The sequence below is a fragment of the Schistocerca americana genome, chromosome 11, assembly GCF_021461395.2.
Source record: "Schistocerca americana isolate TAMUIC-IGC-003095 chromosome 11, iqSchAmer2.1, whole genome shotgun sequence".
Classification (NCBI taxonomy): domain Eukaryota; kingdom Metazoa; phylum Arthropoda; class Insecta; order Orthoptera; family Acrididae; genus Schistocerca; species Schistocerca americana.
Genome location: NC_060129.1, coordinates 26150198 through 26211145, shown reverse-complemented (window position 1 = coordinate 26211145; position 60948 = coordinate 26150198). Strand labels below are relative to the sequence as shown.

Here is a 60948-nt window from a genome sequence, read left to right as displayed (position 1 = left end):
TCTAGCAGTCTTTCTGTTGTACCTGTACGTGCGACTCAGTATTTCCTCTGTTTGGTGAGTTGAAATCTAGCCTTTTCAAAATTAAAATATTGGACCTCGTGCAGAAAACAGTTTATAATATTTGAAAGTCTCGTGAAGATATGTGAAACTGCGGAGAATAATTTCCATCTTCGTGTGTCTTCAGCTGGTATATTCACACAAGACGTGGGAACTCTAAACTGTTGTAGTGAACTTTATTTTTAATTACTATTAAACTGTTAGGAAACAAGGCTAACAGATTCTTTGTACGAGATGGGTACCTTTCATTAATGAGGTAGGTAAAGTGTTTTCCTGTGAGTATTGATTCAGCATATAATTCAATTTAGAATCTGCACAGTTTTTATTGCCACCTAGTGTCAAGTTCTGCATCTTGCTAGGGGATATCCTTACAGTAAACTGTTACGAAATAATCTTTTACGGATGCTACAGTCGTCATACTCACACATTTGTAAAGCAGCTGAGTCCTTAACATGGTGAAGTAATCAGTTTTATCGAGGCAAATTGTGTATCCTAGTGCATCCCTATGCCACTCCCAATAACAACCCCGTGCCATTGTGGTCACATCCCTGTGGAAGATCCGTTTGCAAGACCTGCCCAATCCACTCGCCCAGCACTCTCTATTCCAGTCCTGTCGCAGGCTTATCCTACCCCGTCGAACACACCGGGCCTCCTTTGAAAGCAGCTGTGTTATATACCATCTCTGCTGCAGCAATTGTTCGTATTTTTATATTGATATGACTATCAACCAGCTGTCAGTGAGGATGAATGGCCATTACAAAACAGTGGCCAAGAACAAAGTGGACCGCCTCATGGAACAACGTGCAGCTTACATAACATACCGATTCACAACCCACACCTTCTGGATCATCCCCTTCACCACCAGCTTTTCTAAACTGCACAAATGGAACTCATCCTCGCAACAAATTCTCCACTCCCGAAATCGTCCCGTCCTCAACTTGAGCTAACCTACAGACCCCACATCTTCCACCCGACTGTTTCCAGCCTGCCCTCCGTCCTGTCACCCCACAATTCGCCTCACCTCACCGACACTACGTGCTGTTCTCAGCCGCTGCATCCGCTGGTCTTTTTTTCTTCTCTGCTTCTCTCCTTTCTGCTTCCCACCTTCTCCGCCCCCCACAGCCTCCAAATGCTGCACCTGTCAGCCCTATCCTGCCCCCTCTAGTTCCTGCATACTCCACCAGAAGGACCGATTCCTGTTTCCTCACCCGTACTCCGCTGTCCCTCCCCTTTCCCCACCCTGCTCTGGATTATTGCTTCTGTTCAGCACGTTTCTGTTGCAGTATGGCTGGAGGTAGCAGTTGTATGTATGAGGTGCTCTACCTTGTGTGAATGTGTGTGCATTTCTCATTTCTGAAAAGGTCACTGGCCAAAAACTTATATACAACAGAACGTATCTTTATGAAAAGTATCAATCAATCCTTTTCATAGTACTATTGACTTTCCATTGTTAGTTTTATTTGAAACAGTAATGGAATGCAGGTTCCTGATTATCTGCCTGAGGCAGGACAGCCGGAACAAAAAATGCGAGCACACGAGGGACGTGAAAGTGTGAGTTGAGAGGAAACAAAACATCATCTGAAAAGTGATCTTCTGAGGGAATATATACAAGAAAGAAACACGTGCAGACAGTTTTTCCGTAATTCACTTCAGTTACATGTATTTTACTGAAGAAAGAACAATCTACCTTGTTACTTTACACAGACAGTCTGTCAACACTGAAACTTCAGCTTGCTATTCTCACGATAACATATTTATATTGAAATGATCTGTTATATTATGAATACTCTGACACAAACAAAACTTAGTGTGCATTATAAAATTACACAAATGTGGACATGTGTCATTACATTTTTTGCGAGAAAGAGCCCTTGTGAATGCAAATGAGTAATAGTGAAAAATGTAATGGCTTTCTGATTTTGTACTGCATAAAAACTGTAATAGTGAAAAATATTTTTATTTGGATCAGTGTTAAGTGAGTGGTATCTTCTATGAGAGCAAATGTAGACACTCAGCTGAATTAATTTAGATACAATAGGTTGGGGAGGGGGGGAAGAGGGAAGAGGAGATGAAGGTTTATTTGATTCCGAGAGAATGTGATGAACAATCGTACATTAATGAATCAACAGTCAATGAGCCTGGTAAGATACGAAAAATACCAATTTGTAGAGGTACATGACAACTCTGTGCAAAGTTACAGGTTTGCAAATTTAGAAACAATGAAATTTACACATATGTGTCTCAAGTTGAAGGACTACATTGTAATTCTAGTACAGATTCAGCAATGGAAATTTTTCATTCGAAAATAAATTAATAGAGTTTTACATTATTAGATAACATGACCTCACTTGCAACAGCTACTACTTTTCCTTCCCTACTCCAGGCTGTTGCTGGACAGCAGTCAATGTGTCCTGGGGAACAATGGAACCTTTGTTAACATCAGTGTGTTGTTCTTGGTGACATCCATAGACTTGCTTTTCCACCAGGCTGGAAGAGACATATTACAAAACCAAACACTTGCTGATTTGAAACTTCCTGGCAGATTAAAACTGTGTGCCCGACCGAGACTCGAACTCGGGACCTTTGCCTTTCGCGGGCAAGTGCTCTACCATCTGAGCTACCGAAGCACGACTCACGCCCGGTACTCACAGCTTTACTTCTGCCAGTACCTCGTCTCCTACCTTCCAGACTTTACAGAAGCTCTCCTGCGAACCTTGCAGAACTAGCACTCCTGAAAGAAAGGATATTGCGGAGACATGGCTTAGCCACAGCCTGGGGGATGTTTCCAGAATGAGATTTTCACTCTGCAGCGGAGTGTGCGCTGATATGAAACTTCCTGGCAGATTAAAACTGTGTGCCCGACCGAGACTCGAACTCGGGACCTTTGCCTTTCGCGGGCAAGTGCTCTACCATCTGAGCTACCGAAGCACGACTCACGCCCGGTACTCACAGCTTTACTTCTGCCAGTACCTCGTCTCCTACCTTCCAGACTTTACAGAAGCTCTCCTGCGAACCTTGCAGAACTAGCACTCCTGAAAGAAAGGATATTGCGGAGACATGGCTTAGCCACAGCCTGGGGGATGTTTCCAGAATGAGATTTTCACTCTGCAGCGGAGTGTGCGCTGATATGAAACTTCCTGGCAGATTAAAACTGTGTGCCCGACCGAGACTCGAACTCGGGACCTTTGCCTTTCGCGGGCAAGTGCTCTACCATCTGAGCTACCGAAGCACGACTCACGCCCGGTACTCACAGCTTTACTTCTGCCAGTACCTCGTCTCCTACCTTCCAAACTTTACAGAAGCTCTCCTGCGAACCTTGCAGAACTAGCGCTCCTGAAAGAAAGGATATTGCGGAGACATGGCTTAGCCACAGCCTGGGGGATGTTTCCAGAATGAGATTTTCACTCTGCAGCGGAGTGTGCGCTGATATGAAACTTCCTGGCAGATTAAAACTGTGTGCCCGACCGAGACTCGAACTCGGGACCTTTTCCTTTCGCGGGCAAGTGCTCTACCATCTGAGCTACCGAAGCACGACTCACGCCCGGTACTCACAGCTTTACTTCTGCCAGTACCTCGTCTCCTACCTTCCAAACTTTACAGAAGCTCTCCTGCGAACCTTGCAGAACTAGCACTCCTGAAAGAAAGGATATTGCGGAGACATGGCTTAGCCACAGCCTGGGGGATGTTTCCAGAATGAGGTTTTCACTCTGCAGCGGAGTGTGCGCTGATATGAAACTTCCTGGCAGATTAAAACTGTGTGCCCGACCGAGACTCGAACTCGGGACCTTTGCCTTTCGCGGGCAAGTGCTCTACCATCTGAGCTACCGAAGCACGACTCACGCCCGGTACTCACAGCTTTACTTCTGCCAGTACCTCGTCTCCTACCTTCCAGACTTTACAGAAGCTCTCCTGCGAACCTTGCAGAACTAGCACTCCTGAAAGAAAGGATATTGCGGAGACATGGCTTAGCCACAGCCTGGGGGATGTTTCCAGAATGAGATTTTCACTCTGCAGCGGAGTGTGCGCTGATATGAAACTTCCTGGCAGATTAAAACTGTGTGCCCGACCGAGACTCGAACTCGGGACCTTTGCCTTTCGCGGGCAAGTGCTCTACCATCTGAGCTACCGAAGCACGACTCACGCCCGGTACTCACAGCTTTACTTCTGCCAGTACCTCGTCTCCTACCTTCCAAACTTTACAGAAGCTCTCCTGCGAACCTTGCAGAACTAGCACTCCTGAAAGAAAGGATATTGCGGAGACATGGCTTAGCCACAGCCTGGGGGATGTTTCCAGAATGAGATTTTCACTCTGCAGCGGAGTGTGCGCTGATATGAAACTTCCTGGCAGACTAAAACTGTGTGCCCGACCGAGACTCGAACTCGGGACCTTTTCCTTTCGCGGGCAAGTGCTCTACCATCTGAGCTACCGAAGCACGACTCACGCCCGGTACTCACAGCTTTACTTCTGCCAGTACCTCGTCTCCTACCTTCCAAACTTTACAGAAGCTCTCCTGCGAACCTTGCAGAACTAGCACTCCTGAAAGAAAGGATATTGCGGAGACATGGCTTAGCCACAGCCTGGGGGATGTTTCCAGAATGAGGTTTTCACTCTGCAGCGGAGTGTGCGCTGATATGAAACTTCCTGGCAGATTAAAACTGTGTGCCCGACCGAGACTCGAACTCGGGACCTTTGCCTTTCGCGGGCAAGTGCTCTACCATCTGAGCTACCGAAGCACGACTCACGCCCGGTACTCACAGCTTTACTTCTGCCAGTACCTTGTCTCCTACCTTCCAAACTTTACAGAAGCTCTCCTGCGAACCTTGCAGAACTAGCACTCCTGAAAGAAAGGATATTGCGGAGACATGGCTTAGCCACAGCCTGGGGGATGTTTCCAGAATGAGATTTTCACTCTGCAGCGGAGTGTGCGCTGATATGAAACTTCCTGGCAGATTAAAACTGTGCGCCCGACCGAGACTCGAACTCGGGACCTTTGCCTTTCGCGGGCAAGTGCTCTACCATCTGAGCTACCGAAGCACGACTCACGCCCGGTACTCACAGCTTTACTTCTGCCAGTACCTCGTCTCCTACCTTCCAAACTTTACAGAAGCTCTCCTGCGAACCTTGCAGAACTAGCACTCCTGAAAGAAAGGATATTGCGGAGACATGGCTTAGCCACAGCCTGGGGGATGTTTCCAGAATGAGATTTTCACTCTGCAGCGGAGTGTGCGCTGATATGAAACTTCCTGGCAGATTAAAACTGTGTGCCCGACCGAGACTCGAACTCGGGACCTTTGCCTTTCGCGGACAAGTGCTCTACCATCTGAGCTACCGAAGCACGACTCACGCCCGGTACTCACAGCTTTACTTCTGCCAGTACCTCGTCTCCTACCTTCCTACCGAGGTACTGGCAGAAGTAAAGCTGTGAGTATCGGGCGTGAGTCGTGCTTCGGTAGCTCAGATGGTAGAGCACTTGCCCGCGAAAGGCAAAGGTCCTGAGTTCGAGTCTCGGTCGGGCACACAGTTTTAATCTGCCAGGAAGTTTCATATCAGCGCACACTCCGCTGCAGAGTGAAAATCTCATTCTGGAAACATCCCCCAGGCTGTGGCTAAGCCATGTCTCCGCAATATCCTTTCTTTCAGTAGTGCTAGTTCTGCAAGATTCGCAGGAGAGCTTCTGTAAAGTTTGGAAGGTGGGAGACGAGGTACTGGCAGAAGTAAAGCTGTGAGTACCGGGCGTGAGTCGTGCTTCGGTAGCTCAGATGGTAGAGCACTTGCCCGCGAAAGGCAAAGGTCCCGAGTTCGAGTCTCGGTCGGGCACACAGTTTTAATCTGCCAGGAAGTTTCATATCAGCGCACACTCCGCTGCAGAGTGAAAATCTCATTCTGGAAACATCCCCCAGGCTGTGGCTAAGCCATGTCTCCGCAATATCCTTTCTTTCAGGAGTGCTAGTTCTGCAAGGTTCGCAGGAGAGCTTCTGTAAAGTTTGGAAGGTAGGAGACGAGGTACTGGCAGAAGTAAAGCTGTGAGTACCGGGCGTGAGTCGTGCTTCGGTAGCTCAGATGGTAGAGCACTTGCCCGCGAAAGGCAAAGGTCCCGAGTTCGAGTCTCGGTCGGGCACACAGTTTTAATCTGCCAGGAAGTTTCATATCAGCGCACACTCCGCTGCAGAGTGAAAATCTCATTCTGGAAACATCCCCCAGGCTGTGGCTAAGCCATGTCTCCGCAATATCCTTTCTTTCAGGAGTGCTAGTTCTGCAAGGTTCGCAGGAGAGCTTCTGTAAAGTTTGGAAGGTAGGAGACGAGGTACTGGCAGAAGTAAAGCTGTGAGTACCGGGCGTGAGTCGTGCTTCGGTAGCTCAGATGGTAGAGCACTTGCCCGCGAAAGGCAAAGGTCCCGAGTTCGAGTCTCGGTCGGGCACACAGTTTTAATCTGCCAGGAAGTTTCATATCAGCGCACACTCCGCTGCAGAGTGAAAACCTCATTCTGGAAACATCCCCCAGGCTGTGGCTAAGCCATGTCTCCGCAATATCCTTTCTTTCAGGAGTGCTAGTTCTGCAAGGTTCGCAGGAGAGCTTCTGTAAAGTTTGGAAGGTAGGAGACGAGGTACTGGCAGAAGTAAAGCTGTGAGTACCGGGCGTGAGTCGTGCTTCGGTAGCTCAGATGGTAGAGCACTTGCCCGCGAAAGGCAAAGGTCCCGAGTTCGAGTCTCGGTCGGGCACACAGTTTTAATCTGCCAGGAAGTTTCATATCAGCGCACACTCCGCTGCAGAGTGAAAATCTCATTCTGGAAACATCCCCCAGGCTGTGGCTAAGCCATGTCTCCGCAATATCCTTTCTTTCAGGAGTGCTAGTTCTGCAAGGTTCGCAGGAGAGCTTCTGTAAAGTTTGGAAGGTAGGAGACGAGGTACTGGCAGAAGTAAAGCTGTGAGTACCGGGCGTGAGTCGTGCTTCGGTAGCTCAGATGGTAGAGCACTTGCCCGCGAAAGGCAAAGGTCCCGAGTTGGAGTCTCGGTCGGGCACACAGTTTTAATCTGCCAGGAAGTTTCATATCAGTGCACACTCCGCTGCAGAGTGAAAATCTCATTCTGGAAACATCCCCCAGGCTGTGGCTAAGCCATGTCTCCGCAATATCCTTTCTTTCAGGAGTGCTAGTTCTGCAAGGTTCGCAGGAGAGCTTCTGTAAAGTTTGGAAGGTAGGAGACGAGGTACTGGCAGAAGTAAAGCTGTGAGTACCGGGCGTGAGTCATGCTTCGGTAGCTCAGATGGTAGAGCACTTGCCCGCGAAAGGCAAAGGTCCCGAGTTCGAGTCTCGGTCGGGCACACAGTTTTAATCTGCCAGGAAGTTTCATATCAGTGCACACTCCGCTGCAGAGTGAAAATTTCATTCTGGAAACATCCCCCAGGCTGTGGCTAAGCCATGTCTCCGCCATATCCTTTCTTTCAGGAGTGCTAGTTCTGCAAGGTTCGCAGGAGAGCTTCTCTAAAGTTTGGAAGGTAGGAGACGAGGTACTGGCAGAAGTAAAGCTGTGAGTACCGGGCGTGAGTCGTGCTTCGGTAGCTCAGATGGTAGAGCACTTGCCCGCGAAAGGCAAAGGTCCCGAGTTCGAGTCTCGGTCGGGCACACAGTTTTAATCTGCCAGGAAGTTTCATATCAGCGCACACTCCGCTGCAGAGTGAAAATCTCATTCTGGAAACATCCCCCAGGCTGTGGCTAAGCCATGTCTCCGCAATATCCTTTCTTTCAGGAGTGCTAGTTCTGCAAGGTTCGCAGGAGAGCTTCTGTAAAGTTTGGAAGGTAGGAGACGAGGTACTGGCAGAAGTAAAGCTGTGAGTACCGGGCGTGAGTCGTACTTCGGTAGCTCAGATGGTAGAGCACTTGCCCGCGAAAGGCAAAGGTCCCGAGTTCGAGTCTCGGTCGGGCACACAGTTTTAATCTGCCAGGAAGTTTCATATCAGCGCACACTCCGCTGCAGAGTGAAAATCTCATTCTGGAAACTTGCTGATTTGGTTTCACCTGTCACAGCAACTTCTACAGAAAATGTAGGTGAAAATGACAGCACCAGAACTTCACCAGATTAACTCTAAACGCAGGTACTCAGTATTTAGGTGAATAGCTTAGGAAGAAATAGACCTCAGTGTGATGAAAAGCAAAAACTGAAAACTGTAACCTCAATGCTTGGGGTATACCGGTATTTATTTTTATGTAGCACCATCAGAAAAAGAATAATGAGAAGAACTTGGAGAATGTAGAGCAATGTACTAGCTGAGAGGTAACTTTCAGAATTCAGACAGTATGTGTGACAAAACACAAATTTTGGCTGATGTTCTGCATGGGTGCCAAATCATCTGTATTGCTGTCAGTGCAACCCAAACTTTCTGTGTAAGTGATTCACACAGTTTTAAGTTTTGCTCCAAAGTTTTAAGAGTGGAAAAATAATTTAGCAATGCAACCAAGAACATTGGTTTTGGCTATAAAAAAGATATGTAGTACTTGCTTCATGCTGTTCCATTCTGCTAACATGTTTCTTACATCCACATCCCAATTATTAAGTTCAGATAAGATTCAGTTTTTGTTCCATAGACCCAAAAATGAGATGATTCTCATGGGTGTATAACATGTCATAAAATATGAAATAAAAAACAAAACATTTGAATACTCACTACCCTGATCATTTATCAGAAGGTTATCAAACTGTGTGAATACATTACAGTAAACTGGAAATGCTAATATTTACAGAATTAATAAACTGTCAGAATAAAACATAGATATGCACTTTCAATAAAATTACCATACACAGTATACCTAATCTTGACTTGTGACCAACTGCCGTCAAAACTGAAACCTAACAGATATTAAAGTACGATAAGATGGGTTGGTATGACACTGACGAAATTATATACAAATGTTTAACAGCCGGCAGTCTAAATCTCTCAAACACTAAAGGAGAACTCAAAGTATTCTCGTGTCTGCAATAAGCTAGCAGTCACACGAATCCACATGTAAAAATTCAACCATTACACATGCAAAAACTACTTAAGTATGTCACGTATATAAATGTACGACTGCTTGCATTACGCACATCTACATGATCTCTTATATTGTTTAATTTCGATGATGCCGATCAAGACATCGGTTGTGGCTTGTTCATGCACACATCACATCTGCGCAGACAGATCGTTGTGTGTGGACAGAAGATTTGCACCAACCTGAGGTGTGTGCAAACCTGGAAGTTGGAGTTGGAGGTTTGAGCGAAACCTCTCAAATCTGTGGGTTCAAACCACATCTGCGCAGACAAGTTGGAGCGTGTGGACAGGACATCGCCGCAAATCTGGCGCGAAACAGCGGTTTGCTCAGTCTAGTGTTTGTATTTGTGCGCATAGGGAATTAAAATGGCTGATACTCGTCAGTGTTCTCGACAGTTTGTAAGTGAATTCATTAAAATATATAGAAACCACCCATGTTTGTGGAAGATTAAAAGTAAAGAATATAGTGACCGAGACAAAAAGACAGCAGCATACAATGCTCCAATTGAAAAATTGTGGGCACTTGACGCCTCGTCAAATAGAGAAACGGTAGTAAAAAAAAAAAAATTCGTTGCGAACTGGCGAAATTATTTGCGGATGGATGCCGAAACTTATAATTATCTCTTAAAGCTTGTAACCCCTCATATTATGAGAAAAAATACTTGCAGGAGAAGGGCAATTTCTCCTCATGAACGGCTGGCGGTAACATTAAGATTCCTAGCAACAGGAAGGAGCTACAAGGATTTTGAATTTTCAACTGCAATATCGAAACAAGCGTTGAGTAAAATAATACCCAACACATGTGAAGCTATTTACGCTGTCCTGAAGGATGAGTACATGAAGGCAGGTCAAGTAAATTAAGTCTGTCAGCGAACTGTTTACCGAAAAGAGTTATCCAAAGTTCAGAAATCTAGAAGATCTGGTGTAAGAGTAGATCAAGTATACCAGCCAACGTTATGGTGTTTTGATGGTGGTGGTGGTGGTGGTTAGTGTTTAACGTCCCGTCGACATCGAGGTCATTAGAGACGGAGCGCAAGCTCGGGTTAGGGAAGGATTGGGAAGGAAATCGGCCGTGCCCTTTCAAAGGAACCATCCCGGCATTTGCCTGAAACGATTTAGGGAAATCACGGAAAACCTAAATCAGGATGGCCGGAGACGGGATTGAACCGTCGTCCTCCCGAATGCGAGTCCAGTGTGCTAACCACTGCGCCACCTCGCTCGGTATGGTGTTTTGATCTTCTTGGCTTTCTTAGTGATCAAGAAACGCCAAGACCAAGCAGGAGTACAACTGAAGATGAAATTGGAGTGTCAATGTGGCAGGAAATGGAACACGAGGTAATGTAAAACAAAACAGGTTCGCCCTGCAACTCTCGCAGTAAATGTACGTGAGAAAATTGCTTTCGCTTTAGCAACCACTGTCTACACCATTTTGACCGCTTTCTCTGTTTCCTGCGGTTGGTCTGAATGTTTTTTGCAACACAAGTTGCGAACACAGTCCACAACAGAACTTCCTCCATTTCTATATTTCATAATAACTGAATTAAATTTTTGACGTTTACGGGGAGCGTTGTCGCTTGTCACTGATATTTCTTTTCTACACCGACAGATGACGGGCGAGTAGTAGATTGGGGTGTGTGTCGTGTGAACACATCACGTTTGCAGCGATCTTTTGCATGTACAGACATCTGCGCCGATGTCTGCGCAGACAGATCGTTGCGTGTGGACCGGGCTTTAGCCAGTCGAGATAACAGACTGCATCTGTGGTGTTACTAATAATAAATATCTCCCAACAGAATTTCATACACTAAGTGAGTTGATGGAAATTGGCGCTCACTGCAGTTAACAAATATCAGAATTTTTTATATACTGCAGACGAAAGCCCATGAAATAAAAAAGAATGGATACCGATTTTATTTTTTGGTTTTAACTGGTGATTTTTCAACTCACATGTTCAGTACACATATCTCTATTTCTTTAATAATACGCCCTTTTCACAATGGTACCGGAAAAACTGAATTTCGTACTAGTTACTGATTTTATCTGTTATTTTTATGACTGGCATATCTGTGATTAACAACTTTGATGTCGGAACATGACAGGCGTCTAAAGCTAGCGAAATGAAGGGTGCTCAACTACCGGACCTACCGATAGATGGCTCTAGCGCGTGCCGGCAAGAGATTATATAACTGAGTGTCCGCCATATCTGAATTTGGCAAAAAAAACGAAGTGTCAAAACACGGATGAAAATGTTTTTCGTTCTGCGTCCTCATAAGTATTTTATATTGGATGTTCTAGATATCTACACATCAACATAATAAAGTGTTTATAATCTAGCGAGAAAAAACAGTGACAGTTCTGCTATGAAATTCCTAATTTCGAGTGTGTTTTGAAAGTTTGACAAGCTGACCTATAAATTGTTTACTATTTTATGAGTGCTTTACTTATTTGCCCGTTTTAAAACACTATTTAAGATTCAATGGAGGTCAACAAATTACCTTACTTGCCGAAACTTTTAACTACTGGTATAATTCGGAAAATCAAGTGTGGACAACAGTGAAGACGTCTCTTGAAAAAAATTTGACATCGTTTGCTGAGGGGTATCTTTACTGACAACAGAAATTGCAACTGAACTATTAAAGTATTATTTATGTATAAACAGAAAAAATCGTTATTTTTTCTTTATCTGAAGTGATGCATTACCGATCTGCATATATGCTGACACTGTAATTGCAACATGCACTTACGAATTTGGCTCTCCCTTTGATCAGTAATTTAAATGCCATAATTTTATTAACGCCTGTACATGACACGGTGTATTTAAACTGAGTGATATGGTAGAAGCACCAGTTTTTAACAGTGCTTCAGTCTTTGATACGAGACAAGAAATACATTTAAATGAGATAAACACAAAGCCCAGCGTTAAGGCTCCTCTTAAATGCATGACTTGTATCATTTGGAAGTTAAGCCTAGTAATAATATTATATTGGACTGATCCATGATGATGTAGGAAGTGAAGGAACTTGTTGAAAATAACCTCGATCACAGCTGTTAATTTTAAGGTTGGCGTGTCTTAAAACTGTAATTTTCCAGTCTGACACCCTAACAATTTTAAAATTGAATTCAAAACATGTCAGTGAGCAAAATTAATTACACTTTGACTTACAACCATAGAATTCTATTTCTGTGAATCTTGGTTCCAGTCTTTGACATGGTGTCAATCACTAGAATGACTGGTTGTCAGTATACGGCCCAAGCAAAAAACAAACCTGAAAGTGAAAGCTGCAGAAGCTGCCCAGACAGGCACCCCAATGGCTGCTACAATCTGTGTGAGACAAGGGTGACATTATATTGCAAATTTATTGTAAAAAGTTCCATATTGTCTGAATTTGTCCTATACTGACAGGACAATCTAGTCCAGTCTATTTTCTTATCTGCAAAAGTACACTAGCCAATACCAGTGGCACAAAGGTAGTGCCACATTACAAACTGTCTGGTAACAACAGAAGTATTGGTGGACAATGTACAGTAAATAATATGTAATAATCTGAGAAATTCAAAATTGGTTTGAAGAAATAGGACAGTATTTGGAAAGAGAGTAACATTTTGAAAATAACAAATGATGCAAGTAGAGTTTTCAGTTATGAAAGCTCGCTTAAATTTTTTTTCCCCCTCTCTCTTTTCGATTATCGAGGGAAAAATGTGATAAGATAAAAGTGCAAGAAAGTTGTGTACAATGTTGGAAATGATGAAAAAGAAAATCTCACTATGCTTCCTCCTCCATGTGAAGAGTATTCCTGTAATAATAGCTAATAGCATACCAAGAACATGAGGGTGTCACAGTGGAGATTTGTTTTCTGGTACAGACACCTGATACAACTATTCCACAACAAAACGTACTTTCAATAGGTGTGGTACCAGTGCACTCCCATAGGATAACAGAATATTATGTCCTCCAGGAATCACATTGGGTACACCACATACAGCATAAACTGTACAGCAACTACAATGCTTTGTGAGCAAGTAATAACAGCCAGTATCTTTAATTTTAACATAACTCGTGACTCCCATAATTATCTGCTTATACGTGTGCTTGTACTACAGGTTATTGGTAAAGCAAATACTAATTGAATACGTCTTCACACTTTTAATACTTAGCAGAAATTCTGAAAAAAGTAAATTGTTTTATTATGGTATCACCTCTATGGCGAATTATGAGGTACTGACTGGATTCTTTGAACATTTAATAGAAGCCTTTTTTACCTGCTATTGATAAAGAGCCATTCCAAGTTCTCTACAGAACAATCTCTCGCATTTTTCATGAGGTTTGTTATTCTGTACACTAATATTTCTTCTTCTAAATGGTAAATAAAGCATTCAGACAGTGCTGGTATTAAAGGTAATTCATGAAATAAGTTATATTTAAACCATAAAATTAAAGGTTCCACATGGCACATGAAAAGTACCTTGCTACACACATGTATGTAAAGATTCCAAAATGTCTGTGAATTTGAGTTACAAACTTTTTTAAATAGAAATATGAAGATCACAATACTTTGGGTCTGCAATAACTCAAACGTAAAATACTTTAGTTCCCTATGGGAAACTTTGTTCTTTACGTGACTCATGCAACTGCTTTCACTCTTAATAGAAAACTAAATGGTTTATGTTAAAGTTAACTAGCAAAAAGTGTAACCATTGTTACATAACTTCTGTGAAGTAAGATTCCTTAATGTTATTTCCTTCCTTTGTCATCATAACTCGATAATTTCAGTTCTGTATGGGACATATGAACTAATAAAATGAAATGCTTTTATTACTATGACCAAACAAAATCTTTTTAACATGTAGTACACAGTTCAAATCAGCAAAAAGTGTAACCGTATAATTAAGGTAAATGTTGATGAAAATTAGGCATGTAACATGAATACTGAAATTTCCTAGATTTCCACGTGTACCTGTAATCACTGTATTCTGTACTTTGTAGTGCTAGAAAGATAATTCTATATGATTATTTGCATTCTCTCCCCCCCCCCACCCCCCCCCCCCCCCACCCCCCTTAACACAGGAAAATATAATAGAAAGACATCCTAACAAAATAAGGACAAAATTCAGAAAATTAGGTTTTGCCTGACTCAGGTCCCCTTATTCTAGAATGGTTATAAAGTAATAAGAATGCTTATGATCAACTGGAACATTGTGTTCATTATAGGAAGTATTAAAACAAGAATTAACAGAGTAACAATTTTATTGCTCTTATATTGCAGAGTATCCACAAACATTACTGTTTGAAACATAGGGCCACTGCATACTTCATTAGATCACACCCATACTGTGATTAAACTGTTTTCTTAAAGTGAAAAATTCAAGTTAACATAGTTATTGAGGGACATATTTTCTCATACTGAAAGCCATCTGTCAAATAAGTCTCAGAACATTTTTTTTTCATTAATTTCACAAAAATCACCCATTTTTAATGCAAGTGCATATTTTGTAACACCAAACATCTTAAAATAAGCTTGTATAATAAACAATTATAATTTTGTTACAGTATCTACACAGGATGTAAAGACTTAATTTTACTTCAATGTGATTCATCTTTTGAAGTTCATCATTACACAACAACAAATCTATGGACAAAATAGTTTTGAAAAATCTGTCAAAATGTCACACACATCTGCATGGAATGTCCCATTACATAATTTTTCCAATTTGAGCACTATACATGATTAAACAATATGAGTTTATTTAACTTCTGCCTTATACTTGATTTGTTGTTTAAAATTTTCTCAGCAGGCTTTTTTTCCACATGTTTTTAAGCGTATGCAGGAGTATAGGGATGCAATCTTACAAACAAGTTGAGTCTGATGTAAGTCCTCAATCCTAATTTAATGGTAATCATGACCAAGAGCAGGAAATGGGTAGTCTACAAATTTATTTTTAACACAATGCAAAATCTTGGCCTGTATATGTTTCTGTCACATATCCCCAGCAGTCACAAACATCTGAGTATTCTACAACAGAGTACACACACTCACTTGTTTTAAGCTGTTTTCCCCGTTTAACAAAATTTACAAATGCATTTTTATTGGCCATATTGGGAAAAGTATAGAGAGAATCACATTGTAATGCAGATTTAACTACTGGTGGCTTCAGTATGTGAAGACAGTCTTTGCATGTGATCTGCCTTGAAAGGCGCAATGACACATACCCTGCAATATAATAGAGTATGTTTTACTTGTGAAATGAGAACTTGATCTTATCATCAAGAAGTGCACACCACTCCTCTACTTCATTTTCTGCAGCACTTTCATCACTTTCTACTACATGCTTTCTTGCATGAAAATCATAAACAGGTGGCAAACAACACACATTACAATTTGAGCAATTCCCATTCATTGCAGTGACACTTACCCAAGAGCAACTTTCTCATGGCACATTTGAGCTGGTATGCATTTGGATTGTTGTTCCAACCACATCTGGACCGAATGCAGGGGAAAAAAAGCTCTATGTGGTCTTGTGACAGTTTATATGTTAGCAAATACTTCAAAGGAGATTCAACGCGAAGCATACTTGTCAGAGCTATGTGCCTTACTGATTGCACATTGAAAATTATCCCAAAAGCAAAAGTATTTCTTGCATGGAGCAGCAATGGAACACCAATGATTTTTAAGCTTTTGATATAATTTTCAGTGTGTCTGAAAATACCAATATGTTGACTGGGTGTTGTGTGATGTCCTTAGGTTAGTTAGGTTTAAGTAGTTCTAAGTTCTAGAGGACTGATGACCATAGATGTTAAGTTCCATAGTGCTCAGAGCCATTTGAACCATTTTTTTTAATTTAATTTTTTTTTAAATACCAAGCCAATAAGATTTGTTGTCAAGTCTCAGGGGGCTCTTATACCCTTTACCTAATGGATTTCTGGAGTTCAGAATATCAAAAATCCTATCAATATTATACAAAAATTCTACTGTTGCTTCACTTCCTTTAATATTTGGATCACCAACCCTCCTCAAAAACTCTGTACTATCTGCCACACTAGAACTCAGTCTGTGGAGCTAATGAAACATTCATTCTTCTATTTACATAACTTATATGTTGTCCTGATAGTTTGTTGGCAAATGTCATACCTTCTTCTTGTTGTACCTTGTTCAATTGCTCAACGAAATGCCATCTAATAATGCCAGTTGGAGATGATGTACCTTGTTCAATTGCTCAACGAAATGCCATCTAATAATGCCAGTTGGAGACTCAATAGCAGATATTTCTGCTAGAGCATTTCTTGCAAACTTAATCATATGACATGTCCAAGATACAATAAACATTGTAGCTCTTAAAATCACCCTTGGAAAAATTTAAAGTACAGCCAAGTGTACGTAAAGTGCTTATATTTACCTTGCAGCCATCACATGTAACACACCAAACCCTAATGCCAGAACTATGCAGCCTCTCTAAAGCGGATTTTATCAGTGTGGCCTGATTGTTCGCCTGTACACCGTTGATAAAGAAATATGCAATCGGGCATATAAATTTGCCTTTAATAGAGACAAGCATGAAAACCAGAGCCTCAGATGCCTCTATTACTTCTTTTGACTGAGGCACTTCCCCACCAAACTCTAAAAAACCTGTGTATTGCTTAGTTCCTTGGTCCCAAACTACTTGTTTCCTAAGTGCCACACTGTCTACAATTAGGCATGAATCGCTGAACTGGTCCCTTACAATTGGGTTCGAATCAATGTACTTAAAAACATCTTTTAAGAAGCCAGTTTCACAGTCGACACTTGCCCCCCTTTTGGAAATCAATGATTTATGGGTCAGAGGCATTAATTTTTGCAGGTATTCATATGCTGCTGGCGAATAAAAGTACACAGTCATCGCAAACATTTTCACATTTGTTGTGTATCTATTACCCTTTGACGAGAGAGAGTTGTCCACTAAATTGCACACTAATTCCACTTGTGTACCTTTCTGATGATTGAGGAAGTCATGTAACTTCTCAGGAAGATGCCCCTTCTCCTTCAATGAACTTATGATGTCATCCATGGAAAACACTTCCTGCTCTCTTCTTCGAAGTTTTTCACAGACACACTTCAGTTTACGTTTTAATTCGTGCACAATGTCTGAGAAAAAATTGCAAGTTTCGGTCGCCTTGTCTTCCATTTCTACTTTCGACTGTATACCACAATCAATTACTTGAGAACCAACTGCACTCTGAAATAAAGAAATAATTTCGTTATATATTATTGAAATAACTCAAGGCTTGATGAAAAAATATTATAAGAAAACTTTGGGGGTGTGAAAACATCCTTATACTAACGATTTCGACACAATTCGTAGCTTCTGCATTGGATAAATGGGACATGCTTTCCACGGAAGAATTCTCATTGAGAACATTCTCCACGCAATCAGTAGCTTCTGCTGAGGGCAAATCAAGCACGGATTCCAGGACAGAACGCTAAAAACAAAAATATGGAACTGTATTACAACATTGCTTAGACCTATGTAGCCCATTTGTGTCCGTACGAAATAAATTCACAAAAGTCAAAACCACACACATAGCAAGGAAATTAATTAGCTACCTCAAATGGAGAAGCATTGTTGTCACTCAAAATCCTAACATGTCGTCGTGGCTGTTTATTTGGTGGCATCAAATGTGTCGGAGTGTCAAAAATTGATGGCACTGCTTCGGGTCTGAGACGTTTCCTCCACGTTCCATGGCTCACTACGTAATCATCTTGTCGGAAAAGGTTTTCGCAAAGAAAACTTAAAGACGTAGGTTTGAAATCTTTCCGCTTCACGGAAGTAATCCACTTCTTTAGCAGCTCTGGGTGCTTTAGAGGAAACCTGTTCAAAAACATCGAATTAGCAAACGCACAAAGTCTGTATTGTTGTCGTATTGTATCGGTAGTCCTATTACCTGTGAAATGGTAAGTCACTTTCCTTACTCTATCGCTTCGTACAATTGAAAGCGGAACAAGAAATCACCATTTCGATAATCCTTAGTTCCTTATACACCTTACAGACCGAGAGAAACTTCTTGGCAAATTCAAATATGGCGGGCAATACAGACGATAGTAATCAGCTGGTAGAGCCATCTATCGGTAGGTCCGGTAGTTGAGCATCCCTCATTTCGCTAGCTTTAGACTCCTGTTCGGAACATGTGGCAGAGGCAGACCATGGGCGCTTGGGCGGCGTTTAGCATTTGGATAGATGTGGAGGAGGGTGAATGGGCGGGATTTGTGGTATGTCCGGGGTTGTTATGTTTTATTAAGTACCTTGTGCTTCACAAGATCGACGTATAGTCGAAGAATTGAACCACGGACGCCTATGTTATAGGCAGCTTTGAATGAGCCCACTCGCTGGGTCTACATCACTGGGATTTTCCACGGCTAGTTGAAAATTCCCAGAGTTGGACAGGATTTCCAATAGTTCTTCCATTTCGTGTCTGATCGTGCAAGGGTTTACTTCTTGTTTCTACCGAGATGAAGCGATCACGGAGGAGCGAATTGTGGAATGATTTCGCTATTCTAGATCAAGAGTATGCGAAATGTGGTTTACGCCAAAAAGTCGTACAGAACCAGCACGACGAACTTGAAGAAACATGTCGAAAGGTCGCATATAATGGTGAACTTTGCGACAAATTCTTCAAGATCCGTCGACCCTGTGTTGCCTGAGCCAGGTATGTTGCAACAACTGATTGTTTTATGGGATCCTTAGGTATTTTTTGGTCTGCATCCTTTTTCAAAACAGCGCTGTTAATACCAAGAAAACAACATGCTAGGCTGTGTGATGTTTTAAGTAGATATTTAGAAAATTTACTGTTGGGGCTAGGATTTTCTCCCTATGGTATCTGTCAACGAGTTAAAATTTCATAGAGTGGCTATAGGTCCGCCATGTTTTCTTTAGTCAAGGCATTCGTCTGCTGTGTCCCGCCCCCTTGTAACTACGTTTGACTTACTTGAAATAGCCCATACTAGCTTTATTTTTTCTAAAACAAGCAATAGACAGCAGTGATTTCAGTGTACACTGACAGCAAAAAGGATGTTTTTGTCGAAATATGGCGAAACTTTTTGATGTAGATAACACTACAAGACATCTCAAATAAGTCTGTGCATCCACTATAACGTTACTTGTTGCCCATAAATTAATGCAATTAGAGCAGGTACCACCAGAATATTACAGTGAAACTTCTAAACATGCTGTGGTTAACTATTAGAAACAGTAACAGGCGCAGAAATGCGATCTTTTTGTCGCTATTTTAAAGTAAACAGTCAAAGCCTCAAAAACCAGTACACTGTGAACGAGAATATTATTTGAAATATGTGTTACAAGTAGTTAACACAAACATGGTAATTCGATAATAATAATAATCTACAAGAAAAGTAAAATAACTTATTTACATTTAATTTTTACAATGTTTTAACTGACATTCGTATTTTTTCAGTCTTAAATGACCTTTAAATAAAATAAGCTTCGTGTATAGTTGTCTCACAACTTTACCGCTCTGCTCAGATGATTTTGATTTGCATAAGTGATTTATTCGACATACAAAATAATGTTTGAGCAGCAGTTTAACATAGTGGGTTTCTTCACCAAATTCAGTTTCTGTAAAAAGATGTTCATTGTTTATAAATATGGAGCCTCTCACCAATTGCAACACTTCTGTCTGGAACCTCAACAAAACGTTTTTCTGACATTTCAGGATTATGTCCTCATTATTTATGAGAACCTTCTCAGCAACATTACAAAGTTTATCATCATTAGCTGGATTGATTAAACTGGTTTTCACATCTTTCACTGCAATCGATCAAGTTCTTTTATCCTCAATACAAGCAAAAATAACTTCTAAGCAGTCAGCACAGTTAATTTTGTTTGTCACCTGTCTCACTATACTTCCAGCTATGTACTCAATGACATATTCAGAGTACATACTCAGTGAGGCATAATCTGGCACATAATCATGGTCTACAGCTGCAGGGCTTATCTTAGCAAAAGGAAGTGATGGAACGGTAGCAGGAGGTAGCATACTAGTATTTGATTCTTGGCAATTGCCATTTTGAGAACCTTCTATCTGTGCAATTAAGCATTTCATGTATGCTGATCTAAACTGCATAGCATTTGGGTTATTTCTGTTTCCTCCTCTACTACGAATGCTGGAGAAAAATAATTCCAAGTTATCTTGACTTGTTCTACGGGTCAAAATATAATTGAGCTCTGCATTTTCTTTCCAAACATATAATTCTGCAATTTGCCTTATGCTCATTAAATTCAGCATACGTCCATACAACGGCATTTTTCTGTTAGACAGAATAACAGGACTTCCATCATAAAGCTTTAAAAACTTGAAATACTTAATGTATTCATTGATCCTTTTACAGACTGTGTCTCTGTTCCCTCTGAAAATTGGTGCCTTAGTGCCTTTGCCCATTGTGTGACAAGAATTTAATAAATCAAAGGCACTGTCTAACGTTTTGATATATTTAACTGTTGTCTCACACCCATAAAATTCTTTAATGCCTAAATCTTTGCAGAACAACATGGCATTTGCAACAGAATTGCTAAGGGTTTGTGCTGCCAAAGCCACTTTCATTTTTTGAGTATGGTACAGAATGTGCTGCCTCCTAAGTTTGTTTGCAGCATGCAAACCTTCCCTTTCATGCAAGTCCACTAACTTTTTAAAACATTCCCATTTAATTAAGTTATCACTGCCAGAAATGGTACCATCTAACAAAAAATTCTTTTCTCCAAGTAAATTACCTGCCAGCTTTAGCATGTGAGCTGTGTCAAACATGCAAAATATCCTCATATCATTATTTGAAGGGTGGGGAAACCAACACTGTGCTTCCTGTTCATCACATCTGATCCCTAAATTTGCCATTAAAGATCTATTTGTGGCAGTACCATCGCAAACCACAGCTACTATAATAACACCAGTGTCTTCAAGTTTTCGGAGATACTGTTGTACCAAATTTAGCTTTACAGTAGAAGATAGGGAGTGAACTAAACAATAACCCACAGGAATTTTCCAATTTCTGTTTAGCGCTGTGACCATGAACACAAGAGCCTCTTTTGCTGCCTTGCTATCATCACTTTCTATGCCACCCTCCCCAAAATCAACATAACCTCTTATTTTTTCCCCATCCCAAACAAGGTCCTTCTTAATAGCCATCTCATCAAACAGCAATGTTGAAAAAATTTGGGTTGTGCTATTCTCAACTTCAGAGGCAATTTTAGTGAAACCCTCCTCAGTAAAACCAGGATGGCCACCCACTGACATTGCCCAACGGTGAAGCGTTCTTGGGTGGGGTAATTTCACAAATTTTCGTAAGTAGCTGTATGCCTTGGCAGAATAAAAGTGTAGGGTCAGGGCAAATTTCCTTATTTGCTGAGAATAATGGTATACTTCAGCACAGCACTGAAGTTCCAATAGCTCCTTCAACAAACCAACTACATGTTCACTGTTTAACATATCAGAAACTGAACCTCTCTTCTCAAACCAGCAACTAAAGTCTGTAACTGCACTATTCTTATTTTGTGTCGTACACTAAGTTGCTTCATTTGCTTTATCCGCTTCTCTAGTCGCACATTCTCTGCTTGTACTCTGTTATATTGTGTTTTCAACTTCTTAGGCCTTGGTAGACAGGCATTGTGGTCAGCAGAAACAGATGTGGGTCTGATAGGCACTGAAAGAATGCAGTTACATCATGAGTTTATAACAGAGTCACACCATAAGATTATAATAGAAAGTATGTAATTCAAAGTAATAAGAACACGGAGTAAAATTAAATTATTGACTTACTTTGTGTTAATGATGTCACTGTAGCAGCACTATCTTGCAAATTGTCGAAAGATCGCTTTTTGGGTTGTGGTCGTAATACTTTATCTTGCTTTTGTAAATGTGGTGGAAAATTAAAGGTAGTAGTTGACAAAAGGCGCCTCTGGAGATTTGTGTTGTACATATATTTCTGAAACTTCCTGGCAGATTAAAACTGTGTGCCCGACCGAGACTCGAACTCGGGACCTTTGCCTTTCGCGGGCAAGTGCTCTAGAGTGAAAATCTCATTCTGGAAACATATATTTCTCTTCAAAATGAGCTGAACAGAGGTAACTGGCTGTAGTAGGAAACCAGTTTTCTCGCTTCATATTTATAACCCATCTTTTTGTAATTTCCTTATCTTTTAAAGGAAATCTGTAATCAACGATAAATAAATTTCTTTCCTGCATTTGTCTTAAGCATAATTACAGTTCCAATGCAGATGACTCTTTAATAAACATTAAAAAACGTGTCGTATTTCGGTACTAATATACTTACTTATAATATGAAATATTTGTTGTTTTATCGCTGCGGTTGAGTGCTGAACGCACTGCAGGCATGTTGACTTTATATTTTGTAACAAAAAAGTCAACTAGAAAAGTTAAATATTGCAGTAATATCACAACAGCTGACACACTTCCAACACAAACAACAGTAACACTTTCCTGATGTTTTGACTAAGGAGAACATGGCGGCCGAGTTAGCGTTGGTTGCCGCTAGGAGCGCTGTAACTAGTATCTCAGCCACTCTATGAAATTTTAACTCGTTGGTATCTGCGTTTGTAGGAGTAATAATCCCCATCGAACTTTGAAATTTTCCGCCGTCCATGGCACTTGAAATTTGCTCGATTGTGCTGCGATGTTGGCAATGCCACGTGGTAGCCAATAAGAATTCGACATAAACACTCGCCGCAGCCGTTAGCCCGGTATTACACTGTCAAATTTCTTTGTCAAAGATATTTGATTGTGTAATAGGAACTTTGTCAAATGTCGTCCAATATTTGATCAAATCTAGGGCCTCGCTGTAGATTTCATCAAAGAAATCGCTTGTCTTCTGTTCACTGCAATGTCACGTATTACCACATGGAGCGCTAGCATTGCTGCAGCGTTCTGTAGTCTGTAGTGTTTTTAGAAACATTGCCGGTAAATACAATTGGTGTGTGCCGACAACTACAAAATTAATAGAGATGTATGAAGCTAATGAGGCGCTTTACAAAGTTAGGCACCGTGAATACAGAAATAGATTAAGAAGATTGGAGACCTGACCTAATCTAACCTAACCTAACATAACCCTCTCCTCTAGCCAGGAATCGGAGTGTTACAGTGAGCCTGTCTTCTGAAGATGTAGCAGTTCGTAAGTGAATATTGTGCTTTGTGATATGAGGATACACTTCACTGAGCACATACAGAAATGTATGCTGATCCATTCTGAAGTAAGTCTTCCACGGTAAGCTCACGTAACAAGTTTTGTTGAATGCTTTTATTGTGTCGTCGTAAAACCCACGGCTTCACCCAGATTAGATTAGTTTTCCGTTCCATAGATCTGTGCTGAGGAGATCCTCATGGATGTGGAACATGTAATTTTTTTTTAAAGCTGAAATAACAATACTAATAGTATGAATAAATACATCATTTGTTTCTATTAAAAATTTCATCAATGGAGTAGAAGGAGTTGGCCACTAGTATGTCTTTCAGGCTCCTTTTAAACTGATCTTTATTTGTAACTAAATTTTTTTTGTTTGCTGGCAAATTATTGAAGATGAGTGTTCCTGAGTAGTGGACCCCTTTTGAACTAAAGTGCTTTTAAGACCTTGTGCAGATCATTTTTGTTCCTGGTATTGTATATACGAACTGAGTTGTTTGTTGGAAAAAGAGATATATTATTTAAGACAAATTTCATTAAGGAGTAAATATACTGAGAGGCAGTAGGTAGTATACCCAGTTCTTTGAAGAGGTTTCTGCAGGACGTCCGTGAATTTACTCTACAAATAATACGTATTACACGCTTTTGGACTCTGAAAACTTTTGACTTGAAGATTTACCCCAAAATATTATACCATATGACATTATGGAATTAAAGGAGGCAAAGTATGCAAGCTTTTCCATTTTTATATTGCCTATGTCTGCTAACACTCGAATTGCGAATACAGATTTGTTAAGGCGTTTCTGCAGTTCTGTGGTGTGTTCCTCCCAACTGAATCAAGTTGTAATCCCAGGAATTTAAGACTGTCAACCTAGTATGTATGGTTCCTTTTTTTCCACCCACTTCTTTTCCGCATGTGCACACAATGGAATTGCGGCAAGTGCAACTGCTACGGTTAATAACAAGTTGTTGTCAGCCATCTTTAACTTTGACGAAAAATTTGATGACAGTGTAATATCCCTTCTAGCGCTACGTCAAAGATCTTTGTCAAATATATTTGACGGAATATTTGATCACATCTTTGACAAAGAAATTTGATAGTATAATACCGGCCTTACCAAGATTTGCGCACTGTTATTACAACACAGACTGAGGGAAACACTTACAATTTCTTCCAATACATTCATTTCCTATGGAAATTGCGCAATTGCTGCTAGAATACATATGACATTACCTTAATTACAGTGAAGATCTTGGCTTCTGATTTCATTTTTAAGTATAAAATTCGAATTAAAAATATATAGCGTTGTGTAACAGGCTGCAAAGCAACCCGCGAGCCCGCTCTATTTAAAATAGAACATGGATATTCACTTCACTGAAACTGCGTCAGACACTATTTACAAAACAGTTTTCACTTTCTAGTTCCACGTCTGTTGCTGTGTAGTGGAACTCAAGTCTGCGATTTGATTTTCATCGTACGAAATTAACATCGAGTGTAGTACGATGTTAATTTAAAATCTGAATGGTGTATTGTATTGTATTTCACTTGACTCCTAATTACTGTTGTATAAGATCTCAATCTTGAAGTGGCGTGAGGAAAGGTTTACATTGCACGTATAATCAACAGAAGAGAATAGAATCTTTGCTTTCATGCAATTGGCTTCATCAGTGTGTTGAATACATAAAAGCAAAATATAATTACATAAGTAGTCCTGCACAGGACAAGTAGATTCATATGTTAAAATAATGGTAATAACAGAATAATCATACTTACAGTGGCACTACAGTGTTAACATAATAGCAGTAGTAGTAGCAGTAGTACATTACATTTATCTCATTTTATACAAAAGTATCTATATAATTATGGTTATCTTAAGTACCACGAAGAAAAATGTGTGAATGCTTAGACATTACTGTCACACACATATAGATGTACTTCATTATGTAGTTACCACCTGCTTATTGCTACTGCACATATCTCTCTCTCTCGCTGTCTGTGTGTGTGTGTGTGTGTGTGTGTGTGTGTGTGTGTGTGTGTGTCACTGTTTAGAAACTCAGCATTGGAGTAGTACAGCATACATTTGAACCACACTTCTATGGTATGCTTCAAACTATTTGTTCATATATCGCTTTCAGTCATAGAAATTATGATTATTAATGTTCATATGGGTTAATGTCAGTCTTGAGTATGAAGATCTAAGTTAGTATTATTTCGGGTGTTGTGGGCATGGATTTGGTATCTTAAATTAAAATTCTTAATATTTTCTTTAGCACATGTTAACCGGTTGCAGATAGACATACTAGCCATAGTTACCTTGAGTTTTTAAAGTGTTTTTCGCAGCTTTGTCTCGGTGCTAGACGTAATATACATCTAACTGCTTTCTTCTGCCACTTGAAGATGGTACTCGTACTCGCTGAGCTACCCCAAAATAATATTCTATGCTGCAATTGTGCATGAAAGAAAGCAAAATATGCAAAAATTAATAAATGTTTACTAACAATGTGTCTCATGTTGTGCAGTAGGAAGAGAGTACTAGTAAGTTTACCACACAGATAATTTGTAGGCTTATCCCATGTGAGTTTTTATGTAAATGCAATTCCAGTAATTTCACACGCTTTGTGTCTTGCTTCAGTGCCTTTATGTGAAGTAAAATACTTCCGTTTTTATTTTATTTATAGATAAATGATTGGCCCTGACCAGTCACTGCCCAATTCAGTTAAAACTTTGTTGTATTTTAAGACATCTAGCTGATTTTCTCCACCAGTGATGAGTGTCATGTCATCAGCATACAGTACTTGGAAAGCAAACTGTACTCTGGATGCACATCCTGCCTGTGTTGGTGACACAATCTGTATGTTGATGTTAAACTTACTGCTTTATAGGTGAAGCCTCTCCTGCAGCGTAGCTGCCAGAAGGAGGCACAACAGCAGCAGGACACTGGGGGAAGCAGTTCCCTCCACATCACAGCATCGGATAGCCATCAGGGAATATGTCCCCAAAAAGATGGGACTGATTCAAAGGAAGGTCGACAGCAAATTAATGGGTCTGTTTACAAAAGAGTATCAACCCTTCTCTGTTGTAAATGACCTGGTATTCCGTAGTTTTGTCCGTGCACTGAATCCCGCTTATGAAATCCCAAGCAGAAGAGCTGTAACGTAAGTAATGTTGCCAGCAGCATATGCCGAAGCAAATGAGAAAGTACATAAAAAGCTGCTAGGTATGAAGACAATCTGTTTAACAACAGATTGTTGGACATCAGCTTACAATGCCTATGACTGGTCACTTCATAACTGAACACTTCAAATTACAGTCTGTACTGCTGGAATGCAGTCCTTTCAGATAAACGTAGTCTTGGTGGCAAAATTTTAATGGCAGTCAGACAATGCACCAAATGTGAAAAATGCAGTTTCCACCCTTCTCAAGTGAAAACATTTTGGTTGTTATGTCCGTATGCTTAATTTAGCTGTGCAAGATGCGCTTAACAACATTCAGGAAGTCCACCAGATAGTGAAGACAATTGTAGGTTTTTTTAAAAGAATGATAAGTGCAACAGAGTGGCTCTTAACATGCCAACAGAACAGTGACAAAGTAAACATTAAGAAATTGATACAGGGCTTGCCCACAAGATGGAATCCACTCTGTTTATGTTGGAACATCTTGTTGGATTATCAGAGGCAGTAAAAATTACAGTTACCCTTTGTAACTGGCCCACAGAACTCCCATTACTGTCAAATGATGAGTGGGAAATCTGCTTCGAACTCTGTTCGATTTTGAAACCATTTGAACAGGTTTCGAAGCAGCTCAGTGCAGAAGACTATCCGAGTCACAGCTTAGTAAGTTAATAATTTACTTTACTTGGCTCATATAAGTTCAATGTCATTTTATTGCATACTTTTCTTATGTGTTGTGTAGTTTTTAGTATATTTGTCTCAATTTTCAGGTTCTGACATGTGACCTTCTGCCAGTGTGTGATGGAGTTGCCAAAATGCAGTTACAAGAAATTTCAATGAAAGTTGTTAATGCACTGAAAGAGGGACTTACAACAGGTTACAGAATCTTCATCAGAGCAAATCCATTGCCCTTGCCACTCTGCTGGATCCACGGTTCACATTGCTGGCATTTCAGAACCAACAGCAGCAGATGACACGAAGAAACAGTTAGTTTATATTGTTGCCCAGAAACTAGAAGAATGTAGACCAGAAGGTATTCAACCTTCACAACAACCTGCTGAGCCAAATAATCTGACAACCGAGTCCTTCTCTGTGTGGGGCATATTTGGTGAGTTAGTGAAACATGCACAGCCACGGGGGACAGTACAGCCGTGCTATTGTAGAGGTCCAAAGATATGTTGACAGCTCAGCCATCAGTAGAAATGAGGATCCCCTGGCATGGTGGAGACAAAATCAGTACATTTACCCAGCCACCACAAAAGTAGTGCAAGAGATTCAATGTCGTTGCAACTTCTGCACCTTGTGAGAGGGTGTTTCCTAATAACAGGATATTTAATAAATGATAGAACCCATTTCAAGCCATCACATATCCAGAAACTAATATTTCTGAATGTGAATGGTACTTGTGATTAGACACTGTTGCTGGTAAGTGACACAGCATCAGAACACAGTACAGTCTTAAACTGTTCATAAGCAGCATAATTGCATTTGATTACATAGAGGTAACTAGGTACTTTCAACACAACCAAACAAGACTGCACAACTGTATGATTCCTAGCAAAATGTAAAATATGTGAGTATTTGTGTCAAATATGTAGAGGAAACTATTTACTCTTCTTGTGCACATGTTGCCATGTAGAAACTTGTGAACTTATTTGTATTTTGATTACATGTAGGTAACGGGTCACTTTCAACACAAAAAGACCTCGTAACTGTATAATGCCTAGCAAAACGTAAAATATGCGAGTATTCTGATGTTTTGTAATTCATGTTAAGAATAATTTTTGCAGGAATAAGTTATTTAGGATGTATGGAATATAACTAGGAACATGAGTGAAATGAAATGTTTGGCTTTTGTTTCACTTTGTAACTGTCCAAAGTTAAGTGTTTAATGTATTGCACTAAGATATGATTGTTCAATATCGTGTTGACGGATCAGCATATAGTATTGCAGAGCATAATCCTTAAACTATAAACGCTCACACAGAAATCATTTGGCATACACGTTGGGCTTGCTAAAATTTAATTTTTTTGATCTTTTGTTGCAGATATTTTTCGTTTACTGCAAGTATTTCACTGTTGGCATAAATGTGGGTTACATCTCCAGCACCAAAAGATGGATAATACAGACCACTTATATCACTTGCAAGACTGTGTTTCTTTGTTATATTAGTTTCGGTCTGTTGGAAAACATATATTTAGTTTTGTAAATGTATGCACAGTAATGAACAATTTTGAGGCAGAGACCACTCATTCTACACACTTATTTCATACATGCATGACATACATGAAGACATGCACATCCAGCACCAGTTGTGGTTGGTTTAAACACAGCTGTGACCTTAAATATATTAAAACAGTAATAAGCAACATTGTATTTTTCCCCTGAAAATATCATTTGGAGACAAGTAACCTAAAAAATGTTTCATTCTGCTTTCAATATGACAATTGTGGTTAATACTACACATGCCTACAGGACTTTGCAATGTTAACACAGCTGAACGCTGACGTATGTATAAGTGTAATGAAACGAAAACAATATTATTGAGTCATACCAAAGCCTCACTTTTGTTCCGATGCAGTTCAAGACTGGAGAAAAATTTTACTCTTGTTGTTCTGCATGCCATCTGCACACACAAGTTCTTTTTGCCGACACTACAACCGCCCACGCAAGTAAGCTTTTCCTGTGTTACCTTCAAGTACTGCACTTAACCTATTCCTGAGTTAACTGGAAGATAAATACTTCCCACTTCCATATCAACAGCCTTAAAATGCATAGTCTAGATCTTAGGTTATGTTACAGTTCAGTGTCACCATACCAAGATTGGGGGGGAGGGGGGTTGACAGCATGTCACTCTCCAACACGTAAGTCTTTACCAATAATTAAAATGGCAGAAAATTTACAGGTATAGGACGGCTTAACATGGGAAAAACGAGATTTTCATTATTCACTCACTGTATTTAACATTTATTTATAATTCCTTTAAAATCACATAACAACTTCCATTAAACACAGTTCATTCACTCATTCTGCACACTTGTTACACAATTATGGCACTTTTACACTGCAAGTCCTCTAAGAGTTGTCTTGAATCTTCATGATTCTCTCTCACGAGCCTTGATGTGGATAAATACGTACAGCAACCAGTAATCAGGGTCGGAACTCCATCTGCAAAATCACGGTGATTATTAAACATTTTTGCTGTCACTGATTACAAGCAATGTAATTGACAGAGTAGTATTGCTAATATTTTGTGTAATGAAAGCCACTCAATGGGGGATGTTTCACATTTGCAAGAACGATCTCACTAAAGCAGTTAAGTTCATCAAAACACTTACAAACTAACCTCTTGTCTGACGAAGACAGTATAAAGACGCAGTGGCAGTTTCTCCAGACCCGTAGACAATGATATTGTCACGTAGAAGAAGGTGTAATTAGATAAATGACAAACACTAACTTCACTTAACTAAGGTTTATTCAGCACTTGCACTTACAAGAGCACAGAGTGAATTGCCTCCGGCCGGAACACATACGGTATGTATACAGTTATAGAACATTCCAGTACAATGATTCTTGCCAATTGTGGATACTTCTAGAATGTACTCGAACTGCATGTAGAAATTAAAATTTTAGAGTTCAGGTGAGTTTTGAACTCACGACCCTTCATGCAACAGTCTAGTATCATAACCACTTCACCACAGTGACTGTGATAATCAGCTTCTGCGACAGCATCTCGGTGTTATGTCCTCCTAGTCTGGGAACGAGTCATCGGTCCTACATACTGACTCCCGATGACTTATGTTCGCCCTGGTGGTGATCTTCTTAGAACTTTCTTTACCGCTATGCTCTTCATCACCGTTCCGCTTGTTGCATGTCGCTGGAGCTTCGAATTTATCCTGGGTTGCAGGATCCTTATAGGGCTTTATTTGAAGGACGTGGACCATATCTCAGATCTTTCATCGTCTTGTCAGGGTTGAAATCTTCAACTTCATAAGTAACATCAGACAACTGTCTTAAAACTGTATAAGGTCCAAAGTAGTGCCTGAGGAGCTTCTCAGAGAGACCGACCTTCCGAATAGGAGTGAAGATCCAGACGGGCTGGTAGACAACAGGGTGGTGGCTTTCGTCATACCTTCGACAATTGTTTTCTTGAGCTTGCAGCGTGCGGAGTCGAGCTAACTGCCGAGCTTCCTCAGCTCTGGTTAACACTTGGCCAGTGTAGTCGTCATCGTCCACGTCATCAGGATGTAACGGAAACACAGTGTCCATCATCGTAGTCGCATCATGCCCATGCACCAGGAAGAATGGCGTAAATCCTGTGGTGTCTTGTTTGACAGTGTTGTAGGCAAACGTCATGAAAGGTAGCACCTCATGCCAGTTGCTCTGCTCAACATTGATGAACATTGATAGCGTCTCGGCCAATGTCTTATTAAGTCGTTCAGTAAGCCTGTTAGTTTGTGGATGGTAGGCAGTCGTCATGTGATGAGTAATGCTGCACCGACAGTTTATCTGTCACAAGATTTGGTTGAAAAACTTTCCCTCGATCCGTAATTAACAACCTTGGGGCACCGTGTTTTAATACAATGTCTTCTGCAATGAATTTGGCTACCTCGAATGCTTCGACTGTTTTCACGGCTTTTGTAATGGCACCTATTGCCATTAGCAGACGTTGGAAATCGTCCAAGGAGGTCAATCCCAACATGCAACATGCTGGAAAGGTGTTTGGCTGGTGGAATTGATATGAGTCAGCCAGGTGGTTTCTGAGGAACTGCCTTTCTCCTCTGGCACTCTTGACAGTGCAACACACAGTGATGGACACTCCTAAATAAACCTGACCAGAAAAATGTCTTGCCGATCTTATCATATGCCTTAATAAAGCCTAAATGTCTGGCCTCAGGTGTGTCATGGAATTTCTGTAGAACCTCTAAGGGCATGTGTTTAGGAATCACTGGTAGCCACTTGTTTCCAAACTGCAAAGTAATCCATGAACTACCTAAAATTGTCCTTTCACATTCTCTGACCGATTTAAGGCAAACATAATAAGAGGTATCTTGACATCCTTCTGCTCAGCAGTAAGATCCTGGAGTCACTATCTTCATCGAAATCTTGATGGTCTTGCACAGGGTTTTTTGAGAGACAGGCGGCATCTTGGTGTTTTCTTCCACATTTGTACACTACGGTAATGTCATACTCTTGAAGATGTAGTGCCAACCTGGCATGTCGTCCTGTTGGATCCTTAAGACCTGTCAGCCAACAAAGTGAATCATGGTCTGTAACAATTGTGAATGGCCTTCCATAGAGATACTGTGGAAATTTGCACATGGCCCGAATCACAGCAAGACACTCTCATTCTGTAGTTGAGTAGTTTCTTTCGGCTTTTGTAAATTTCCCAGAAGCATGGGTTGTAACCTTCTCTTTCCATCCAAAATTTGCACCAGAATAGCACCGATCCCATACCCACTGGCATCTGTATGTAGGTCTGTAGGTGCTCTCTCATCATACAGACCAAGTACAGGGCCAGTTATCAGAGCTTTTCGTAGCACATCAAAAGAATCTTGTTGAGCACCACCCCAGATCAATTTAGCATCGGCTTTTAACAACTCGTGGAGTGGCCTGGGTATGATACAGAAGTCTTTAACACGGCAGTAATAAGAACATAATCTGACAAGGGAACCTCCCCATCGCACCCCCCTCAGATTTAGTTATAAATTGACACAGTGGATAGGCCTTGAAAAACTGAACACAGATCGAGAAAACAGGAAGAAGTTGTGTGGAACTATGAAAAAATAAGCAAAATATACAAACTGAGTAGTCCATGCACAAGATATGAAACATTAAAGACAATGTGGGCTGAGGGGCGCCGTGGTCCTGTGGTTAGAGTGAGCAATTGGGGAACAAGAGGTCCTTGGTTCGAGTCTTCCCTTGACTGAAAATTTTACTTCCTTTATTTTCGCAAAGTTACGATCTATCCGTTCATTAATTGACGTCTCTGTTCACTGTAATAAGTTTAGTGTCTGTGTTTTGTGACCGCACCGCAAAACCGCGCGATTAGTAGACGAAAGGACGTGCCTCTCCAATAGGAACCGAAAACATTTGATCGCAAGCTCATAGGTCAACCAATCCTCCACAGGAAAACTCGTCTGTTATATTCTATACGACACTGGTAATGGCATGTGCGTCACATGACAGGAATATGTTGTCGACCCACCTAACTTGCACACCTGGCGAATGGGTAAAAAGATTCTTCTACCTTGCCCGATTTAGGTTTTCTTGTGGATGTGATAATCACTCCCAAAAAAGTGATGAAAACATAAGAGTTTGTCACATAAACTGCAACAAATAAATGCAACAGTTTCACAGTCGCGCAGTTTTCCCTGTGCTCTGTCAAAACGTATGTTTTTTACGTTTTCAAATGTTTCCGTGTGTAGACCGTAAAATCCTGCATATGTCCAAGCAAATCTGAACATGTCCTGGAATTTTGGAGAGCGAAGTTGATTGTGTGTGAGTGCCTAAACTTTGATAATTGTCTGAAAATAAAAAATTAAACTTTTCACTCGAGAGAAGACTTGAACCAACGACCTCTCGTTCCGCAGCTGCTCACGCTAACCATGGCGCTTGTAAGCTCACACTGTCCTTGATGTTGCCTACCTTTCGCATGGACTACTCAGTTTGTATATTTTGCTTCTTTTTTTCATAGTTCCACACAACTTCTTCCTGTTTTCTCGATCTGTGTTCAGTTTTTCAAGGCCTATCCCTGTGCCAACTTATAACTAAATCTGAGGGGGGTGCGATGGGGAGGTTCCCTTGTGAGGAAGCTTCTCGCATCTCAAATATTTTTAGGAATAGGAAATTCCGTTATAGACCACACCTTGTCTGGGTCTGGTGTGACACCTTCGTTTGACTCAAGGTGTCAAAGTATTTTGATTTCTTTTGCTCCAAAGAGACATTTTCTTGGATTTAGTTTGTCAACCTTGTTGGAGACACTTAAGAACAGCCCTCAGTCTTTTTTTGTGTTCATCAAATGTATCTGAGAACACTATAATCACTGCTGGTGCATTCAAAACTTGCTGGTGCATTACACAAACCAAACAGCAGTAACTTAAACTCATACAGGCCCCCAGGAGTGATGAATGCAGTTTTTTCATGATCAGCCTCATCTACTTCGATTTGCCAGTATCATGAGTACATGTCCATGGTTGACAAAAACTTAGCCCCCTCAGACAATCTAGTGTATCGTCAATTCGTGGAAGAGGGCACACGTCCTTTTTACTTACCTTATTAAACTTCCTGTAATCAACACAAAAGCGCCAACTGCCATCCTTCTTCGTGACGAGAATCACTGGTGACGACCATGGGCTCTGCGAAGGCTGAATGATGTCATTCATCATTTTCTCTACCTCGCCGCGAATTATTTGAAGTTCCATTGCTGACACACAGTATGTTCTCTGGCTTGTTGGTTGATGGTCTCCAGTGCCTCACTGTCGATTTGTGTAATTTGCTCTTCACTTGTGGATTGAAGTATTCAGAGAACTTTTGAAGAATGGCAAGTAGCTTCTTCCATTGTTCCTTTGTGAGATCTTGTGATAGTCGAGCTAGAAGATCTTGTCTCGTAGTGGTAGCGCCAATTTCTCCCAGAGGCTCTGCATGGGATGATGCTCAGCTGTTCTGCAATTAATGGCTCAGCATTTTCTATGCACATGCATCTTGGAAGGATCTGTTGTTCTCAGTGACAGTTAACTGTCCACAATTCACCGAATCCATTCTTAAATGAGACAACAGAGGCTGGGATGACCAAGTTATTCTTCAGTGGTATTCTTATCTTACATTCCGCTACAAGATCCATGGATCGATGCATAGCATGACACATGACGGTTACCTTTCTAGTGCTGACTGCAGGAATGATCAGTTCATCCAGCACACATAGCTTCCATACACTCAGATATGCATTTCTGTCCACAGTATTTCATCTCGTCTAGCATAATCTTCGAGCGACCACAATCTATAATTGCCTGAGAAGCTTTCAAAAAGTCCCATCCGAGAATGACGTCATGACTACACTCTTGTAAGACGATGAATTCTAAGGGCTGTGTATGGCCACTTACACCCACACAAATGACACATCTTCCTGTAGGTTTTACATATTTCTCACTAGCCACCTTCAGCAGAGATGTATTGTTGTTGACGAATACTGTTTTCCGCAACTGGTGATGGTACTTCTCCAAAATGACCGAATATGATTAGCGTCCACAAGATCTTGGGCTGTTCGGCGATCCATGAGGATATCAACGTAGTTTCCTATCATTTTTGTAGTGATCAATGGCAGAGGATTTTTCTCTTCGGCTGCCTCACTTCCAAGGGAGGTCGCACCTTTAAGTTTTCCAGGTTGCGGCGGCTAGGTGATCGGCTGGAGATTCTAAACAGTGGTAGAGACTTTGATCGGCGTGTTGGGCAGCGTCCTGTCCAGCAGCTAGCTTGTGGCAATGGCGACCTATGTCGTCCTGCACCCACATCTTGTTCATCTTCATGTCGCTGGAGCTTCGAATTTATCCTGGGTTGCAGGATCCTTATAGGGCTTTATTTGAAGGACGTGGACCATATCTCAGATCTTTCATCGTCTTGTCAGGCAGCTGGCGTTGGCTAAGATCGGTCTGCTGTCTTCTGGCGCAGGCCTCATTAAATATCCGCCGCCTTTCTCGACAATAGCGCACCACATGTCCCAGTCGTCCACAGTGGAAACATACTGGTTGCTTATCCTGGGTCCTCCTTGGTGCCCAAACAGGTTCCTCATGTGGCAATGTAGGAATGTAACTTCTTCCTGGTCTCAACTTTTTAACCATTTTAAAGGGAAATGAAGGACAAGAGATTGAGTTCAATGTCTGTTCCACTTTCGCTATTATGACCTCATGAAGCGTCTCGGTTTTTTTGCTTGCCATGCAATCCAAGTGCCTCCTGAGCTTTGTGTCTCACTATCTGACAAATAACACTTGTGAAATCAGTTTCTTCCTGCATCACAGACATCGATACCATGTTTGGAAGCCATTGAAACTTTTGCATGTTATTCTTTTTTTATACATTGTCTCGATATACTGGCACCATTTTATGAAGTCGTCTGCTGTCGAAACCTCCTTCAGGAGTAGGGCTTGAACATGAACATGCCCTCAGCAACACCCTTCATGAGATGAGATGTACAACCTTATCTTCCTGCTTCATTCTAGGCTCCACTATTTAACACAGGTCCAAGACGTCTTGAATTTAGGATACTGTAGTTTCTCCTGGACGCTGTGCCCTGCACTTTATCTTCAGTCTTGCACTTCTGTCATTGTGTCTCGCCAAAATACTTGGGCAGTTATGCCTGGAATACTACTCATTTTGTGAACTTCTCCTTGGTGTTCTCATAACATTGCTTTGCAGTGCCCTCCAAGTAGAAAAGTAAGTTAGCTAAACACACAGTGTCATCCCATTTGTTAAATTTGGCTATACGTTCATATACCTTCAGCTACTTCTTTGGATTTTGACCAGTATCACCAGTGCAGCTGGGAGGATGTCTCAAGTTGTGGCACACAGTTGCTGTCATCATAACATTCCTGTACAATGATTCTTGACATTTGTGGATACTTCTAGAATGTACTCAAACCTCGTATAAAAATTAAAATTTTACAGTTCAGGTGAGTTTTGAACTCATTACCCACGATGCAACAGTCTAGTTTCATAACCACTACACCACGGTGACTGTGCTACTCAGCTTTTTCTGCAACAGTATTTTGATAGCGCTGTACTGAGTGACTGAAACATAGCATTAATTACACTATTAATATTTTCATAATTGTGTCTTTAATACAAAGGTAAAGCCAATGGAATAAACTCTTGAAACTTGCCCCAAAGATAGTGAGAAAGGCAGTATATCCATGTTCTATTGAGAGACAGAATGTTACCCTTACTCTCAGTGTTTTTTATTCTAAAAATGTGGCAGCATTAGAAATTTTGAAAAGTCAGGGGATTGAGATTTCTGATCGCACTATTAAAATTAATCATTAAATGGTGGACAGTTTCTAATGTACAGCATCCCATAAAAGGCAAATACACATCAGATGATAATTCTAGCCCAATCACTGGACCCACTGATTCCAAACTTCTGTTTCTTGAAAATTTGAAAACATATCTTGACATCTGGCATGCATTGCCTACTCATGGAAAACTAACCAATGGAAAATATACTGCTTTCTCTCACATACTTGCAACAACAGTATGCAGATATATTTTTAATACTTACAACTGGTCCTACATTCTTACAGCAAAATTACACACTGATGCTTTAGAAGCAAGATTTGGAGCTTAGAGAAGGCTAAGTGGCTGCACATATAATGTTTCAGTCGAGCAAATGTTGGAATCGGAGAGGAAACTCAAAGTAATAAGTCTGCTAAAGTTCATATCTACTAAATATGGTGAATTTACATTAAATGATTTTGCAGCGAAAGTAAATTACACCATAAAACACCAAATGTATGAAAATTTAGATAAATTAGAACCTGCTCTAGAGGAACTAGCAAACATTCCCATGATGGATGAAGATTTGAAAGTCTTGGCTTGTATTGCTAGCTACACCAGCAAAACAGTGCTTGAAAAGGTGGAAAATGTTCAGGTTGTGAAGAAATGTTACAGACAGAGGATGTAATTTTGTTGCAGTGTGAAACCAAAGAACTCCTTTCCTATTTCAACCAACTGAATCGTGGGGGATTGAAGTGTCCTTCATTTATAATGATTTCCTTGTGTTGTAATATATATAAACTTTTTCCAAGTTCTGATTAGCAGTACATATGAATCAGAATTTCTCAAACTTGAAAATCAAAGAGATGCAGTACTTGTCTTAGGAACTGAATTGTGTGAAAATGCCATTAGTAACCACAGTGATGTGTGCAAATGTGGCATTCCTTTAAAGACAATAATCAAGAAAATTATTAAAGTGATTTCAAATATTTTTATTGGTAACTACACAAAACTCTTGAATGAAAAGAGTGTTTCCAAGGAAATTGCTCGAACACTAGTAAAACAAAAAAGACTAACTCATGAAGACATTGCAGCAAAAATAACAACACACAAAGTGGTCAAGCTGAGCAGCAAATATATCCAACAGATACTCAAAATCAAACCATTTCTAGCATATTACATATGACAGTGACTAGAATTAACTGCATATTGTTTAATACAATTTTGAGCTTTAGTTACATACTTCACTTATTATTGCTATGTAGCTTCTATTTTGCAAATTAGTATTAGTGTCCAAATATGCCATTTACATGTTTTGTGTAGTAGTTGTTTGGATTTGATTTGGAGCTACATCTCCAAATTTTGCTTCGTCATAGTACTTATTACATAATTTGTGACTTTAGTAACAACTTTTTATTTAGGTTTGAATACAGAAAAACGCATAAGAATACATTTCTTACGCAATTTAGAATCTACTTTCCATTTATGAAGTTTATAAATAATTCGTAGTTAAGGTACCGCTGAAATACTTGACCTAAGACTGCACCATCTTGGTTTCTGTGTTGTGGTCTGATGTATTGTAGGTGGTCTTGGTTTGATGCACTCGCGAAAGTGAAAACGAATAGTAGTTGTTTATTTTGGTATGTACAATAGAGCAAGAAATAAAGAATAAAAAGGCTTGTGGCAAAGACCAGATATTCGCTGACTTATTTAAGAATGGAGGACCATAACTGGAATTAGAAATACAGGCGTTTATAGAAAGAATTTGGAAGACAGAAACCATTCCTGCAGATTGGAAAACTGCAATTGTGTGCCCCATATTTAAGAAGAATGATCCACTTGTTTGTAATAACTACAGAGGAATTGCCTTACTGGATGTCACCTACAAAATCTTATCGAGCTGCCTATTAAACAGGCAGAACTGATTGGAGACTACCAATGAGGTTTCCGCAGAAACAAATCCACATTGGATCACTTATTCACCCTAAGACAAGTAACTGAGAAAGAGTGGGAATTCAATGTAGATGTCCACATATTATTCTTAGATTTTAAAAAAGCCTATGATAGCATACACCAACAGACACTCCTAAATATAATTAAGGAATTTAAAATACCATCAAATTAATCAGGTTAGTTAAAATGAGTGCAGATGAAACTTTGTCGTATAAAGACACTGGTAGGAGAAACTGAAGATTTTTAAGGTGTACACTGGACTGAGACAAGGGGATGCCATTTCAACTATTTTATTTAATCATGTCCTACAAAAGATCGATAGAGAATTTTCTAAAACCAGTCCACAAGGGATACAAGGATGTGAACATTACAAGGCTTGCCTATGGAGATGATGTAGCAGTAATAAGTATTTCCGAAACAGAATTAACCAGAATGATGCAAAACTATTACAAAATTCCTGCGAAAACAGGATTACATGTTAATGAAGAAAAGACAGATTACCTGCCCATAAGTAAGAAAACCAGAAAAGATGCAACTTTGACTTAGATGGATTCAATTTCAAGACTATTGACAACTTCAAGTACTTAGGAAGTCTTTTTAGTAATAACAACATAACAGATATAGAAATAGATGCCTGTTTAGCAACAGCAAAACAAGACACTTTTTAGTTTCATCAACATTCTAAGAAGAAGATCACTTAGCAGTAACTTCAAAATCCGCTTATACCAATTGACCATTATACCTGTGATGTTATATGGATGCGAAACACTAATATTTACAAAGAAAAATGAAGAAAAACTTAATATTCGAAAGAAAAGTACTAAGGAAAATGTTTGGACCTGTATATGACGAAAATAACATGGAATGTAGAATAAGAAGAAATGAAGAATCAATAGTGCGGTACAAACACCATAAGGTCGTCTAAATGCTCAAGAGGAGAAGGGTGAATTGGGAAGGCCATATAGCAAGAATGACAGAACAGACACGTAGAAAATGGCTTTCAGCAGAACAATAGATGGAGTGAGAGGTAGGGGAAGACGCAGAATCAGATGGCGGGATAACATTCAGGAGGACACAACTGGGATGAACAGCAACAGCATCTGGAAAAACAGTGCATTGGACAGACAGAAGTGGAAGAGGCTCATACCAGCAGGCGTATGGTCGATAAGACCCTTGTCACATGTAAAGTAAGGTAACAATGGTTTTTACAAATGGGAGCATAGCGTGGCACAGTGAAACAAATTGCAGCAACAAGAAGATACCACTTGTCTTTTTTTTTAGGTTTCCTAAGGACCCTGAGAGGTATTTACTATTTTGTTACTAATCTGCGTCATTAGGATTCGCTTGTAAATTACATTTATATTGATAAATGTTTTCTTTTAGGAGTAGGAAATGGCTAATGGATAGCAGATGAGAATATCTTATGAAAAAACACCGTTTACCTTTATAATAATATTTTGTCCATTATACATCGAACAAAACTAGTTCATGAATGCAGACAATAATAAACTTGTGTGGAATACAGTTAACCACAGTGTTTTACATCCTAAATACACCACCGCAACTGACGACGATGAGACTGCCACAAAGGCTGAGTCGAACTGACTGCTTTTGTGCTGTAGGCGTGCTTCACAGGTTTAGACGGATTGTCAAAATTCGCCTAAAGCTGTAAAACACTCTAACAGCACAAAAGCAGTCAGTTTGACTCACCATATATCAGTGCCAGATTCACCCGAATCCTCAACACAGACCTGCTTGGACGATGAACAGGTAAAATTAAGCGCACTTACTAGTGTTTAGAGAAAGCGTGTGGAGTATTAGAATGTGCAGATAGCTACACTTCATGCAAAACTGTTATGGGACAAGGAAAGTGCCGATCATTTTAAGAACAGACAGCAACAGAAACTGTATCAGAAGGATCAACTGAAGGACGAACAAATTTTGAAGACTATAGGATCCCAATATTTAAAAAAATATGCCCTTGGGTTGTTGTTAAACCAGATTAGCATGCCATCTACAAGATGGAAGCACAGGTTTTGTCAGAATGTTTTATGTTTCCATCGGTGTGTACATTACAGAGGTATGTGGAAGGCATACAAATAAAATGTGGGATAAGTGACAATATGTTCCACCTTTTAAAGCAGAAGGTACAGCATTTCTCCGATACTGTTAAACTAGTGCATATGTCATTGGATGAAAAATCTCTAATGGAAAATTTAACACATGACAGCACTTCTGTCAGTGTTACTGGCGTAGAAAACTAGGGGTGTACACTCACAGTACATTTCTCCCTGCATATGGCAGTTACTTGTCCCACTTACAGTAATATAGAGATGAAAGTCGTACTTGTGGCAACAGGCGAGAATGACTAAAATACAGTTGGCCTATGGGACGTCGACCCCTTTTGCCTGTAGATGTTCATGTCTGTGCTGCTTATGTGTGAATCTGTGTGTTTATATTCCGTTGATATCAACGTGGTAAGCTGCAGTTCTATCCAACGTCACAAGTGTTTCTTCACGAACGTATTGTAACTTGCACTTGGATTTAAGAGTTTTATCCCTAGTTGTGCTTATTTTAGAATCATTTTTAGGAAAATCTATGTCTTCTGATATTACACAACCTCTTCGAAGCAAAAAAATAATTCAAATATTTCGTAAACCACGTATGAGAGGGAAGAAAACAAACATTGTGCTTACGATACTTCTGAAGTTCTTCCTCGCCGCTTGGAGCGCTTGTGTCGCCCCAGCTGTCAAATGGTAACAACTGTTACAGCGGTGTGTGTCGCGGCTGCTGTGTTAGACTGTGGTACTATCTACAAGATTGATCTTGCTGTAGTTCATTCACGCAATAAAAATTCGTAATACTATAATTATACATATTTCGTTAGTTCGGCATTTAATTCGTGATTAAATGTCTTGCTTGTTTCATGTAAGTTTTGCCGTCTTGTTTTCAAGCTGATTAAAATATGAAAACATCTCTTATTCTACTGTTTGTAGAGACTGAATTGCTCATTTGCGACCAACTTTCTAAAGCATTACGGCCTCTCATAATCAAATAAAAATTATACTAGGTTAAGTCAAGCAACACTTTTGGAGGACAACATTTTGGTCTTTGTTGCCATCCAAACTGTATGACGACTGATACTGCTTATTTGTTCAAAAACAATGTGAGCATGTACAGTGAAAGGAATTAATGCTATTTTTTCCAATTTTTCACGACATTGCCAAATTTTAAGCAGAGATTTGGTTCGTTGTTGTGGTTAGTTCTTAGTTTCTTGCGTAATCTCTGCAATTGCGCCAAGCGAGTCCAGCATCAGGTGATTATCTAACGAGCTCGATACCATATCGAACACAGCCGCCGAATTCGTATACATCAATTTAGCTTCATAACTCCCTTTTTGGGGACAGATCAATCGATCCACACCCTCCAAAATTAAAATTGATAAGTCTGCTTCGCGTATGGAGCACAGCGCCGCATCGTCCCTGCACATCCAACTCTCTTCATAACTCACTCATTTCGGGCTCAAATCAATTGATCCACACCCTCCAAAAATTGAGTGTTCTTGAAGTCCGCCGCGCATCTAATAATAAATGCAATGTTGCATTAAATAAGGAACACGTTACTAAGAAAGTTGTAGGGTATGAAGTATTGTCTTCACAAATAATAGCGAGAGATGAATGCTTATAGCGATTTTATTAACAAGCTAGGAATAAATAATTGTTAAAATTAAGGAGATGGTTCTAACTTCCAAAATTTTCTTGCTAAACTGCTTAAAGCGAAGTAAAAAAAATGGATTTTGTGTGGTGCACTGTTGCATCTTGTGGCCGACAGATGTCAGCTCGAGACCCAAGGCTTGACAAAACTTAATTGACAGCGAAACACGAGAAGTTAAGTAGTTCACAGTATTTAGCCATCTACTTGAAGGCGTTGTCAGTAATAGCTCTGCAGACGGAATTTTTGGCGGGTAAAAAGAACTGTGTTTTTTTTCGTCAAGATACTAGGTGCTCCACTGAAATGTAGTAGTAACTCAGGAATAGGTTTCAGACAATTCTGATTTCTAAGACACGAAAAACGGAAACAGAATGGTGGCAAAATTGTTGGAGAGAGAATAAGGAACGTACTATACATTCACATTCTGAGAGGCAATTAGGTTGATCGGTTAAAATTATTGCAGCTGAAATATCGTATTTTCCTACAAAATATAAATGAGTTATTTAATACTGTGTCAGATGTATTAAAGCTGGAAGTGCACTGTTGTTGTGATGAGTTATATAAACTGCAGATTTAATTTCACAGCTGTGCTGTACGCTACTGTAATGAACTGTATTTTCAACTACTGAATTATTTAACAATGAAACTTGGGAAATACGGAAACGTCCGATCCCGCCCGTCTGCTTTGACCCATGACGTCACAAATATGGCGGAAACGACCATAAACCACGATTCCAATATGGCGCATATAAAGTCGATACGTACACGTTATCAGGACGAAAATACATCGAAAAACAAACACACACACTTTCCACAAAAAGCCTAATGACACTAACGGGACAAGCGCGGGAAATGGGATGTTTTTGCGTGGGGGCAAACTAAATATAATCAAATTTAGACACCCACCCCCATACAAAACTACACAAAACGACACGAAAAAAACCGACATCACGAAACTCCCCAAATACCATTAAACACAATATCATCTGGAATCTGACACTTCCCTTGACCTATATAGCTCAACAGCAGCTCCCAATCCCATAAATTAGGATCAAACATTTCCCTTGGCCTATAGAGCTCAAAAACATCTCCTGATACCAATATCAACATACACAGCCACACATTGGGAACGAACACTTCCCTTGACCTGCGCACTGTTAATGTTATCCGTCATATCCATTCCTGAACAAAAACAACCAATTAATTTTACTAAAATTACCACACGATGTACAGCGAACAACACTAAATTAACCTTCACACAAAATCGTTAACTCACTGAAACGAATTCAACTACAAACACAGCCGACACTCGAACAATTCTGGATAATGAACAAAAGCAAACTGAGCCCTTTACACCACAGAAACGAAAACCCTGAACATACCACCAGAGAGCACAACAGACCACAACACGATGACATCTACAAACACGCCACACTCACAACCCAAACTCCACGTCGTCATGACGTCACACACGACAACACCCTTACGTCACGGGTCAAAGCCGACGCGTGGGATCGGACGCTTCTGTCGACCCGAAACTTGCTACATGCAAAAGTAGAGACGCAGCAAAACTGGATATACTATTACAAATTTGCCTCTGAAAAACAAGATGCTTAAATAGAAGGGAAGATTGTATACGAATGTCTCTCCTGAAATTAATACAATTCGGAAATTAAATCAGTGTCTACTAAATTCACTCTTTATTATTAACTGTAAATACCATTATGGGGCAAAAGCATTGGGGTGTAAGTATAAGAATTTAAATAACCCTTTTTAACTTTTTAAATTGGACAATAATTAGATCTTGCCCTCGGTGCTTAAAAAGATTATACTGTAGGATATATTGAATAAAAGTATGCTATGAGTCTTGTTTGTGGGTCACACACACACACACATTAAACAAATGTTATATGTTCCAACATAAATAAGCTTCATTCTAGATAACCGAGTTCTGTTTTCTTGCCATTTGGCAACCATTGCCTAAGCACCGTTTACTATCTGAGGCTAATAAGGTTAGTCTCACAGCATCAGGTGCAGTGTTTCCAATTTGAGTCACACTTTAGGCAGTGCTTCTATCTCATCTGATACACATGTAAGTAGTCTCTCTTGAAGCAAGGCTACAGTTCAAGAATGTTACTACTGTGTCCTGCCGTAATAACCTCGAAAATAGTGTTTGACTTACAACTAATTACTGGCTCCAGACTATTGCTTAACTTGCGCCTATAGGTTCAGTTCCAGATGATGTGGCTCATTGAGGTTCTGTTATGTGTGGAACAGCCTCTATCCACTGCAAACATTTTCTTTAGAATTGTTACGCTAGTAATGGATAAGTAGGAGGAGACTGTACGGGGTCAAGTGAAAGTTGCAAATACGTCCATCCATTTTCACTGTGATGTGGTGTGTGAGGTCATGATGGGGCTTCGTGTTTTTGAGTCAGTCCATGTTTGCAGAAGGTGCCTTGTAGTATTCTCTTGTGCTAGATGTTTGATAGTAATTTGGCGAGTGTTGAAAGTTTCACGTTGTTATGGGAAGCAGTTGTGCTGGTTTGCAGTGTGTTTCTTATGGTCTAAGATTTAATTATATTTTTCTTTTTTTTCATTTGAGAAAAAGATACAGAAATTTTATGAATAGGTCATTGCTTCTTGCAATGGGCGAAGATATGATGCCGATGATGAAGTTCCTACAGTTACTTGGACTGACTGCTTTTCAGTCTTTTGTGTGTGTGTGTCATGAATTTTTGGGTTTTCCTTGTTACTGTTTGGTAACTGTTTTGGATTGTGGGAATTATGGGTAATGATTTACCATTGTTGGTTAGAATACGTTTGTGATATTAGTGATGTGAGCATGATTCGGTTTGTTGTACTGTTGACTTCGCCTTAGCCAGATTAAGTGAAGGTGTGGATAATGGATTTGAGTGTTGGTTTTTGGTACTGCAGGACTTCCGTATAGGTCAAGTAAAATTTCTGGTATCAGGTTTTGGAGCTGTGTGCAAGTTCGTGATATTTAGGTCTTTGTTTGAGCTATGTGGGTGAAGTGGAATTTGCGAACACTGGGTTTTAGAGTTGTATGTTGGTTCCTGGTACCGAATGCTCTGTTGAAGCGATGTAGCTCAAGTGAAAATTGCAGTATTGTGTTTTTCAGTCGTGTATGGTGTAAAGGGACATCCTCCTGTAGCATTACTTTTCCTCAATGGTAGTAGTTGGTACCAGTAACATTTTTCGAATTTTGGACAGGTCGATATTATGTCATCTGTTTTCTGAAAAATTTCATATAATTTTATACACAATGCTATATTTCAAGCTAAAATTTATGAAAAGAAATTACTTTATTTTCATTGTTACAATCGGTATCTACTAGCTCTGAGTGTACAGGTAAAATGTTTTTTTTTAGAAACATTTGAAATTACGAATTATTTGGCACACTTAAAATTTCTATTATTAATTATGTAATCTAGTACTGTTTGTTACTGGATTCATTTATGAAATAATAATTGAACCTAATAGAAATTCATTTGTCAAGAAAAATTTTAAACCGTTTGTAATATTGTTTTTACTGCAGAGTGAGGGAGTTGTAAGCATGCCTCTGATGTGATCAGACGATTTTTGCATTTTGGGAGAAAATTGTAATTTTGGCTTTGTTACTGTGAAAATTCAAAGGACAGTGTGATATAGTAAAATGCGACAATAAATTAACATAAAAACAAAAATTCTGCAACAACATTCTTCAAAATTATGTAAATCAATTGAACCATGAGAACCTAAAATGCGACAATTTCAGCTACAAGAATCAGACACATAGACATGAAGAACTGGAGCCAACTGTGCAAGAAAAAAATAAGTAAAAAGTTTATAGTGATCTTACTCCTCTTGAATCTTCAGAAAAGGCTTTACTATAGTGGACAGTAGCAACAACAAGGAAGGAGGGTAGATTAGAATGGGATAATGGGTTACTGATATTGTGTCTTCATTTGTGGTATATAGGACATGTGAAATAATACAATATCAATAGTTTTCGTCTTTGCAATTTTTTGGTATTATGTTAAATTTTGAGTGCTTGATTTTTGGATGAATATTTGTTTTGTAGTGATGTCATTATTCTTACTGCCTGAAACTACCTTCTTCATGTGATGGTCCTGTTAGTTTCATTCTGTCGCTGGAGTTAAATACTTTACATGTTTTTAATGTTTTTTCAGAGGTGTAATGAGTGATGTCATGGGTACCATATTGTGTGTTCTTGAAGCAGTTGTGTACACCACCTTGATGACATAACTGGTCAAAGCATGTGGGTGGAATCACAACTTTTGGTTGTGCTAATCTACCTATATAACAGTTTGAGCTGTAGATTCCTTTATATAGACCGATTTTGTTCTTCTATTATAGTCTGTGGCACTTGAGTAGATTAAAATAATGCTATATTCCAAGAATCATGGAGTTATTCCTATCTAAATGGCGTAGGTACATGTCTTTTATGCAACAAGGTTGTAGTTAAATATCTGTCTCCAGAGCCACAGCTGTCCAGAAGTAGTATAAGGGACACTCAAAAACAAACGAGCTGGAGGCATAATTACAGAAACCAGTACCTGTACGTTAGAAGTATTGGCCCTGGCTGTTGAGACACTTGTCCCACTGTGACACAAGGCAGTGAATGGCTGTCTCATAACATTCCCAGGGCTGCGATGTTAACCAGTTCCACTGGGTTTCGCCGTCCACATGAGTGCAGGAAAGGTTATTCTGACGTTCTTCTTTGACCAAGATGGCCCCCCTTCTGATTCAGTTCTTGCGATGTGGGACAGCAGTGAATGGCCAGCGTTACTCACAAACCTTATCCACCCCTCAAGTGATCGAATAAAAACAACAAGGCAATCTCACCCGTGGGGTCATTCTGCCCCAAGACAATGCAAAGCCTCAAATGGCCAACACAGTCACGGTACTCCTGCAGAAATGCAAATGGGAAGTTCTTGGCCACCCTCCATACAGTCCGAACCTCTCTTCCTGTGATTTACCTCGGATGACGACGCCCAGCTGGATGTGTGGAACTGGTTAACATCACAGCCCTAGTAATTTTATGAGGCAGCCATTCACCGCCTTGTCACATAGTGGGAAAACTGTCTCAACAGCCAGGGTCAATACTTCTAACATACAGGTGCTGGTTTCTGTAATTATGTCTCTGGCTCCTATGTTTTTGAACGCCCCTAATAATTTCAGTTCAGATTTGGAATTGTGTAAATGTGTCCAGAAATTACTGCAACCACTCACCTGTTGTTTTATTCTTAAATTTTTATTCTTAAATTTTTATTCAACATGACTGGTTTTGAATTGACAAGCGATTGATCATCAGATGGTACATATTTATTGCATATTTGCAGCATTGTGGAGGTCAAATGGGTATGGCAAGTTGTAAAAACTAAACACATACACGGTGAATCTGGTGAAAAGTATGTTCAGTTGACATCTGGCCAGAGATGCATAACGTCAACAGTGCTGCAAACATGCGATAAATATGTACCATCTGATGACAGCAATTTGAAACCGTTCGCTGTAGATAAAATTTGAAAAATAAAGCAAAAGGCGCCTCTGCAGTAATTTCTGGAAACCTTTATTCATCACAGTCAGTCTTCCACATCTATAAGGGACAGACCTTAAAAGTTTTAAAATTGTGTTGCTAGCTGTCAGATTATGTTAGTAGGCAAATAATGGAAATCTTTTGTGGCTACTGTTGAATGCATTCTTGAGCCGTTGGGAGATTTAGCGATATATGGTCATTATGTTTGTTTCTACATTTCGGTTAAAATAACTTTGTGGCTGACCAACTATGGTGAAACAAGGTTGTTGGTTGGTCACAACATTCCATGTACTTAGAGTGGGCAACAGTTGGATGTGCAATGCAAATTGTTCAAAACATACAGATTATTCTTATCGTTGTGATAGTCAGGGGCAGTGGCAAGTATGTCAGTGGGGGTGGTGCTTAAGCCAACAGTTGTCTCTCCCCTTCCCGTGCATCCTACTGTGCCTCGGAAACCTGTGTAGTGCCTAAAAATCAGTCTTCATAGGTAGCACATAGGTGCCGGGGAAGGACTACATTTGGCTGCCTTCTAGCCACTGCCACGATCACAAAAGTTACTTTGCTCAAAGTGTGATGTGGCTGTGAAAAATATGTTAAAGGTGAACTGTGGTTAGCACTATAAATACACGACAGAAATCTTTCTTTTGTATAAACTTCACATCATTATGTAGGATTTACAACACTCTTATGTACTATGGTGTGAAGGTATTAAAGGAGCTCCTCTCTAATGTACAGTAAGTGATTGGTTATCTCAGCCAATTCAAAAATAATTTTAAACGTACTTCAAATGCCACTCCTTACGCAAGTTATCGTAGCACAAGGATATGAATCCACCTATAGTTGAATGGCAAGAACTGTGTTCTAAACTATACATATTTAGGTTAAGATTATCTTTGAAAAATACCTGCACAATCAAGTAAATGTTAAGTTCCTGATAAGACAACATATAGATACCTGATACAACTGAAGTATCTGCAACATTCTTTATAATTCACTAGAACACATTTACCTGGCATAAACACATCTAGTATTAAGCAGTATTGTAATTGCTAATATAGAGTATGGCTTAATCTATGTACACTTGTCTTTCGGTAATGTGTACCTTTATTTGTTCCATAGCCCTGTAGGTTTACCTACTTCATGGAATGTACGGAATATGATTAGTGAATCGCCACTCTTTTGAAATTGTGGTGGTTTGTGTACCTCAAGCCTCATTGGTACACGTGTTCACAGTGTGGAGGTGCAGTTTGAATGCTTACTGCCTTGAAGAGGCGCCTGCAAAATGACTGTCAGTAAACACCAGGATCATGGTCTTGAGCTGCCTACCTACTATGTGAATGGAACACCTCATTAGATTAGTTGGTTACATACTTCACCATTGGACAACTTAATATTTCCTCAAATGCATGAGTTTTTAGTCACAGGTGATTCATTTGAAATTAATTTACACCTTACTGGAGATATAGTGGTGTATGCTACATACAGAATTCATGTTATTAATGAGTACCTATTTAAATCTTTTGTAATTTGACATGTAATGACATTACTCTAATTATCATTTTGTTCTTTACATTACTGGCAGGTTATATCAAAAAAATGTTAAATAATTCATTCAATATAGATTTGGTCTATTTTCAGAACCGCAACACAAATTCAGAACCACAACAGGATTCCACAACCAAACGTTCTTTATATTCTGGGACAGTCACTAAGGATAGGCCATGACCAATACCCAAGATCATTGTATGTTATTTTACCATCTGTGCCAAATTAATGTGTCTGGTAACATATTAATGTTAAGGCTCTATCAATAATAGTATTTAAGATATACTTCAACGAAATCAAATAGTTTACATGCCACTGTGAAAATTCAGTGTCATAATTTTTTTATTAAGTAGATAGCACTTGTATCTTGTGTGCAATGAACGTGATTTTTCAGTATGACATGTCAAAAGACCTGCAGTAAAATAAATTTGTTTATTGCAAAAGGAGTTGTGTCTTACAAATGGGGCAATATAACTCTGTTGTTCACAATCACTGTTCCCTGACCTAACCCAAAGAAAGTAATTACAGACTCAGTACATAACATTACACGTGGGGGAGGGGGGTGGAGGGCAAAGAGTTTAACAGCCCATCCACTAATGGTTATAAATCCAAGGATAATACTTTTTGACCAAGGTGCTTACATTTCTTCAAAGGTAAAACTGTGAAAAGCATGAAATTAAAGTATTTTATGACTGACTCCTCATGGAATGTTGAACATTTGGTCACATACAGTTGTTCAAAATTCACTCCTTTACTGTGAATTCTTAAAAATCTGTTGTATTAGGTGTAGATGTAACAACTGTTTGCAACATATGAAAATTTCTGCCATACTGCCGCTTGTACCTTGATTATTGCAAGGAAATATTCTATGAAGTATTGGATTTGCAGTCAGGTATTACTGAACCAGTCTTTTGACTGCATAATTTGATGCAATACCGAACATGAATTGGACAAAGAAATACTTAATATAGACATGTCATAGACACGTTCAATGTTTAGATGTTTAGAATAAAGTGTGAGCCAATGGTAATACATTTGAGCAATGATACACCGCTTCTTATTTGTCATGTGTTCAGTTCTTTTTCCTTGATTTTTTTCCACGCAGCATATCTCCTCTGCGTGTAATTTTAGACTGATCAGTATCTGAGAATATGTAATAGGCTGTGACAATGAAAACATATTTGCAATAGTTTCCTCTAGATATGTTCAGTTTGGATTGATCTTTTGTATGTGACATAACGTTGAAGAAAAAATTAAAAGAAGCAGAAGTAGCGATTGTTGTAAGCATAGCTCGGGTTGTGAAAGAAAAGGTTTCAGTATTTTGACCTACCAGGGAGCGTTTTCTTTCAAATTTACTGACCTGAAACATTGTTTTAATGCTTTTTTTATCAGAGGTATTGGTATGGTTTGCTGTCACAAATCGAGTGCTAGTTATAATAACAAAAGCAATTGTTTGCTTGGAATAGTAGTACCAGTAACTGTACCTGGATTGTTTTGTCATCTCTCGGCAGTGAAGAAAACAATTTCGTTTTGGTATTACAATTTGCGTCGTTCATTGTGGAACTTGTACATTGGTATTGTTCTTTCTTTACAGCTTTACATACTATAATTATGTTGCTTAAATATTTTGCATAATACATTAACATTACTTAAAGATCAGTTTAAGTCTGAGAATTATATGTATACAATTTATGCATAGTATGGCTATCTGGAGAGAGGGAGAGCTATAGAGTACCGCACTCGAGGCTTCACTAGCCTGGTTTGGAGTGGTTCTGTTTTGGTTGTTCTGTTGATCTCGTTGCTGGGCGTGATGTTGGAGAGATTGGCGATACTGCGCAAGGATCTCCTTTCTGTGCTGTACAGTCTGTTTGCTACTTGGACGTGTATGCCTCACAGGGGGTGCTGCATACTTCAGGATCGGTGTAATGGAAGTTTTGAAGGTACAAGCTTCAATCTGTAGGAGTTGTGTTACATAAAAAATATGTTACCAAGTTTGTTTCTGGGTACGAAGTATTTTCATCACAAATAACCAAGATATATCAGCACTTAGAACTACTTTGTTAACAAACTAGAGATATGTAATTGAGATAACCTAGAAAATGTTAAATAATTCATTCAATATAGATTTGGTCTATTTTCAGAACCGCAACACAAATTCAGAACCACAACAGGATTCCACAACCAAACGTTCTTTATATTCTGGGACAGTCACTAAGGTTCGCAGGAGAGCTTCTGTAAAGTTTGGAAGGTAGGAGACGAGGTACTGGCAGAAGTAAAGCTGTGAGTACCGGCCGTGAGTCGTGCTTCGGTAGCTCAGTTGGTAGAGCACTTGCCCGCGAAAGGCAAAGGTCCCGAGTTCGAGTCTCGGTCGGCCACACAGTTTTAATCTGCCAGGAAGTTTCATATCAGCGCACACTCCGCTGCAGAGTGAAAATCTCATTCTGGAAACATCCCCCAGGCTGTGGCTAAGCCATGTCTCCGCAATATCCTTTCTTTCAGGAGTGCTAGTTCTGCAAGGTTCGCAGGAGAGCTTCTGTAAAGTTTGGAAGGTAGGAGACGAGGTACTGGCAGAAGTAAGCTGTGAGTACCGGGCGTGAGTCGTGCTTCGGTAGCTCAGTTGGTAGAGCACTTGCCCGCGAAAGGCAAAGGTCCCGAGTTCGAGTCTCGGTCGGGCACACAGTTTTAATCTGCCAGGAAGTTTCATATCAGCGCATACTCCGCTGCAGAGTGAAAATCTCATTCTGGAAACATCCCCCAGGCTGTGGCTAAGCCATGTCTCCGCAATATCCTTTCTTTCAGGAGTGCTAGTTCTGCAAGGTTCGCAGGAGAGCTTCTGTAAAGTTCGGAAGGTAGGAGACGAGGTACTGGCAGAAGTAAAGCTGTGAGTACCGGCCGTGAGTCGTGCTTCGGTAGCTCAGTTGGTAGAGCACCTGCCCGCGAAAGGCAAAGGTCCCGAGTTCGAGTCTCGGTCGGGCACACAGTTTTAATCTGCCAGGAAGTTTCAACCTAGAAAATGTTTGTTATTTCCAAATTTTCTTGCTAAACTACTTAATGAGAAGTCAAATAAATGGCTCGTAGGTGCTGCTGTAGATGAAGGCAGGAAGCGTTCTGTATTTCCGTAAATTTCGAGGTGAAAGCAAGGAAGAATCTTGCAGATGAAAATCAGGAACAGCAAACGGGCAAATCACAAGAGATGGTCGACTGTTGGCAGTTAAGTACAGATTTCATGTGTATCGTAATTTACGAGAGTTAAGATTCACCAACGAATATATCATGTAGCAAAGACCTGCAGTCATTAACTTCAGCTGCAATGAGAATTGCCGCTTAATATTGAAGTTAAATTTCAGATGTATCGATGTATTTATGTATGTAGAGTATGCCTAATTGGAAACTATTAAAAATATCACATAATATATATATTTTAGTGTATCATTACAGATTACAAGGAATTGAAACAAAACAATTAAGAAATATAAGAAACATGCTACTGTAATGGACCTTGCCGTTGGTGGGGAGGCTTGCGTGCCTCAGCAATGCAGATGGCTGTACCGTAGGTGCAACCACAAACGGAGGGGTATCTGTTGAAAGGCCAGACAAACGTGTGATTCCTGAAGAGGGGCAGCAGCCTTTTCAGTAGTTGCACGGGCAACAGTCTGGATGATTGACTGATCTGGCCTTGTAACACTAACCAAAGCAGCCTTGCTGTGCTGGTACTGCAAACGGCTGAAAGCAAGGGGAAATTACAGCCGTAATTTTTCCCGAGGGCATGCAGCTTTACTGTATGGTTCAATGATGATTGCGTCCTCTTGGGTAAAATATTCCGAAGGAAAATAGTCCCCCATTCAGATCTCCAGGCGGGGACTACTCACGAGGATGTCGTTATCAGGAGAAAGAAAACTGGCATTCTACGAATCTGAGTGTGGAATGTCAGATCCCTTAATCAGGCAGGTAGGTTAGAAAATTTAAAAAGGGAAATGGATAGGTTAAAGTTAGATATAGTGGGAATTAGTGAAGTTCGGTGGCAGGAGAAACAAGACTTTTGGTCAGGTGAATACAGGGTTATAAATACAAAATCAAATAGGGGCAATGCAGGAGTAGGTTTAATAATGAATAAAAAAATAGGAGTGCGGGTAAGCTACTACAAACAGCATAGTGAACGCATTATTGTGGCTAAGATAGACATGAAGCCCACGCCTACTACAGTAGTACAAGTTTATATGCCAACTAGCTCTGCACAGGATGAAGAAATTGATGAAATGTATGATGAGATAAAAGAAATTATTCAGGTAGTGAAGGGAGACGAAAATTTAATAGTAATGGGTGACTGGAATTCGAGAGTAGGAAAAGGGAGAGAAGGAAACATAGTAGGTGAATATGGATTGGGGTTAAGAAATGAAAGGGGAAGCCGCCTGGTAGAATTTTGCACAGAGCTTAACTTATTCATGGCTAACACTTGGTTCAAGAACCATGAAAGAAGGTTGTATACATGGAAGAATCCTGGAGATACTAGTAGGTATCAGATAGATTATATAATGGTAAGACAGAGATTTAGGAACCAGATTTTAAATTGTAAGACATTTCCAGGGGCAAATGTGGATTCTGACCACAATCTCTTGGTTATGAACTGCAGATTGAAACTGAAGAAACTGCAAAAAGGTGGGAATTTAAGGAGATGTGACCTGGATAAACTGACTAAACCAGAGGTTGTACAGAGTTTCAGGGAGAGCATAAGGGAATTGACAGGAATCGGGGGAAATAAATACTGTAGAAGAAGAATGGGTAGCTCTGAGGGATGAAGTAATGAAGGCAGCAGAGGATCAAGTAGGTAAAAGGACGAGGGCCAGTAGAAATCCTTGGGTAACAGAAGAAATATTGAATTTAATTGATGAAAGGAGAAAATATAAAAATGCAGTAAATGAAGCAGGCAAAAAGGAATACAAACGTCTCAAAAATGAGATCAACAGGAAGTGCAAAATGGCCAAGCAGGGATGGCTAGACGACAAATGTAAGGATGTAGAGGCTTATCTCACTAGGGGCAAGATAGATACTGCCTACGGGAAAATTAGAGAGACCTTTGGAGAAAAGAGAACCACTCGTATGAATATCAAGAGCTCAGATGGAAACCTAGTTATTAGCAAAGAAGGGAAAGCAGAAAGGTGGAAGGAGTATATAGAGGGTCTATATAAGGGCGATGTTCTTGAGCACAATATTATGGATGTAGATGAAGATGAAATGGGAGATATGATACTGCGTGAAGAGTTTGACAGAGCGCTGAAAGATCTGAGTCGAAACAAGGCCCTGGGAGTAGACAACATTCCATCAGAACTACTGTCGGCCTTGGGAGAGCCACTCCTGACGAAACCCTACCATTTGGTGAGCAAGATGTATGAGACAGGCGAAATACCCTCAGACTTCAAGAAGAATATAATAATTCCAATCCCAAAGAAAGCAGGTGTTGACAGATGTGAAAATTACCGAACTATCAGTTTAATAAGTCACAGCTGCAAAATACTAACGCGAATTCTTTACAGACAAATGGAAAAACTGGTAGAAGCCGACCTCGGGGAAGATCAGTTTGGATTCTGTAGAAATGTTGGAACCCGTGAGGCAATACTGGCCTTAAGACTTATCTTAGAAGAAAGATTAAGGAAAGGCAAACCTACGTTTCTAACATTTGTAGATTTAGAGAATGCTTTTGACAATGTTGACTGGATTACTCTCTTTCACATTGTAAAGGTGGCAGGGGTAAAATACAGGGAGCGAAAAGCTATTTACAATTTGTACAGAAACCAGATGGCAGTTATAAGAGTTGAGGGACATGAAAGGGAAGCAGTGGTTGGGAAGGGAGTGAGACAGGGTTGTAGCCTCTCCCCAATGTTGTTCAATCTGTATATTGAGCAAGCACTAAAGGAAAGAAAAGAAAAATTTGGTGTAGATATTAAAACCCACGGAGAAGAAATAAAAACTTTGAGGTTCGCCGATGACATTGTAATTCTGTCAGAGGCAGCAAAGGACTTGGAAGAGCAGTTGAACGGAGTGGACAGTGTCTTGAAAGGAGGGTATAAGATGAACATCAACAAAAGCAAAACGAGGATAATGGAATGTACTCGAATTAAGTCAGGTGATGCTGAGGGAATTAGATTAGGAAATGAGACACTTAAAGTAGTAAAGGAGTTTTACTATTTGGGGAGCAAAATAACTGATGATGGTCGAAGTAGAGAGGATATAAAATGTAGACTAGCAATGGCGAGGAAAGCGTTTCTGAAGAAGAGAAATTTGTTAACATCGATTATAGATTTAAGTGTCAGGAAGTCGTTTCTGAAAGTATTTGTTTGGAGTGTAGCCATGTATGGAAGTGAAACATGGACGATAAATAATTTGGACAAGAAGAGAATAGAAGCTTTCGAAATGTGGTGCTACAGAAGAATGCTTAAGATTAGATGGGTAGATCACATAACTAATGAGGAGGTATTGAATAGAATTGGGGAGAAGAGGAGTTTGTGGCAAAACTTGACAAGAAGAAGGGACCGGTTGGTGGAACATGTTCTGAGGCATCAGGGGATCACAAATTTAGCATTGAAGGGCAGTGTGGAGGGTAAAAATCGTAGAGGGAGATCAAGAGATGAATACACTAAGCAGATTCAGACGGATGTAGGTTGCAGTAGGTACTGGGAGTTGAAGAAACTTGCACAGGATAGAGTAGCATGGAGAGCTGCATCAAACCAGTCTCAGGACTGAAGACCACAACAACAACAACTGTAATGGAAGTAGTGGTCTACAAACGATTTTTTAATTTCTCGGTATTTCACATCTGTTTCTACATTACTTTAAACAATCTCAAGTCCGAACACTAGATAGAATATGTGTATACACTATTTTTATCCATGAAAAGTAATGATGTAAGTGCCAAGGAATGAATATTCGCTTTTTTCTACTGATGTACTTCCAAGCAGTTATGTAAGTAGTGTGTGACAAAGGAGAAACTGTCAGAGTGCATTATTCAACTATGTAGCATGCCATAAACTGAGATTAATTTGGCCCAATATTACCTGTGTTTTTACATGTGGCAAGAAAACAAAGGATACTGACAGAGAGAAAATTCCACATACATTTTTCTAGAACTGACAAAGACCTGTATCACTAAATAAGTAAGTTTTTAAACAAACAGCACCACATCTGTTGTTATGATATAAAAAAGTGGGTCAGTTTTACTTACACACAGGGCTACTTTTAGATGTAGTTTTCGAAGGTAAGAATAGGGAACAATGAACTGTACTCAGAAAATGATACAGTAAATATACAAGTTTAGCGCATCTGTTCATCTGACTAATTAATTTTCAAGTTACATGTCACACTGTTTGCAGAGAGAATAGATCATATGTTAAGGAAACTGTAAATTAGGGACATGATCCTTTTTACTGAAGCTCGGATACTTGAAAATAGCCACATTTTGTTAGTCGTATTCATCTGATAATTGTTACCAAATCCTCTCAATGATATAGCAGTTTATTTACTTTTTTTGCCAATTGCAGTAGGACTTTGTCATACAATCGACTTTAGCACTCTCAACACGCATCTCAACCCTAGTTCTGGAAAATGGTTGTTTGCTGTATAAAACTGTAGCTTACTGCACAAGCGTTAATTTATCTTTCAAAATTTTGTGGTGCTGGACATCGTGTTCCAAATCAGAAACTCTCAGAATCATTATCAGATTCTAACACCACTTTATCGTCATTCTGAAGTTGTTTTGGCATGGGCTAAAGACACTCCAGACTTCACAGTAATGTAGACCATTTTACAGAAATGTTGAATATATTACCTAAATTGAATTTCACACAAATGACAAATTCCTGTCTTACTGAAAAATATTGATAGAATGCAAAATTACATTCACTAAATTTTCATCTCACTTGATGTCAACTGTCCCAAAAGAAGTCATTTTGCTGTAACAGCTGTTAAAATATTTATCATGAACACTGAGTCCAGTGTTGCCAACGCAGTATTACTTTATTGAACTCACAAGACTCTAGATCATTCTTCACACACTCTAAATGCACAATCTCTTGTTTCCTCCATGCTAATGATGAATTTATAACAGGGAAAGAATTTAAAACTTTTCCCAACAAGTGTAGTGGGCAGTTAAAACTTATTTCACCGTTAATGATAAGTCGTAATGAGATTAGTCAAGATTAATTTTACTCTGTACCACAATCATTTGGTTCCAGACCAATTTGAAACCAAGAGAGCTGGTGGGTTAGAAACTGTGCTGTAGTAACCATATTTTGTCAGCGGTATGCAGGGCCCCTGCTGAGTGCAAACACACGTTTGAAATATGTTGTGACAGACAACACAAAAAATAACTTCTGCAGCTTCAGTAATATTTAAATCCTTGTCCTATCATCATGTTATAACATGGCGGCCAACGGTAAAGTTCGACATGTTTTTTTCCGCGGAAGAGTGTTAATTTTGCCGTCAAAAAGATGGCGTGTGCAAGTTGTGAAGACGAAATCACGAATTTAAACGAACGTGTGTCCAGTTTACAATTTATAATCAGTGCTAGGAAAGTGGATACCTCGAATTTTCATCTTGGAAAATCTGAGCCGAATACTCCAAGTTTTGCAAACCATCGCGCCCGCTAGCGAAAAGTGGACTAAAGTCACTTACAGAAACAGCACGCAAGAACTGCAAAATCGTGTAAACGGTAAAAGTACCGATGTCATAATCTTTGTGCACGAAAACTCTTTTGAAGTGCTTTCAACTGTACACCGTGATATCTCAATGAGCTGCGTCGAACCACATGGAAAGAAAAAGGACATCAGAAACAAAAAATGATAGTCGCTGTCAACCACAGGTGAGAGAGAGAGAGAGAGAGAGAGAGAGAGAGAGAGAGAGAGAGATAGAATAAAAAACAATTCAACCGTGAGTGAAGCTGCCAACAGCGAATTAAAATCAAGTGTTCCTCAAGATGTACTATCGATTAATATGGACAAAAAAAGACAAAACAAACAGTGCCAACACGCAACACCCAAGTACCGGTAGTCGTACATACAGTTATCAACCAGCAGAATCGTGTAAAATAAACCTATTTGCAGAGTCAAGGACGGAACATAACAGCCGAATTTCAGTCTAGAAGCAGTCACAAAATAATTAGTATGGTGTAACCAGGCGCAAATTTCAGGTATTGACTTCCAAGAACCATGACATGGTTGAAATGGCTCTGAGCACTATGGGACTCAACTTCTGAGGTCATTAGTCCCCTAGAACTTAGAACTAGTTAAACCTAACTAACCTAAGGACATCACAAACATCCATGCCCGAGGTAGGATTCGAACCTGCGACCGTAGCGGCCTTGCGGTTCCAGACTGCAGCGCCTTTAACCGCACGGCCACTTCGGCCGGCTACCATGACATGAAAACAGCAACAACAAACAACGACTTTTACGTGTTTTAGAGGGAACAAATGTCATATCAAATAACGAAACGAAAGACCTAGTGATCTCACTTAAAAGGTTACGTGAGCTGAGAAGTTCAAACGTGATCATCTTCTCTGTTCCACATCGACATGAATTACCGATCTGGTCGTGTGTTAATAAACAAGTGCGAAGTGCAAATAAACAGATCCTAAATATATGCACGAGATTCAAAAATGTTACATATGTTGACGTAAGCTGCAGAGGAAGAAGATCCTACACATCGCATTGCTTACATCTCAACAGATCCAGGAAGTAGTGAACAGCAAATTGAATGTGCAGTGTTGTGTTACAGAGGCCATCCCTCTCAAGGACAATAATAACGGATACTTGGGAGAATCGACCACGAAATGTCAGTTCAGAAGAACAACACATCGGCAGGACAAGAGCGATGTTTTTTTTAAGACAATAAAACATTCCACCACCAATACCACATGCAAGTTCATATGTTTCATATGCGCCTCATACAGACGCCAGTTCACACGAGAATAATTTATCACTTTTGCATTATAATGCACAGGATGTAGGAAACAAAATTGATACTTTTGAATCATTTATCACAACACTGTCTCCATATTTACTAATAGTTACAGAACACTAAAACAATGGATACCATTCAATATTGCAAATTAGAAGGCTACAACCTAGCTACTTTCTACTGCAGAACACCCATTCATTCATCTATTCAAGAAAATGTAAGTTCATAACCACTGTGGAAAAAGTTCTATGATGGAACAATTTCTGTGTTGACAAAGATTTCGAAATTGCAATTCTTAAAATCATATTTTGCACTGTTTCTTTCTGTCATAGGTGTACATAGATCCCCCTGTGGAAACTTTGATGCTTTTCTGAAATCACTTGATGGGGTTTTAAGTAAATTAATGTCAGGCTGTAGAAGTGTAAATCTTGTCACACTGTGAGATCTGAACATCAACACTGTGGTGTCACCGCCAGACACCACACTTGCTAGGTGGTAGCCTTTAAATCGGCCGCGGTCCGCTAGTATACGTCGGACCCGCGTGTCGCCACTATCAGTGATTGCAGACCGAGCGCCGCCACACGGCAGGTCTAGAGAGACGTCCTAGCACTCGCCCCAGTTGTACAGCCGACTTTGCTAGCGATGGTTCACTGACAAATTACGCTCTCATTTGCCGAGACGATAGTTAGCATAGCCTTCAGCTACGTCATTTGCTACGACCTAGCAAGGCGCCATTATCAACTGCTATTTATCTTGTGATGCATGTACCGTCAGACCGATGTTCACCAATTATGGATTAAAGTTAAGTATTCCAGCAGCTATGTACCTTTTTTGCTAGTCTCAATTCCTTGTCATTTTCCAGACCTCACGCCATCGTGCGTGAGCTTAAACGCGTGCCCTTCGGCCTCCCGTCCTCGCGGATTGGCTGTCTTGCCAGTCCACAAAAAACACTTTTTATATGATGTACAGGAAAGCAAACGTTTTACAGATTGTATCCTGTCTTATGGGGCTAAAGATCTTTTGGACTAGCACCCACCAGAATAGCTAACACACATAGTAGGTCAACTGATCATGTTATCACAAATTATTACCATATCATCTCAACAGACGTAATAATTGGTCACCTCTCAGATAATTTAGGCCACAGACTAGTGCTAAAATGTAATACCAAATTCAAACCAAGAAAAATGTATGAGCACAGGCGAATATTATATGTAAACAATATTGCTATACTAAGACATAATTCTAAAAAAAATGGTTCAAATGGCTCTGAGCACTATGGGACTTAACAGCTATGGTCATCAGTCCCCTAGAACTTAGAACTACTTAAACCTAATCTAACCTAAAGACATCACACAACACCCAGTCATCACGAGGCAGAGAAAATTCCTGACCCCGCCGGGAATCGAACCTGGGAACCCGGGCGGCATAATTTAAACCAGACATCATGGAAATCAGTTATGACTACAATTGGGGTCAACAATAAACGGAACATGTTCACATAAATTATGACAGCACTTAAATAGAGCCATACAATTAAAAAAAGTGAGTATCCAGAAAAATCAACCTTCAAAATCAAAACCTGTACCATTAGATTTTAAAACAGATGACCTGAAAAAACAAAACAAAAAGGAAAACATATATAGCTTACACAGACTGACTAACTTAGTTACATAAAGAACTCTACGAGCAGTACAAATATAAGTACCCTGAAGAAGTCAGTAGACTAAACTCAGAAAGAGTGAGCCAACAGATACGAGGTTCAGATAATGTTTCAAAGACTTTCTGGTTAACTGTAAATAAAGTCAGAAACAGTG

At 39.8% G+C, this 60948-nt stretch overlaps 1 long non-coding RNA gene across 2 annotated transcripts; it reads left to right on the top strand.

Annotated features, from left to right (window-relative positions):
- Positions 1 to 18248: 18248 nt before the first annotated feature.
- LOC124554009 lies at positions 18249 to 28276 on the top strand. Of its 2 annotated transcripts, none has more exons than XR_006968199.1 (3): positions 18249 to 18760; positions 26141 to 26301; positions 27199 to 28276. It is a non-coding gene; the product is annotated as an uncharacterized LOC124554009 (long non-coding RNA). The 2 variants fall into 2 exon arrangements; XR_006968198.1 differs by having other exon boundaries at positions 26141 to 27091.
- The last annotated feature ends 32672 nt before the right edge of the window (positions 28277 to 60948 follow it).